Source organism: Miscanthus floridulus, chromosome 6 (genome assembly GCF_019320115.1).
Source record: "Miscanthus floridulus cultivar M001 chromosome 6, ASM1932011v1, whole genome shotgun sequence".
Classification (NCBI taxonomy): domain Eukaryota; kingdom Viridiplantae; phylum Streptophyta; class Magnoliopsida; order Poales; family Poaceae; genus Miscanthus; species Miscanthus floridulus.
Genome location: NC_089585.1, coordinates 127,014,089 through 127,085,743, shown reverse-complemented (window position 1 = coordinate 127,085,743; position 71,655 = coordinate 127,014,089). Strand labels below are relative to the sequence as shown.

The 71,655-nt window shown below is 48.0% G+C and overlaps 2 protein-coding genes, 1 long non-coding RNA gene and 2 pseudogenes across 9 annotated transcripts; 4 read left to right on the top strand and 1 right to left on the bottom strand.

The window, feature by feature from the left end:
* Positions 1–13,613: 13,613 nt before the first annotated feature.
* On the top strand, positions 13,614–15,592 carry LOC136459531 (amidophosphoribosyltransferase, chloroplastic-like). Its single transcript, XM_066459377.1, has one exon. It carries the CDS (start codon positions 13,742–13,744, stop codon positions 15,371–15,373), a length of 1,632 nt encoding a protein of 543 aa, XP_066315474.1. The 5' UTR covers positions 13,614–13,741; the 3' UTR covers positions 15,374–15,592.
* A 2,881-nt stretch (positions 15,593–18,473) lies between these two features.
* LOC136459530 (uncharacterized) lies at positions 18,474–21,861 on the top strand. 7 transcript variants are annotated; one of them, XR_010760216.1, is made up of 5 exons: positions 18,474–18,938; positions 19,044–19,264; positions 19,364–20,464; positions 20,625–20,721; positions 21,238–21,861. It is a non-coding gene; the product is annotated as an uncharacterized lncRNA (long non-coding RNA). The 7 variants fall into 7 exon arrangements; XR_010760212.1 differs by having other exon boundaries at positions 19,364–20,721; XR_010760213.1 differs by lacking the exon at positions 21,238–21,861 and having other exon boundaries at positions 18,474–18,647; positions 18,882–18,938; positions 19,364–20,750.
* Positions 21,862–25,402: 3,541 nt separating this feature from the next.
* On the top strand, positions 25,403–30,055 carry LOC136459528 (3-phosphoinositide-dependent protein kinase 2-like). The gene is made up of 11 exons (XM_066459376.1): positions 25,403–26,047; positions 26,160–26,340; positions 26,454–26,506; positions 26,582–26,683; positions 26,772–26,877; positions 26,966–27,044; positions 27,433–27,598; positions 28,476–28,610; positions 28,687–28,853; positions 28,997–29,219; positions 29,302–30,055. Exons 1-11 carry the CDS (start codon positions 25,841–25,843, stop codon positions 29,392–29,394), a joined length of 1,512 nt encoding a protein of 503 aa, XP_066315473.1. The 5' UTR covers positions 25,403–25,840; the 3' UTR covers positions 29,395–30,055.
* A 737-nt stretch (positions 30,056–30,792) lies between these two features.
* On the top strand, positions 30,793–42,459 carry LOC136456912 (nuclear intron maturase 4, mitochondrial-like; annotated as a pseudogene).
* A 2,324-nt stretch (positions 42,460–44,783) lies between these two features.
* LOC136461199 (uncharacterized) lies at positions 44,784–53,304 on the bottom strand (annotated as a pseudogene).
* Positions 53,305–71,655: the final 18,351 nt, after the last annotated feature.

Genomic DNA, 71,655 nt, shown 5'->3' with positions numbered 1-71,655 from the left:
TAATTAACTATGAATCTCCAAATACTTCAATTGCTTTAGCCTTTACTTCGTGAAGAAGTTGAAGTCTCTTAAGAACAGCTTCATACTCTGCTTGATTGTTAGTAATCATTGGTTCGGTTCGAAGAGCAAACTCAAGACTTGCCCCCCGAGGTGAAATAATAACAATACCAATGCCACCACCTTGCTTGCATGATGATCCATCAAAGAACAATGTCCAAGGCATCGGTTCTATATAACCAATGCTTGGCTTATGATGCTGGGTGACAAAATCGACCATTACTTGTCTTTTGACTGCTTTAGCCGATTCGTACTTCAAGTCAAATTCTGATAACGCAAGAATCCACTTTCCCACTCTTCCATTCAATATTGGCATTAATAACATATGCTTAACCACATCAACCTTGGAAATAACTATACACTCGACCGATAATAAGTAGTGTCGTAACTTAGTGCAAGAGAAATATAAGCAGAAGCATAACTTTTTGGTAGGAGAATATCTTGTCTCTGGATCTAGTAGTCTTGTACCCAGATAGAAAAAAAACTCTCTTTTCCTTCAAATTCTTGCATCAAGGCTGATCTAATTGTCTTGTCATCAGCTGATATGTACAACTTAAAAGGCTTACCTTGCTGAGGAGGGACCAACACAGGTGGACACTTCATGTATTCTTTTATCTCTTTAAACACCTTTTGTTGTATGTCACCCCACTTGAATTCTTGATCATTCTTCAACTTCAACAAGGGAGAAAATGGTAGGATCCTTTTCGACAAATTTGAAATGAATCTTCTGATGAAATTAATTTTACCAAGCAGAGATTGCAACTCTATTTTGGTAGTCAGGGGAACTACCTCATCAATTGCTTTTACGCTTTTTTGACCAACTTCAATTCCTCTCCCATGGACCATGAATCCCAAAAATTGTCCAGCTGATACTCCAAAAGCACATTTATTAGGATTCATCTTTAAACCATGTTTTCTTGTGTATTCTAGAGTCTCTCGCAAGTCAGCCAGGTGCTCTTTTTACCCTTTGGATTTTATCATCACATCATCGATGTAGATTTTAACAATCCTGCCGATCAACTTATGGAAAATATAATTCATCGTCCTTTGATAAGTTGCATCGGCATTCTTCAGACCAAAGGTCATCACAACCCACTCGAACAGACCGATTGCACCGGGGCACCTGAAAGCAGTGTTTGTTATATCTTCCTTAGCCATGAAAATTTGGTTGTATCCTGCATTACCGTCTATGAAGCTAATAACCTTATGCCCAGCTGCTGCATCCACTAACATATTAGCTATCGACATCGGATAACCATCTAGGTGTGTGGCTTTGTTCAAATCACTAAAATCGATGCAAACTCTCAATTTTCCATTTTTCTTATATACAGGGACAACATTCGATATCCACTTTGCATATTGGCATGGTCGAATAAATTTTGCTTCCAGTAACCTTTCAGTCTCCTTTTTGATATCATTGAGCATATTCGGATTGAATCTCCTTGGAGCTTGTTTAAACGACCGATATCTAGGTTTGATTGGCAGCGAATGTTCAACAATTGATCGGTCTAAACCAGGCATCTCATAATATTCCCAAGCAAGGCAGTCTTTAAATTCCTTTAATAAATCAATTAATTCTCGCTTATACTCTAGACCCAACTTAGCACTCACGTACGTCGGCCTAGGTCTATCTCTAGGACCAATATCTACTTCTTCCAATTCATTGGCTGACATGAAGCCATGTCCTAATTTGCCATCTGTACCATCTATTAGATTATCCATTAATACAAATTTTCAAAGCCAGTTGCTTGGATCGGCTGTTGGCTTTCACCATTGACTCTGAATTCTGATGGCAACAGAAAAGCCATTTGGATATTAGTCGATAGTTGCTTTCTATTGGCTGTTTACTTAGTACGCCATACTTGAGGTTTACCGGATGCCTGAGCCTGTTCCATCTTTTTATTCCTTAGGCGTTGCACCCCTCTCTTCTGGCTTCTTCTTAGACACCATTGGCCTTCTAACCAAACATATTTTCTTTCATTGCCTTCCTTTTCATAATCAGCCTAGTCCTAGTCAATAACTCTTTTCCCTAGCCGATTATGAACGCTTCCATTTTTTAAGCGCCGATCCATGTTGTTATGATGATATGCATCTTGAGTATGGATAGATCGACGGTTGATTTGAGATTGCCTAAACTCCCAATACTAATTGCTGCATTCTAGACAGTCATGTCTGGTAGGCAACTTTAAACCTTCATTCCAGCAATATCTGAAGAAAGGACAATTCCAATGTGATTCGACTTGTTTCCTTTCATACCTCTCTCTTTCCAGTTGACACTGGTATTCTTGATCTTTTAACCAACACTGATAATCATTTTCCTTCTGCCACTATCACTTATTCAACAGAATCTAAGATGTAACTCGTGGCTTTGTCGTCCCATCTTTTGATGTTTCTCCCTGTTCATATCGGCTCTTTTGCTCATCACAACATCTTTTAATTTCCCTGTATTCATCGGCTTATATTTGCATCTTGGGATCGACTGTTCTAGCTTCTTTTAATTTGGTTGATGTTAGGACCTTAGCCTTTCCTTTGATCAGCCTAGCATCAACCATGTTTTGATCTTCTGGGAAAGGATTATCATCAACTTTTATTTTCTGAGGCGTATCAAATTTGAGCCTCCCTTGCTGAATAGCCCTCTGTATATGCTGTCAGAAAATTATGCATTCATTAGTGGAATGAGAAGTAGCATTATGGAACTTATAGAACTTCTTATTCTTCAACTGATTAGGGGGCAACATAATATGACCATCGGACAGCTTGATTTGCTCCTTCTCAAGCAAGAAATCGAAGAGCTTGTCTGATTTGGTGACATCAAAGTCATAGCTCTCTTCGACTCCTCTTCCCCAATGATTTGGCACCATTACTGCCTTCTTGCCCCAATTCCATTTAGCCACAACAATCTCTTCTTCTTCATCTTCATAGCCATCATCGACTGAGTATTGATCATAAGCTTCAGCTACTGTGGTACTCTTTTGAAATCGGGTATCTCTGCGCATACTTTGGAATTGGCTATTGAGCGATGCCACTCATTGAGCCAATTGACCCAAGTTGTTAAATTCTTGTCCCAACAACTTTTTTTCCATATTGGTAGCATTCCTTGAACAGCTAAAGTAGCTAGTTGATCATCAGCCAAGTTTAAGGAGAAGCATAAGTTCCTAGTCTCTCAGAACCTCTAAAAAACTCAGTGTCTGATTTATTAGTCTTCTGCCTTATAGTTATCAGATCGGTAATCTTCTTTTCTCCAGTCCCAGTATAAAAATATGTATAAAACTTTTTCTCTAGGTCAGCCTAATTAGCAATGGAATTAACTGGTAGTGATGAAAACCAAGTGAAGGCTGGGCCTAATAGGGACAAGGAGAAGAAACGAACTCGATAGGCATCCTCAACTGATGCTTCTCCCAATTGTGCAAGATACCGACTGGTATATTCTATCATGCTTGTACTGTCTTGACCAGTGAACTTAGCAAACTCTAGGAGCCTATAATTTATGCGAAGAGCGACCAAATTATACCATTCTGGATATGGGTGTTTGTATGAGAAGGTCAGCCCTTTTGGCTTCAGATCGAACTGATTTTTCATCATCTCGGTCACCTTCAACAGCAACTCATCAGCATTTGAATTTGGATTTCTCTATACCTGCTGACTCATCTATGGATTAAAATCATGTGTGCCTTGATATCCTAGATTCAAAATCAAGTGAAGGGTATTATAGTCTGATCTATAGTGATATCCTTGTGGAACCTCTATTTGTTGAGTCCTTTGCTGGCTTGCTACTTGAAGTCTCTAATTATAGACATAAGGATCTATATCTCTACGAATCCTTTGCATTGATGGTGTTATTTTTTGAGCCGATGACGGTATGTGACCTGATGTGCCAAAATTGATCACCTGGTTCTGACTTTGCCCCACCGACTGTTGCACATGCTGTACTGACGATCTAGGATTATACTATATATGATTTGTAGTAGTTCCTTGAGCTTACTCAGATGACTCTGAACTACCTAGACATCACCATTACTAGCTGGTGCTGCTTCTTGATGGCTGGTACCGACTTGATTAGTCCTTTAGGTCGATGGATCTAGAATGTTGTAATAAGCCAGCCCACCTTGACCAACTGGAAACCCATGAATCACCTCTCTCATGGCGTTGTGGAATGTGTCCAAGAAAGCTTTATTTTGGCTTGATATGACATCACGAATAGATTTGTCTACCACCTCCGTAAAGAAACGCCTGTCTTCAGCTTCAGTTGTATCCGTCTACCCGTGTAATAGAACTCTTAGTAGTAGAAATTTCTAAACAATTATGTTGTCACATATTTTAGTGTAGGACAACAAGCATTTATTCTGAAACTCTTCTATAGCTTTGCTGATGATACCCTTATCCCCATCAGGTAGATCTTCATAATGCAGCATAAGGATGTCGTTGTTATTGTGAACCACCATGACGATTGTGGTGTCCCACCGGACATGCCAGAAACGTGTGTCGACATGGAATTTCATCCCGTGCCAAGGACACACATAGCAAGCCGGAAGGGTCCGCTCGATGGAGCTGGAGATTCGCCTAGCTTCAGCGTAGGGGTGGTTGATCCTGCACACTCCTCCCGAGACGTGCCAGTCAATTTGACCCTGCAATTAATAAGGAGAGAAAGCTTATCAGTAATCTTATCAGTAATTAAGGGCGGAACATGTTGGTGTTGCCAGACAATCCCGAATGTACGGCTCTGAGAGCCGATATGAAAGCAAATCGACTAAATAGCCGATTCCAGCATATTCATAAGAATAAATTGGTTAAAGTTCATAGGGTTGTGTAAGAAGAATCGGTTATCATTCAGGATAAATATAATTTTTTAAACAAATATTAGTCAATGGCAATAAGATATTAACAATAATTAGTTCATGCTGAGCCAATGACTGCAAGTAACCGAATTCCTTTATAAAAGATATAGTTCATCATCATTCAATCATTTAATAGAGATAAATCTAATGAACATATTAGATCTCATCTATCGCTATGACCAGTGGGGCATGAGGCAGAATCATGCAGGCCATAGAAACAACAATAGACTCGATGACCCCAACTTATTACTAATATCAGTGGAGCATGAGGTAGAATCATGCAGGCCATAATACAATAATTAGATCATGGGGCTAACACATCTTTCAACCTATCGCTACTTCAATGATCTCGTGATACGAACTGTTCATGAAAGCACTTGATATCGATTAAAACAACTGATTTAGGCATAACGCACAGTTAAGGTCATGCCCTCTAAGAAATAGATCTACCAAATAACGATACCCACTCCATGGTGCTAACAGTGGGGTGTGGGTAGAATCACACAGGCCATGATAATGAGTCATGGAACAGTTTTCGCTAGCCACTAGATCTACTCAAGATCAAACATGCTTTAACCGCACGTTATGTACGATCAAGATTGACATAAAACAGCCGATAAACCATAACACATCATTTAAAGTGCAGATTAGATCAGTTTAGATTAACAAACGATGGGTTAACAAAGATATAAGGCTGATATAGATCAATCCCAATCGGGCAAAGTGATATTGTTGTAATTAAATAAATAATGAAAGCAATAAGCAATATTGGTAACTTAATGAATATATCCGAAGGAACGCCACCCTTAGATAGAGCCGATAACTTAACCTTAATCTAGTTCGAGCAGTGGAGGTCGACCGGATCGATGCGGCCTTACTTGAACTAGACAAGAGTCAATGACTAACTCATACTAGAGTCGTAGTGGAGGTCGACCATATCAATGTAGCCGTACGAACAGAGGTATAACCCATGACGGTACTTACAAACAAGCAGTAGAGGTCGACCGGATCGATGCAGCCGTACTTGCTGAAGAACTCGCCGAGATCTACTCTACTCCTACTCCTAAGGGGTGGCCGGAGCCAAAAAAAGTAAATAATTGGTATTTGGTTGATTGTGTGTCTTTTACAATAGCCGGGGTTTGGTATTTATACCCGGGACCTACGCATGACTCCTATCTAAGCATGACTCATCACAATCTTTGGCCCTAAGAGAAAATATTCCTAATTTAAGATAACTTCGACTCTAATCTTTCCTCTTTTATAGAGTCCATCATGTCTCATCCTGACGCCGATCGTAGCCTTTGTCATTATCTGCCAGCGCTGCCTGAAGAAAGCCGATTCCAGTGCTGCACTCGAATCAGTTGATTTTGATCTGCACGCAATCGATTCCCTGCTGACATGATCTTGGGGGTTTCAAGTTCCTGTGACTCTTCTTCCAAATTTTGGTGTAAACACATGCCCCCCAATTTTGGGATAAAGTAATTTTATTTCAAAATTATCACGTCTGTGCCCCTGAAAGGTCCACAGTCACGGGTAAACAATCTTGATCTGGGGTCCACTATTTGTCACCGTCTATGTCAGCTCATGAGCCCACGCTTCAAAACTTTTACGAGAGCATCATTGCTTTACGGGCACTTGGATTCATCCTTCCAAGCTGGCTTATAAAACATCTATCCGACCCTGGCGAGAGCAACTCAACAATTCAGCCATGTTTCTCTTCTATCTGTTTCCTCGAGTGCTCCCGACTCCGCCGGACCCTCCATGGTCTATCTTTCTGCTATGAAGATCTCGAGCGGCTAGAAGAATTCTTGTGATATCACCTGAGTCTTCTCTCCATGCTCGCAAAGCTGTTCTAGTATTTGCGAGGGCTAAAATGTGTGGACACCTTCCTCTTGTTTGCTCCTTCAAACGCCCACCGGGAAAGCCACAAGCTTCTTTCCCATTGTTTCTCAATTTACCGAGAAATCGACTGAGCGTATGTTAGGCAGGCGACCTTTCCTCTTCCCTGGCACAATTTTATCAATGGGCCGATGCTGATTCGGTTCACGATGTCCTTCGGCCTTGTGGGGACCCAAACTCCCTACAATCCAAAGAAGCCTTAATGGGTTGATCTCTGGTCAATGTAAATTCTTCGTATCCATCCCATAATATTTCGTAATTTGGGGGAGCAATAAGTTCGAATCTGTTATCTCTTCATTATTCATCCCCTGAATTCTCAAAGTGTCGATCCGCTTCCGTTTCTGATTCTAATTTCACACCCGCGGCGAAGTCTATCTTCTCGCCTTCTGAGGTTATATATACGGGCCACGACCGTGGATCTAACAATAACCCGCTTCATCTCAAACCTTCTGCATCCTTAGTATAGTTCCTGCTTTTTCCGTAGCTTTTGAGATCATGGAGAATAGCAAGAGGTCTGCCGAGGAGGCCCTCAACAGATCTGCATCATCACACCAGCGCCGTCATCGCCAAGAGGGTGCAACCTGGGCTGCTCCCATTGTTCCGGAGCAGAGGGCCAACTCTGCCTAGCCTTCGGGGTCATCTTTGGCACCAATTCATCGCTAGCACCCTCTTTACTCGAGGAGGCAGATCGACAATGATGATCTGCTGGCCTCCATCGATTGGATTGACCAGCATCTGGCCAACTGCCTTTTCCTTATAGAATCGGCTTTGGCCATGATTGAAGGCCGATCACCCCCCGAGGTCAGCCTGGTAGGAGAAAGGTTGGCCAGGGCTGAAGCCAGAATCATAGGTGAGATGTCTGCCATAATTTCTCTGTCTTCTTAATTTTGCCTTCAAGTTTTCTGATCATCCTTTCCTTAAATCTTTTAGATCTAACTGCTCAGTTGGAGAGTCTCCGATCAGCTGCGGATCACGCGGCGGGGTTTATCAATGCCAAGGGCGCCATTCTGGTGGTTTGCTTGCATGACATCCCAAACTGTGTTAGGAAGGTCTCCCTTCATGGCGTTTGTCATGGTGCTGCCATGGCACTGGCGGCTGCTCAAGCCCATTCTAGCCATAATCTTCGGCTTCTTCCCTATGGTTTTCCAGACGCAGTGTACCCTGGGGAGCATGAGCGCTTGGTTGAGGACTTCCTTAGCGCCGCCAACTCTATAGCCTTCAATACCCTAGCCGATGACATAGTAGGTAAAGTGTTTTCTGACCCATAGCTTGTAATAGGTGACATTTAGCAAACAACTTCCTCGTCTTGAGTGATTTTCCTTTGTTTTGTACTTCATACACATCACTTCGTCCGTGTTTGCTTTGCTTCTATAGGCGATACCTTTTCTTCTCATTTCTGGGCATCTTGACATGTACTCTGTGCCTCAGACTGTATTCAGTTACAACTTTCCTTAATATTTCAACAGACTCAAACATCATACCAATTTTGAACACTAGATTCAGCATGTCTTCTTGTTTGAAAGACTTGGACATCAAACCTAGATCGGATTCACCATCTGAGTTAGGTACCTGCAGCCCATCATCATCAGTTGACTCCTCTTCTTCAGTATCAGGTTATACCAGCTGCCTTCCTGGTCCCCTTTCCTCTTTTGCTTCCTGTGTCAACACCTGCATCTCTGATATCATCATCCACATTGTCAACAAACAGGGCATCATCATCATCTATTTCATAGTCAATGTCAACAAATTCACTGACATCACTATCATCACTGTCATCACTGTGATCAATTAAGTTATCATCCACACAGGTTCCTGCATCATTGTTTCTGCCAAACTTGGAAGGGCTAATAACCTTGGGCAAGGATGCAACAGGTTAACAACCACATCATCTCAATCTATGAGTGCTGCAGTACCTTCATGATCAAAGTACAACACAAATGTCTTCACCCTGTGCACAATAGAGGCCATCACTGTTGTGTCCTTCTCTGATAAAATTAGTCTAAGTCCATCCGGCGTCTCTTTTCTAGGAAGTAGCCAATAAACATGAAGAGCAGGATTCTTGGGATAATGAAGGGCAAAATTCAACTTTTCAAACCACAATGGAGACCAAGTACGTGCTGATAGATTGTCGAAGCAAGTCACCTTTTCATCTAAATAAGCCCGATAATTACGATGACCCGTAAAAAACCCAGAATGATGTATTTCGACTGTGAAATTATCACTATCAGCACCTACATTTGAGACAACAAACCAATTTCAGAACTAATTCAACTTGGACATGGCACGCCTAGGACAAAATCAAAAACCCTAGCCTAGCCAAAACTGTAAAGATATGGCCCAATCCACACTCCCAAGACACGAACTACACTCCAAAGAACATAAAAACACCAAAGAATAGATATTGGAGGAACTTACCATAATCTGGGGACGGCTCCCCTTTCGGTCGCGGTTTGAGCACCATCGTGCTCCTTTCTCACTGACGGTGAGGCACCCTAACCTCGAAAATGGAAGGTGGATCTGACTTCACCACCTGATTCTCCAGTGTGGCCCTCAATCGCCTCCCTGGGTGACCCCTCCCGCTCAATCGCTCGCCGACCCTTTCTCTTCCGCGCGCGACCAACTTAAGGAACAAAACCCCACACCAGAAATGAGAAGGGAAACAACCAGGGGGCTAAGCTGCATAAATCTATGGGCCAACCATCCTCACGTGCCCGTCATGTGCGGCTGCGAAACAAGTTCAGTCCATGCTGGCCAGGACACGTCGACAAAAAGACGATGACGCGGCAGATTGGGCCGTCAGTGAACAGATAAACAAGTTTAAGGGTCCATAAATGGAATTTTAGAGTCCATGGACCTATTTGACACACCAAGATAAGTCCATGTATCTATGGTGCATTTAACTCTATTTAGAATTACATTTGTTGATACTTTAAATTATCAAACTTTTGACACTATTTTTGGAAGTTACCTTGAATAGTAGATTTTTTAGGACCAAGGAAGTATATACAAAGACTAGCAGACGTGAGGTGATCAAGTGTGCCGTGCGGACGAGAAGGTGGCAAGCCAATACATCCCAGCATCGCCGAACACCGGGCTCGGTTCATGGACGGGGGAGGAAGCGTTTAGAATCCAAGCATTAGCAAGCTACCCCGCCACGTTTCGTTAAGAGAAAACTGGCACGCCACGGTTTGCAGTTTGCACGGCCCGCACGCGCCTCCTTCCCTGTCCGCTCCCGTCACCTTTGCATCGTGCAACTGTGCAAAGGATGGACGATGCGATCGAGCAAAAGCTAGCCGAAAAAGTCTCGCGCCGCGCGGATGAGGCGCGGGCTGACCACCACCCGACCCGAGTGGGCGGTGAGGGGCTGAGGGCGCTCCGCGAGACGCCGCCGGGGCCCTGATTCCGCGACGGGGACTCGCCCCGTTGGACGCTAGCGGCCGGTCTGCGCCGTCTTTTCGCGAGTGGGCGTGTGGCCGCGCGGCGCCCGGTTTAACGTGCCGTTCGCGTTGCGTGTGCAGACGCGAATGGAGGTGGAGAGGAGGCGAATGCCGATAGGAATCACGCAACGCGCTGGGGATTCCAGACACGCCGACCCGCGACGGACCGACTGGCTGACATACGTGCTAGCTAGAACTCCCTGCCCGCGGTCCAGAGAAGACCAGAACACGGGTAAGATTCTGTGCTTGGGCCAGAGCTTCAGATTCGACCGTGACTGGCGTTCACAAAACTACAACACGTTGGTCCATCCACTCATCTCTAGTCTTATCCACACAGCTGCGGCTGATGCCCTTTCAGGAAGGAGCGGAGAACGATTCCTGACTTGGATGGCGAAGCTAGTTCTTCCGCCGTTACAGTTTTTTTTCTTTAGATTAGAATCCCTTCCGCCGTTACAGGTGTACGTACAGTGTAGCCCTGTACAAAGGGACTAGGGCAGTAGGCCGTAGTGAGTCGTCTAGCCATTCTACGCTTTTGTGGGCCGTACGTATGGGCCGTATCCTGCTTGACCCTATCATCATCCGCCGGAAACCGACTGGTATGATCGGCGTCGGCGGGGCCCGGCTTTATTTCTGTGATGAAAGCAGCAACATGGCCCAACACGTCCACTTGGCTGGGGACCACCTGCAGTCTGCAGACCTGCCTCCTGTAGTACGGCTCAGTGGTGGACCCAAGAGTCGGACTAGGTGGGCCTGTCGCCTCTAGCCCACCGGCCACCGTCAGCATGTTCGTTTGGCTATGGCTTGTCATAAACGATCGTAAATTTTCAGTCGGAACAGTATTTTTCTCTCACATAAACCAGCAAGCAGTACTTCTTCACGAACCAGCAACAATACGAACCAGCCAACCGAACAAGCTGCATGGGGGTAGCCATCCGGAATTGGAAAGCGTGAAGGCGGCCTCACACAAGGAAAAGAAATGCTATTCCTCCTAAGCCAGTCGTCAGCGCTCATGGAATCGCGGGGCTCAGGATCTCCAGTGGCTGCGTCCTTTGTGGCCAATATTGGCAGTACGTACGCAAGTAAAAAATTGTTTGATTTTCTTCAAGCGCGGCGTCTGCTTGGATGTTGTCACGTTGAAAGTTGAAACCTGAAGAAGCAGCCACCAAGCTAAGAGAAAAAATTAAGTCCAATTTCTCAATTTTATCCTACTGGCTCCGTACATGGCCTTTTAATACCGTGTTTTGAGTTATTCTTATTTACTTATTACATTATCAAATATATTCTGAATTAGAAAATGTGTTAATTTGAGTCTTTGATTCACATCTAGTAGCTGTACCTTGGTGAACCATGATCACTTAGTCTGAGTTGGGCAAACTAGACCATAAGGTGAGAGTGAGACGCTCACACTATTGGAGTATTGGTTTTCTGAATAATTCTTCACCTTCAACTTTAACAAATCAATGCGTTGTGAGTGTCTACGTTGTACCGTGTAATCCAAAAAAACACGAGTCATGTGGTTCTCTTGGAATCCTCATTCTGTATTTTGTGTCATATAAATGAGTTTCCATTTGTTTCAGCGAAAAGATTTTGTGTCATGTGCGCATCCATAATGTCGGTCCAAAATGCTTTCCATGTACAACATTACAACACTATGTTGCTGGCGTAAAGCCCTGTTGGATCCACTCAACTAATTATCAGATGTGTTGTGCCTTTGTCCAAGAGACGTTGAAGGGTGGCTGGGGCTTCGTGGCCAGGGACCATCATGGTGAAGCAGTCTTAGCTGGAGCAGGTCGGCTTGCGGCTGCGCCAGACGTGCTGAGTGCTGACTGCTGAAGCATCCGCTTGTGCCAAAGCTTTGCAGGCGGCTACAGAAGTTGGAATTTCTCGTATTCAAATGGAGGTGGATTCTTCGATTCTAAAGCAGGCTCTTCTCTTGCCATCATCGGATCTGGCGGCGAGCGGGATGTTGATTAGGGATACTCGGCATCTTGTACATGAACATTTTATTTGTAATGATATCTTCCTTGTTCCTAGAGCTTGTAATTCAGTAGCGCATAATCTAGCAAGCTTGGGGATGAGTTGGGACCCAGGCGAATCTTGCATTTGGACAAGCACCCTCCCAGAGTCTGTAAAGAGTTTGGTGGCTCGCGACTCTGTCGAGCCTTCCATTTCAATAACAAGGCCTAAGGGCCAGTTTAAGAGTTTTGAAAATATCTCTAAGAATTTCCAAAAACCCACTCCCAATCTAAATTCTTTTGGCAATATTGAAAAAACTGCTCTCCAACAACTCCCTATCTCAACTCTCAATCTTTTCGCACTTCGGTAAATCAATCAAATCAGCACAAAATGTACGCGTGCGTATCAATCGGTTAATCTTTTTTTTTTTGAGACAATAAGCTAATTTGGAGGTGGAAGAACATGGAAAGGATAGAGTAGGATATGGTTCCTAATGCAAATACAAGCGAGAAAGAAAGTACAAAAATAGTTGGGGTGATTTAGAAATAGTTCGAGATTCTTGATCTGAAATTTATTATATATCTTTGGAGCGGGATTTTGAAAACTGTTGGAGCAACCAAACAAATATACTCCCAACTTTTTTAGCAACTTGAAAAACTCATTGGTTTACCAAATTTTTTTAGGAACTATTGAAGATGCTCTAACTAGGAGAAACCAACTAATGGCTAATTGTTAGTTAGGTGGTAGGTATGACATTAGTTAAACTTATTAGTTGTTTCATATAATTTTTAGCAGCTACTATTAGTTGTAGGGATCCAAATAAACCCTAATAAACAAGACAAGACAGCGAGAGTGAAACCAAATCGAGTGCATGCCATACTGTTGGATATCATACTATAAACATCAGATAATCTACACAAAGTCTGCAGGTAATCAATATACACCGAATTTTACTAGTTCCATATCTTACACATATAGGCACACAATTGTATTTGGATTTCCATGAAATTCTTATTGGGTTCGGGGAATTGTCCACTACACTTTTACCCTGATAAATTAGCACAGTTTTAAAGAAGAAATAAAGAACGAAATCAACATAGCGCTGTACTAATAAATTCTTTTAAGTATGGTCTCAATTCAAACTTCAATAAAAAAAAATCTAAAAAATCAGACAATGAATAGTCACTTTTTGCCCTATGCAAAATCGAAAAAAAAAACAATAAGGCTCAGAAGACAGGTAGAAAATTCATACTCCATAGTCCCTTCGGCTAGAACAAGTGGATATGTACCGCTTAATTTAACGTTTATATTTGAATCTCTATAAAATAATATTTATATTTATATTTATAAATAAAGTTATTATAAAAACATATTTTATGATTAATAACTCTTCGCAGGAGAGATGTGTATTTTTTTTACAGCCCTGAACTGAAACTCGAAATACAGATCCCACGGTCCACACGCCCGCCCGCCTGCTTCACGTGCGTTCGGGAGGGCATCCTCGAAAGCCCTCTCCTGCCCCAAAGGCCCAAACTCCCATACAGCCACGCACCACGCATGGCCGCCACCGCCGCCGCCGCGACGACCTCCACGCCTTCCTCCCCCCTCCTCCGCCGCGCCGCTGCGGCGCCGACCACGAGCCACCACTACCAGCTCAGGTGCTCCACCAAGCCCTCGCAGTTCGAGCTGCGGCACCGCGCCGCGCGTCTCGCTCCCGCGCGAGCTCTGCTCCCTGACCGCGTCACGCCGTTTTCCTTCGACGCGGGCGGAGACGACCATCCCCGAGAGGAGTGCGGCGTGTTCGGAGTCATTGGCGACCCGGACGCGTCGTCGCTCTGCTACCTCGGCCTGCAGAAGCTGCAGCACCGCGGGGAGGAGGGCGCGGGCATCGTTGCGTCGGACGCCGACGGCAAGCTCAATTCAGTGACGGACCTGGGTCTCGTCGGGGACGTTTTCCGCGACCCAGCGCGCCTCGCCAAGCTCCCCGGAAACGCCGCCATCGGGCACGTGCGCTACTCAACGGCCGGCGCCTCTTCCAGGCGCAACGTGCAGCCGTTCCTCGCCGCGTACAGGTTCGGGCAGCTGGCTGTGGCGCACAACGGCAACCTCGTGAACTACCAGGCGCTGCGCAACAAGCTGGAGGCGCAGGGTTCCATCTTCAATACCTCGTCGGACACGGAGGTCATCCTGCACCTCATCTCAACCTCGCTCTCGCGCCCGCTGCTCTCGCGCATCTGCGACGCCTGCGAACGCCTCGCCGGCGCGTACTCGCTGCTGTTCCTGACGGCCGACAAGCTCTTTGCCGTGCGCGACCCGTTCGGCTTCCGGCCCCTGGTGATGGGCCGCCGCCCCAACGGCGCCGTGGTGTTCTCGTCGGAGACCTGCGCGCTCGACCTCATCGACGCCACCTATGAGCGCGAGGTGGAGCCCGGGGAGGTGGTGGTCGTGGACCGCCGCGACATGTCGGTGTCCTACGCCTGCCTCGTCCCGCATCGCCCGCGCAAGTCATGTGTGTTCGAGCACATCTACTTCGCCCTTCCCAACTCCGTCGTGTTTGGGCACGCCGTCCACGAACGCCGCAGCGCATACGGCCGCGCGCTCGCCGAGGAGTCCCCCGCCTCGACCGCGGACGTCGTCATCCCCGTGCCTGACTCGGGGTTCTATGCCGCGCTCGGCTTCGCGCAGGCGTCGGGGCTCGAGTTCCAGCAAGGCCTTATCCGGTGGCACTACAGCGGCCGCAGCTTCATCCAGCCATCGCAGGCAATCCGTGACCTCGCCGTCAAGCTCAAACTCGCGCCCGTACACGGCGTCATTAGCGGCAAGAGCGTGGTCGTCGTCGACGACTCGCTCGTGCGCGGCACCACCTCGAGCAAGATTGTGCGCCTGCTCCGCGATGCCGGCGCGCGTGAGGTGCACATGCGCATCTCCAGCCCCCCGGTCGTCGGGTCCTGCCTCTACGGCATCGACACGCCGAGCGAAGGCGAGCTGATATCCAACAGGATGGACCTCGAGGGTGTGAGGAGGACCATTGGCTGCGACTCCCTCGCCTTCCTCTCGCTCGACAAGCTCCACAGCATCTACGGCAATGAAGCTCATGAGTTCTGTGATGCCTGCTTCTCACGGAACTACCCGGTGCTGCCTACCGTGCCGGAGCCGGTCCCAGAGCTGGTGTCTGCCTTCCAAGACTAACGAGAAAGGGAGTGGCTCTATACTCTGCATGCTTACTATTACTATATAATCTGGACTAAATTTTGGGCATAGCATTTTTGTCTTTGCAATTGCATTCATCCATCTAAATTATGAGGTTACAAGGTTTAGACACTGATCGAACTGCTATTGTGAGTTTGATCTAATCTATTGTATTGCTATATGATGACGACGACAATGAATAACAAGAAAATTATCAAAGCGGTACAGGTTTACCTTTTCACAAATTCAGGTTTAATGTGCTACTGTTTTGAGTTTCTTCAGAGGCCGTTCTCACCTTCCTGGATCCTGCTTAGCATTCAGGTTTACCTTTTCACAAATCCAGGTTTAATGTGCTGCTGTTTTGAGTTTCTTCAGAGTCCGTTCTCACCTTCCTGGATCCTGCTTAGCATTCTTGCTTAAGTTCCGTATTTGGTTGAGTGTCTATCTCTAACAATGGACCAATTTTGGATGTGCCAATTGCGCATTCAGAGTTTAAGCTTGATCCATATTAGTGGCGTTGTGGCTGATAGTATAGTCCTAGGCTGATGTGTATAAGTGAGTCAGAGTTTAGGAATGCAATTTCCTAGCTCTTTACTTTTCATCCGGAGTTCCTTGTTCTAGACTGGGTACAGAGAAAATTTTAAAATTCTTGGTACGAATTAGTTCCAAACTTTGCATCACTTCTTTAGAATCAGGGTTTCTGAACCTTTTTCTGGAGTTGGGCTGTCCATAAATTTTTTTGACCAGGACTTCCTCTTTCATGGTAAATGGACATGCCAACCTCAATCACTAGTGAAGTGCCTTCTCCAAGGTCTTGTTGAATTGGACAGCGCCTAGTATCTGATACCAAGTCAAGCAAGAAAGTTCCTAGGACCTTACTGCATTAGCACTAGTGGTATGATACCCTACACATTGTAATCGAGCCTGTGACTACATGCTTCGTAACAATTGCCTGTCTTCCGACGACAGTACTTTTTAGATGTTGATTTGCATTCAAGAAGAAGGTAATCAATGGTAAGCAGAATGTCATGATGTTGACATGATCATTGTTTTTTATTTAATACTGGCCAAACAAAAGACGGTTTTGGCAGGGTTGTTGCTCACCTGATGTTGCTGCTTGTGGTCTTCTGTGTAGTATAATATGTTGACTCAAGCTGTGTTTTTTTGTTGTTGTTGTACATGCATTTGACATGTTCAGATTTGGTCCTTGAAATATTTGCCCCTCCTTATGGATGCTCTGATCCCATCATCTGTTTCGATCGAGACATGTACTGCTTTCTTGATAATGGTCATCTTTTTATGTTTTCTCTGAATATATGAATGTTATCCGTGTCTTCTTTGTGAAGTGTGAACGTGAGCTATCAGCTACTTATGAACTGAACTGCAGGACGCAAGTTTTGAATGGTCAGGAGAGACTCGGCAGTCCTCCAGCGGATGAAATGGATGAGTGGCATTGTGTGGACTTTGAAGTCGCCTTCTTTCGGCAGGGAATATGTGCTGTTTTTCCTAGTTCGGGTAGGCACAAAAATAAGTGCCCAACAGGATAGGTTATTCATTTGCACCGAGCATGTCTTTCAGTGATTCCGGTTATCTAAGAATTGATTCGGGTTATCTGAGATTTGGACGTTATCTAAGAATTGATTCAGGTTATCTGAGATTTGGACGTCTGTTAAGTCTTTCAGTTGTTCTTCCTGTGTTAAAAGCCGCAGAGCAACGGTTATCTGAGGATTGGATGTTTAACTCTTTCAGATGTTCTTCCTGGGTTAACAGACACAGGGCAAGAATGTATGTATATTCTGTAACTGCTGTTGTGTGTATTTCGGATCTGCTATCATGGGATAACCTTGAGATTATGTCTTATCTATCATATCGGTCTTTAGAGAATTTGATGGAACTGGTTCCCCGATCCTTGGCCAGTGGCTACCTTGAGTTCCTTGTGGCTGTGTTAGTCCTCGATCATGTAGCAGGTTCCTTCTGCAAGCAAAATTACTTGTCATTTTAATCAAACATCGTTGTTACTCCCTCAATTCCAAATTCCCAAGTCATTCTAATATTTCTTGGAGATCCAAAACATCTCAAATTAAATAAAATTATATAGAGAATTATAAAGACTTATGATATCAAATAGATATACTATAAAAATATAATTATATAATTAATAAAAGAGTGAATGAATTAAAAATTTATTGTTACCGAAAAAACTTCTTACCCACTTTTGATTGATACGGGGACCCACGAGACAAGACGACGTGGACATAAATATGCGTGTCTCTCTTCCCGCGCGTGACTTCCCTCGATTTTTTTATCACCGGATGATTCCATACCCGCCGCGCGTACCCACACCCACCCCTCTTCCCGAAGCGCCGGGACGCAGACGCCGCCTCGGCCTCCCCATCTGCGAACTCGGGCGGGCGCCCGTCCCGGAAGCGCGCTCCCTCTCCTGATCTGCGACGCCACTGCAACCGCTTCCCTCCCTCCCCCACGCGTCGGCGGCACCGTATCACGCCGCACACCGGTCACCAGTCACGGAGACGGAGACAGCGATGCGACGTGGACAGCGAATTAACCCGGTGGGGCCTGCCAGCTTCGTCCACCCGACCGGCGAGGCGACGCCGCCGCGACGGCGATCGCCCGTCCGCGGCTCTGAGGCGGCGCGGACACAGATCGAGGCATGGGCCATTGGGCCATGGCGCGGTAGCATGCTGGTCCGGAGATGCGGCCACGGAGCTGATGCTGTGCGACGGGTGCGACCGCGGGTTCCACATCTTCTGCCGCGCGTCCCCGCCGGCGACTGGTACTGCCCCCGCCGCCGCTTCCACCGTCATCAGGAAGCCTAAACGTGAGTGCTTTTTTGGAGGAGAACGTGGAGGTTCCGGAACGTCGTGTTGAGGGACAGTGCCAAGACCACGAACGCCAACTGCCGTCGCTGACCAGAGCCAGTGCGTGGTGACCACGAGAGCACGACGCGCGCCCTCGCGCCCACGTTGTACACTAGCACTCAGATGCAGTTGCCAATTGAGCAGCACATGTTGTAACTTATATAAACACATCAGAGATCAATGAAAACGTTGTTGGCTCTCATTCACTTTTCTACACGTCGGCCTGGTCGGCGAGGGCGCGACACGACGGTCATCACCGGCAGCTGCAGCGCCGCCGACGGCTAGTTCCATCCCCATCCCGTGCTAGCGTACGACTGCCGCAATCACCGAGCGTCCGACTGCCGCGAAGGCTGAGGCCGGAGGGTTGTCTCCGTGACGCCATCTTCCAGATCAAGGTCAGTTAACCTCAAGTAGGTCATGGTGCCACCGCCACTGCCCAAGTCGCCTGCCTCATGGCAGCCTGAATTTCCGTTTTGTGTTTGTGAACGGGATGCAATCATGGTTTGATCTCATCGTCTCGTGTTTGTTTATGGCTGGCTGCTAAGTTTGGACTAGAGATCGATAAATGTTTAGTGAACTGCTAGATAAATTAATCTTTGAATTGTCAGTGTACTATTCCATTGATGCAGCGGATGCATGGGATGAATTGTTCATTGTTGGGCGATCTGGTTCCCTGCCCTTTTCAGGTAAACAATGCATGGCTCTTTGTCTCCATCACTTGCCAGTGTTTTACACTACATTATCTAACAAAACATGAGTGTTAAGATGATCTTTTGAAAGTTACATCTCAGGTGGTTGCCTTGGCAAGAAGGATGCTGTGGACAAGCCTGATCGCCGGCTGCCAGCATACGTCTCACATCTGTGCAGATCGGCTTTGAAATGTGTTAAGTTTTATCGATTATAATTTATTAAATTGAATATGATCTGTAAAGTTTCCTGGGCGTTGGAGCTGAAAAGAATTATTTGCACGAAAGAAGAGGGTTTGGATGGCAAAGTTGTCGAGGATGGGGAGGTGAGTTGTCATCTATCGCATTCATTGATGGAAAGTGAGTTCTTGGATTCTTCTCTTTTCAGGTGAAATTTTACATGCAAAATCTGTTCAAATTTATAGGTTCAGGCATTGGTGCAGAAGCTTAATCAGTCCGATGAGAACTTGAGTGCAGGCAGCACACGGATATTGGATCCGGTACATTGGTTAGTGCTTCTGCTCTGTATGCATACTTATTTCATTGGGGTATTACCAGTGTGTGTTCTGTCATTGTAGTGACCTCCTTGTCTAGTCTCAACTTGTTTCAGCTTATTCTCTCTTACATAACACTATTGAATCAGCCGAAATCAGACCCAAACTGGATCAGCTGAACACTCTGAAAAACCTTCTGAATAATGGTACCAGGATGGCAACGTGTCAGAGGAATGCCATCAGATTCACAAGGATGATGAAATCACAGCAGGTCGATTGGTGTGTTCTCTGCAAATGTTTGGATTTATCTTCTGTCAAATCAATATACATCAATATTATATTTGCATGACTGCAATTATTGAAATGGCTTCATTTGGGGGGAAAATGGTTTCGGTCCACATGCACGATCTGGTTAGTGTTTGTCTGCTATGCAACATTGGGAAAACTGAAACCTTTATGCTATTTTGCATGCACTGTGATTATTTAAATGGTTCCATTTGGGAAAAAATGGGTTTTAGGAGAGCAAGCATAACAAAGAAAAAATTGATGAGATTTTCAGGTAGCAATCTGTTGAGGTTCACACGCATGATCTGGTTAGTGTTTGTTTGTTATGCAACAAAAACTGAAAGCTCTTTTGCTATTTATGCAGTGATTGTCATAGCCTCTTATGCAGTGATTGTTTAATACACTTATGGAACCTTGGGATGGAGTTGCTCTAATATCTTGTACAAAAATTATTGATGCAAGAAGCAGTAGTATTGTTGACATGGTTTACATTTGTAAACTCTTCAGGATGAGTCAACTGTTGACATTGATAGATGTTGAGCGCAAACAGATGCCAAAGCAACTATGAAAATAGTAATCAGCTAGAGAGTTCAAAATATTGAATAAATTATTATGCTCAGTATAATGATATTGTTACTGACATGTTGTCTGTATCTTGGGTATGGCCCTGTGCAATCTAGGTTCAGTCTTACATTACATATGAAGCTCAGCTCATTTTACGGGGCAAAGATAGGATGAAGATAAGCAGTTCAGTTTTTTGAGAATGTACATATGTGGTCAGATTGGTTCAGTGTGGACTAGATAAATTCCTCATGATAAAAAAATTAAATTCATTCATGAATCTTGATTTATCATGGAAGCACATATTGACATGGCATTCTTCTCATTTGACAATTGACACATGCAGAATTTACTTGAGGCTCAAAACCTAGAGAGCAGAGCAATGGACCTTGGTCCTTTTGTATGATGACCTTCTGGATATGGAGCACATCCTAACCTTGTTGGTATGATGGCTTTCATGAATTTAGATCTGATACCCTTGGAGGCTTGTTAGCATGAGATATAGTTACTGATGGATATGTTCAACTCAATAAATTAGTGTATTTAATTTGTACTGTAGAGCAACTATTTACCAATTTTATCCTTTTAGTTGATATAAAACATCTCTAACTTTTCAAAACATATAATATTTTTGCTTTATAACAAATATTTTTATAAACACGTGCCGCACGTGCATTTCCACTAGTGATACCAAATAGATATACTATGAAAATATAATTAATGAAGTATCTAATGATGTTTATCTAGTATCATAATTTTTAGTATCATAAATGTTATTATTTTTATTATATAAATTTAGTCAAACTTGAGATGCTTTTATCCTTAAAGAAAGGTAGAATGACTTATTTTGTGACGAAGTGGGTACTATACTATTGTTATTTTCATCTTCGTTTTGATAGACGGCATATCTCTTTCAACGAATAGCAGCAGTTTAATCTCTGTTCCCCTGTGGCTAGCAGGGCCCAGCCACGAAGCATGACAGGAAGTAGAGCAATACGGAGTATGAACAGAACTGTATGTGGATCTTGGGACTTAATGCCAGTTTGAGGCGATTCTGGCTCCAGCTCCACCACCAATTTCGGCATTGGAGCCGAAAGAGCCGCACCAAGCGATCGTGGACGGAGAAGTGCTACTCGTGCGAAACAGAGCAAGTAGAGCCGTTTTTGCTGTATGGAGATGGAGATTTTTTTTATAATACTTTTATTAGGACGTCCGTCCATGGCTTTGCGTCCGGACATGGCCCCACATGCAGCTTCATCTTCTAAAAAAAATCTCCATTCCTTATCCGCTCATCCCGTGACCCTGAGGCCACGACGCAAGATTCTGCCTCCGACTTCGAGCATGAGCGTTGCTCCCCCGAGCGCCAAGGCTGAGCTGCCCGAGAGGCACCCCGTCGGCCGCTGCCCCCACCTAGGCCTAGTGCTCGTCACCGAGCAGGGCTGCGCGTGGCCGCTCATCCGCCGTGTCGTGCCCTTCCCCCATTGCGCGTCCGTCTCCCGCATTGTCGTGTCGTTCCCCCCACCGCGGAGACCCGAGCTTGTTGGTTGCTGCAGTTCCCCACCAGGTAGGCCATGGCTGTCGGTTGCGCCATGTTTTGTCAGGTGTGTTTCTGAAGTTGTTTTCAAGTGTTTCATCTTTATGTTGCAATGGCTATGCCCTTCAGGCTTCAGAGAAGTTAACGTACCGTAAAGAGACGAAACAAGGGCTTTTAACTTGTGAGAAATATCGAGGCAATCGGCAAGAAGGGAACATCTGTTATTGCTCTCGTGTGGACGTGTGGTCTCGTTAGAAAAATCTCTTGCATGTTCCGTCCACCCGTCTTCTTGGCCCCGCTCGCTGGTCTGAAACTTGGTTAAAACTGGCTGAAAAACACTGTTCTGACTGAATTGTTGTGAGTGAAAACACTGTTTTGACTAAAAAAAAATAAGCCGAACAAGTCGAATATGGGGTAAGCCGAACAGGACCACTTGTGTTCTCATCTTTCAGCATTAGGAGCACGCAGGCATGATGCATCAGCGGAGGTCCGGGGAGCGTCGTGTTGTACTGTTGTTGCGTCCCGTTCGATCCATCTGAAATATCTCTCGCATCTTTCCGGTCTTGGCCCGGCTTTTCCCCAGGCGGCAGCGACTTTTTTTTGACCCGCAGGGAATTTCTCGGGCGCACAACGCAAACCAGCAGCCAAAGCCTGGCCGGGGCCATCAGTGCTGCTTTCCGCAATGTGGCGCGCGGGCCAAGGAGGTCGACACAGCCGGAAAAGAATCATGCCCTGCCGTGCCGCCGGATCATCATGCTTTCTTTCATGGCCGGGGGCCGGGGCCCTACCGGCCACAAGAGTGGAGAGTGGAGACGTCCACTGGCAACGCTGCCGTGTTGCGCCGGACCGTATCATTTCCTGCTTTCCGTTGATGCTGTAGCTGCCGGGTGGCAGAAAACTCAGCGGCAAGAGGATGCTGTACGTGACGACAACTTGGAATACGCTTGGCAGGGTTTTTAAGCTGCTTTGGTTCCGGCTCTAGCTCCGACCAGGATGGTGTGTTGTGTCTATAGCTTTAGTAATTTTAGGGTGAATAGAAAACTAAGATTCTTTAGATTAATAAACATTTTTCATTTGCAATAACTTTATAAATCATAAAGTAGTGCTAGTCAGATTTATAACTTGAAAACATCTTTTCGTTTGGAGCTTTATTAAGATAATATGTTCTATGTCACCAAGTTTTTCTGGGTCACGATGTTGGATATGCCACACAAGACATATACCAACCAAATGCAAGTGTCACGAAATCTCACCATCGCCACTCAGCTCTTCCGGTCACCTTGACACATCGTGTGCACTACAAAGCTTTTCCGCTCAAGGGATCTGGTCTCCTTGTCCCCTGCACAGCTGTGAGCTTTCGCTTCACACACTGAAAAGGAGAGTCGCCACATGAAAGGCCACAACACCTTCACTAGAAGGTCGCAAATACTTCAAGCGCTCTGAATCGTCGTGGTACAAAGGCACAACAACACATTCTCTCAAAGCTCTAAGGCCTAAACCTCACATGAATAAACTATAGCATCTATCCTAGACACGGATGAGATTGAATGTCTTGAGAGGGTGGATGGAGTGTACAAATAATTGCTCTAACTTGTCGGAAAATTATGAACACTAGACAATCCGTTACTACCAAGAGATGATTCACGGCCTTCACATTTCCAATGCCGGATCGCTCTCGTCTTCAAAATAACTTTTTTAATAACAATGTGTCCTGAAAATAAAATATAGGAGAAAATATATGAATGGCAACATAAAATAAGAAATATGGATCTCATAGTGCTGCCACCAAGAGGTCCCTTGAGATCGACATAGGGCATGCAACCTTTCTACTTTAAGATACGTATAATTTGTTTCTTAGTTATACATTACAAAATAATATGTGATTTCTATGTGATTTCTTTACTGGCCCCGTTGGATTTAGTCCCAACCTCTACACTACTTACACATGGTTAGTGTACAAGCGATTGCAACCTGTTCTAGAAACCAAGCCTTTGGTTTAACAGTCCTATAATGGTTCACGTGCCTGCTCATAATTAGGCCTCTACGTGACTTTGTTATTCTCAAGGTCTATCAATCTACTCTTATATTATATAGGTAGGCGTTACGTGTAAGTCTGTGGTTGTTTAAAATTAACCATGGTAATTTTAGTTAATTCCTTTGTCTGATAATCGGTTTATAGTTTTTTTCATAATATAACCTATTATAGTTGATACATGGAGGTCCATGCATTCAGGGCTCAAGAGTATCTCCACCAATCTTCCAATAATCTATCTTCTACAGTAATAAGTAAGTATTGTGGTAGTCCAATGCTATTTTTATTTGGAGAATTGCTATAGCGGTATACAATATATCTTTTAATATCCATATAAAAGATGGAGCTTACATGTGTACGGGAAAAAAGATGGCTGAAAGGTCGTGGTTGGGATGGGTCCATACCATTGGGGGAGATACCGTCGTCTTTATTTAAAGGAAGATGAAGAAAATATTGATGATAAAAAATGTATATTGGAAAATGTTGGAGAGAAAAAAAAAAAGCTGCTAGAGAGTGGAGGTGCTTAACTAATCTTAACGGGAGCATTAGCGCCCGGACATCCGGACGGACCCTCCGCATCCGGACGTCTGTGCCTGCTGCAACACACGTGCCAGCGCCTGCTGCACACACAGGCGAGGCCCGCCCGCGCCACTCCCCCACGCTTCCCTGCTTCTTCCCGCGCCCCTCCACGCCTGCTGCACCTCTCCCTTTCATGCACGACGCCTCAGGCAGCTGCAGCAAGTGGCTCACATTGCAACATGCACAACACCCTCGATCTCTTTTTGAAACATGAAATAATTGCAACATACGTACGAAAACCGCTGAAACATTCGAAACATGCGCCTGAAACACATGCAAAAACACATGAAAAAACACTTGAAAAACAAATGCAAACATATGAACATCCAGATAAAACAATTGCAACATATGTGTGAAACATATGCAACATTCAAATAAACACACTTGCAACATACGTCTGAAAAAAACAAAAGAAACATTGGAAACAGACATTTGCAACCTACGTGTACAATCATTGCAACATATACAACATCCTGATCTACTTTTGCAACATCTGCATGAAATACTTGAAGCATACCTACGAAACATGTAAAACACATGAAACATGCGCTTGCAACATGGGGGAGCCTCGGGGCCAGACGATTCTAGCCGTCGGGGTCGGAGCCGGCGCCGCATGAGCACCACCACCACCACCATCGCTAGCGGCACCGGTCTTGGCTCAGCCAAGCGGGCGGCGTGGGATGAACGAGCGCGACGGGTGGGAGCGAGTGGCGTGGGATGGGCGTGCGGTAGCTACGAGGTGGAGTGAGGGCGCGACGTCCAGACGACAAGGCCGCGGTTCGAGAAGGCTGTCGTGTTGGAGAAGGCCTGCAGCGGGTGGGCGACGTGGTGAATGTGCCCGCGGCGGTCCCGGTTGGCCCGATCATTGGACAGGCCTGGTAACAAGCCGTCCGGATGGATCACGCCTCGACGGACGCGTGTGGGCCAGCGTTGTCGTAAAGACGCCAATGAGCCCCATTCATCCTCTTCTTCCATCATTCGATCACACACACCCCACGAAAGGTCCAAAGCACAGGAGACAACCGCAAGGCAACAACAGCTGCAGAGGAACCTCGCCGGCCGCACCACTCCATCTCTGATCTCCCGCTCATTCTCATTCGTTCCCCTCGCGTCGCGTTGCGTGATTCGATCGATCAGATTCCGTTCCTCTGCCCCGTCCCGTTCCGTTCCGTCCGGGCCGCTGCCGCTGCGGCTGCGCCCCGGCCCCAGCGAGCCCCCGGCCCCGACCCCCAAAGGCTGCGGCCGTCGCAGTCCCATCGATTCCTCCCGCTTCGCTTTCCCACCCGTCGAAGCCGAATCCGATGGTTCCACCCGTTGACCGCCTCCGCCATCGGAGGCCGCGCCGCCTCCTCCCCGCCTTCTTCCTCGGTCCCCGCGCCCGCCTCCTCCTATAGATATACCGCCCGCGCTTCGCCTCATGGCGGTCGGCGGCGACGACGACAGCATGGAGCGGGACTTCGCCGCCAGGCTGCGCCTCGCGCATTCGCCCTCCCCGGCGACGCCTGCCGCCTCCTCCTCCTCCCCCACCGCCGCCGGGGGGATCGCCTTCCGCGCGCCGCAGGAGCAGTTCACCGCCGACGACTTCGTACTCGGCAAGATCTACGGCGTCGGCTCGTACTCCAAGGTTCTCTTACCGCTACTCGCTTACTGCATGGGCGTGCCGTGGTCTGCGCGGCCGCCTGGATCGTGGGAATTGCGGTTATTCACCGAGGTTGGGATGATAAAAATAATGACAGGTGGTGCGGGCCAAGAAGAAGGACACGGGCCGCGTCTACGCGCTCAAGATCATGGACAAGAAGTTCATCACCAAGGAGAACAAGATCTCCTACGTCAAGATGGAGCGCATCGTGCTCGACCAGCTCGACCACCCGGGCGTCATCAGGCTCTTCTTCACTTTCCAGGACACATACTCCCTCTGTTAGTGCCCCTCAACCAACCAGCAGTAGTCAGAACTAACGGTGAAGAGCTACTAATTCGATTGTAAAGTAATGCCGCCCTGGGATCAATACCATGTCTCTTTTGCCGTGTAGACATGGCGCTGGAGTCGTGCGAAGGCGGGGAGTTGTTCGACCAAATTGTCCGGGTTAGTGTCCAGCTGCTTACAATGTGGTTTATTCCTGTTCTGCCTTTGCTTCTTGTGCTCATAATTCGGTTGCAGAAAGGTCGGCTCTCTGAGGACGATGCACGGTTTTATGCTGCTGAAATCGTCGATATATTGGAGTATTTGCATGGCGTCGGCCTAATTCATCGGGATGTCAAGGTAGGTGTGAAATGAAAATCAGGATGGAGTTGCTCATGACACTTTATGTTTATGTCGTATTTGACAAAGGACTGCATTGGTCTTTCAGCCAGAAAATCTACTGCTTACTTCTGATGGTCACATCAAGATTGCTGATTTTGGTAGTGTCAAGCTTACAAGGGATACTCCAATCAAAGTTCTCCCAAATTCAACAAGTAAGACAAAACGTAAACTGCCCTGAATCATCATAGAATTCTGAATATCCTGCTTTTTAATTTTTGTTTTCCCAATGTTTGTGTACAGATGAAAGGGCCTGTACATTTGTTGGAACCGCCGCTTATGTACCACCTGAGGTCCTGAACTCTGCACCAGCAACCTTTGGGTGAGTAAACCTACATCTGATAAACCCACAACAAATCATTACTAGTAGGAAGATCTGTTTTCCTTTATTATACTCAAAGTCTTTGTTTATCATACATGTATGTTTCTATATATGTGTGAGTTGTTTACTGGATTATTAAGAATCAACATCACACTATTATTGACAACACTAGATACGTGAGATATTCAGACTGCATTGTCCTCACAGTCATCAGTAATCTAAATGCACATTCGTGCATAAGATGCTGAAGACTTAAAGGTCTGGTTGCTCACATTGCTAGCAACATTCATTGCCCAAGGGATGAATGCATGCCTGGAACCTGCACTTTGTGGTGATATGAGCAAAGAATGTAGACCGATACTTATTTGTACTATGAACTTCATTACAGAAATGATTTATGGGCATTGGGATGCACGCTGTACCAAATGCTTTCTGGCTCTTCGCCATTTAAAGATGCCAGTGAGTGGTTAATTTTCCAGAGAATCATTGCAAGGGACCTCAAATTTCCAGAGTATTTTTCAGCTGAAGCAAGAGATCTTATTGACAAATTGCTGGTATGTATACAAATACCTATTGCTTCTATGGATCATGTACACAAGTTCCTCATTTATTATTCATGCAAATGAAATGTTGTTTTGTTTTATAGAGCCTCTTTGGCAGGGCTCCTGCAGGGGCTTCAACTCCGGCTCCTGCAGGAGCTGTGCCAAACGCCTGTTTTAGAAAGGGCTCCGCATGGGGAGCCGGTCAAGAGCCGGAGCCATTTTTTGCCTGCGCAGGAGAAGCCTAAAAAACGAGCTTCGCGCGGCTCCTTGTTTTGGGTTCACGTCGTCTAGTGCGAAGGAGCCGTTTTGCCAAACGTTTTCCAGAACGGCTTCAACTCCTCCAGAGGAACTGCTCCTTCAGAGGAGGCAGAGTCGGAGCCATTTTCAGAGGAGCCAGAGCCCTGCCAAACAGGCCCATATAAATACCACAAATAAAAACTTGAAATGTGTTTCCAGTGGAAATAACAAGTCCACTATGCAAACAAAGTGTGTTCGAATTCCAACTGCCTACTTTGGGACAAATGAGTGAGTTTGTACCCTGTGGACTGTATTGAGAAACCTATAAAAAACCAGGATTAGTTTAGAAAATAACAAGGATGTTAAGAAATAAAGAAAGTAGCCTAGCCAGTCTTTGCCAGGGCTATCTCTAGTTTGGTAATAGAAACTGCAAGTGTATGTAAGTCAGATTCTGGAAAATCAGTGGATGTTCACCTGCTCAGTTATGCTTACTGTCCAAACACAAAGGTGACTGTTTTTCTTTTAAGACAGTGAATTTGCATTCGTTTCCCTAAAACAGTTTCCATGCCTTTGACCTTTGACCCCAAATTCGAAAACCGTGAATTTGATGTTTGGCTTCACTTTATCCAATATTTATCTTATGAATATGTAGGATGTTGATCCAAGCAAAAGGCCAGGTGCAGGACCTGATGGTTATTCTTCCTTGAAGGAGCATCCTTTCTTCAGAGGCATAGACTGGAAGAACCTGAGGAAGACACGACCACCTAAGCTCGCAATCGATGCAAATGTATTTTTTGTTACATATGTCAATTAAATCTTTACTTTATTCCAGCCTTCACCTTCCTAACAATATCCTCAATCAGGCAAATGAAGATGAGGATGGCCAGGATTCATATTGGTTGGCGCACATGGGAAGTGCGGCAGTCAACCAACAGTCAAATACTGCTGGTAATAATGGTGCCCCATCATCATCTGAAGCGCGCTCCCATATATCTAAATTAGCTTCCATCGACTCCTTCGACTCAAAATGGTAAATCTTGTATATCATGATATTGATTATGCTCTACAAAAGTCAAAATAAAATACAATGTGGATATGGTAGACATTATACTATTTTTTTTCCACAAGTAAGAAATCCATGTTGATGGATATATTGCTTAAACAATGTGGCAGGCAAGAATTTCTGGACCCTGGTGAGTCTGTAGTCTTGATATCAAAGCTGAAGAAGATTAATAAGCTAGCAAACAAGAAGGTCCAGTTGATCCTCACTGACAAACCTCAATTGATCTGTGTTGACCCTTCAAAAATGGTAGCCAAGGGAAACATTATTTGGTCTGATGACCCAAGTGAACTCAGTGTGCAAGTATCAGATTCTTCACATTTTCGAATATGCACGGTATTCATCTAAGCTACTGTTGCTTCTTTAGTATTGTGCTGGAATTTGCATGTTTATCACACCTAATTGAGTTCTCTTACAGCCAAAGAAGGTGTCAACATTTGAGGATGCAAAACAGCGTGCCTGGCAATGGAAGAAGGCAATTGAAGACCTCCAACGCAGCCAAAGGAATTGATTTTCAATTCAAATCAAAACCCTAAACCTCAAATTAGGCATTGTTAATACAGCACATCCTTTTTCACTTGGAGGAACATGAGGGGGTTTATTTCTCCTGCCATCCAGCCCTGTGCCTGGATCCAAGGAACTTGCTACTCGCTAATTCACACACTGAATGGTGGCCCCCAAGATTTTCCCCATTCCATCAATGTTTTCATATAGCACACAATTTTGTTTGTCACTTTTGTGAACCGTTGCAGCAGATAGCGTCAAAAACAGGCTGCAGTCTGGAAATATTGACGCGGGAAACTATTTCATCTAAACGACTTTAACAGTCTGCCATACTTCATTCTCTCTGTTGTCTTCTGTTCTAGAGCATCTATATCAAGAGTAATTCTTTGATTCCCAATATATTGAATGTTATGAAAAACAGGTCGGTTCAGCAAGAGCTTCAGAACAATACCTAGACACACACCCTGAGGAGCCGAATCACCACCACCGAGCACATAGAGGAATTTGTTTCCCTTTGGATCAGAATCCAATCCGTCCATCTGCAGCTGGGCGGGCGTGACTTCATTGTTTGGCGATGGACATCCGACGGTTCTTACTCCACTCGTTCGGCTTAAAGGATTTAATTCAAAGGCTCCTTTCCCACCTTCAAGAGCAAGCTAATCTGGAAAACTCGGGCAGAAAACAAATGCAAGGTCTTTGCTTGGATCCTTGTGCAAGAGAAGATACTTACAACGGACAACTTGCAAATAAGGGGGTGGCCTCACCAAGATTGCTGCATCCTATGTGATGGCCCGCTTGAAACATGCGTCCACCTATCGCTACTTTGCCCGTTCACAATCGCGGTATGGAGTCAAATCCTAACCTGGGAACACTTTGACAGCCAACTAATACTATCCGCCCATGACCACGTTCACTTATCAATTGGTGGGAAGAGACCGCAGCCAAAGTCGCAAAAGAAGAAAGGAGACGATTCAATGGTTTGGTGGTCTACACAAGCTGGAATCTTTGGAAGCAAAGAAACCGAAGAATATTCAATAACGCCCAAGAATCAGCACCGTAGGTCGCTGCTAGAGTTAAGGAAGACATTGAGCAGCGGCGAAGGGTTTGAGAGAGAGGAGGGGGGGGGGGGGGGGCTAGCAAGCCAGGGATTTAGCCATTGGCCGTGTGTTTGTTTGCGTGTTTTTCAGCCTATGCTTCTATTTCTATACCTGGTTCTCAGATGGTCAGATAGCACCGCAGTCTATAGAAATAGAGGTATATATGGAAGGCGCTGTATATAACCCTTTTCCAATTTCCATAGCGTTGTAATAAATACTAAAACATTGGTTGTGGTATAGGCAAATGTTGTTTTGGGTGATATCTAGACAAATTCCCGACACTTTCATAAGCATGCATCCAAAGAGATTCACGACCACCTGCGCGGACCTGCGGTGCGGAGCACAGGCAGTCAATGCCACGCGCCTCTGAATTTTTTTCCCGTTCGGGAGGCCCGCGCGGACGACTCATCCCTGCGGAGCGGGCGGAGGCAAACAATGCCAAGCGCCTCGTCTCCGCCACGGCGCCGCGCACACCTCCTGTTCGACGGAATGGCCCGCTAGACCAGAACGCCTGACGCCATGGCCTTCCTGAGGCTCCGTCGTGGCCTCCTCTTCCGGGAGATCTCCAGGCGCTGCACGCATCGGCCTCAATGGAAAGGTGCATCCATTTCTCCTCGTACCACTTCCACCCCCGGCGTAGAAACGCTGAGGAGCACTAACGCCGCTGTGTTTTCTCGTTGTTCATGGAAGCAGGAGATTATGCCTCGTGCTTCCGGCGGTACAGGTCACAACACTTCTCGCTCAATGGAGTTGAGGACGTGGCAGAGCAAGGCGTCGAACCGCCTCCGTTATTATCTCTGGCGAAGAACCTGGCTTCTGTCGCCGAGGAGTCGGCCGCGGCCGTCCAGAGGCAGAGGAAGCCACTCACGCGGATGGAGCGGAAGCGGTTGGCTGAGCTCCGCATCAAGAAGAGGGTCAAGGCGCAGCACCTCAACGGCAAGTTCTACGACCTCATGGATAAGGTGGTGGCGAATGCTGAGACGCTGGAGGATGCATACGACATTGTCCGTCTGAATTCGAACGTTGATCTAGCATCTACGAAGGATGATGTCTGCTTTGTCACGCTGGCAGAGCAGCTGAGGAGTGGGGAGTTTGATGTCCGAGGAAATGCTTTTCTCAGTGGTGGCGAAGGGAAAACGAGAAGGACACCTTGTTCTTCCTAGGCTGAACCTGAAAGTGGTTCAGGAAGCGATAATGGTGGTGCTTGAGTTTGTCTATAGGCCTCAGTTCTCAAAGATATCACATGGTTGTCGCAGTGGGTGAGGATATCACTCAGCTCTAGGTTCATATTGATAGAAATCTAGGATCGTAGTTCAGTGGGTTTTTTCTCTTCTATTCGGGATAAACAAGTAGTTCGTCCTAGAGAGAGAACTAGAGGGAGAGAGGGATGTAGAGAGGCAGACGATCGGTGGGCTTGATCGGAGGAGGAAGCCATGACATAGGTGTTGACGACGCGGGTGTTGGTGTAGGGTAGCAGCAGAGTCCGGCGGCGGTGTCGAAGGCGCAGTGGAGGCGCGGTCCAGTGGCGGCGGCGAAAGCGGTGGAGCTTCTTGTCGCTCACAACGCGCCCTCTCGATCGGACTAGGGTCAGGATGTCGGTGGGAACTGGCGGCCGCGGTGAACCTCGTGTCTCGAACCCCAGCCCCCATCTCCTATTCATGGCGCTGCACGATGGGGGCCCACTAGCTAGGAGAACAACTGGGCACCCCTGATCAGGGCACGAGTCAGGGTCCGACTCGGTCGTTGGACCGAGCCATGTGGAGATCAATCTAACATTCTCTCACTTGATCTCACCTTATGGCTTAAACTTATTTCACTTTATTTCTTTCCCATTCCATCCCATATTAGTGCATAGAGCGTGCCTCATCATAACAGTTAGTATCGTTAGATTAACAGCTACAATACATCTATCTGTTTTGAAACATATTATCAATTAGGCCCTTAGTATTCAGAAATCATAGGCTTTCCCGTAAACCTATGTCGACTGTGTGTTCTCTAAACGCACTGGGTGGTTAGCCTTTGGTAAGCGGATCCGTAAGTACTTGCTCGGTGCTTATATGCTCAATGCTTTCAAAATGATTCTGGATTTTCTCCTTTACGATATATAACTTAATGTCAATGTGTTTGGCAGCACACTTGATCTGTTATCATAGGAGTTAACTACTTTAAATGATTATTACCATTGTTAAATCCGGGTACAAATTCCCTTAACCACCTTTTGCCTGTTCCTGAAGCCTCATGGCAAGCTATACTATGGATATGCATCATTGATAATACCACAACTGTTTCTTTAGAGCTTTTTCATAATAAAACTCTAACTGCGAGTGTTAGCTACTACTGTAAATTTCACTACACAACTCGTCAAAGTTTAACATTTGTACCCACAACTATTTGAGAGTACCTGTTCTATCTTACTCAATATGAGGCCTACAATACTTCGTAAAATTGCAAGACATTCTTAACTCCATTCCAGTGATCTATATCTGGACTAGACTTCTCCTAAAACATCATGGATACGTGAGCTACGTTAGAATAAGTTCTTACTTGTACACTCATTAAGCTTCCAACAGCTGAAGCATATGAAACTATGTTCATTTGATCGATCTCATATCGGTTCTTGGAACACTAAAAGTTCCCAAATCTATTACCCTTAACTATAGGAGCAGGCGTAGGTTTACTCGCATGCATACTTTATTACTTTAGAATCTTTTTCTAGGTATGCCTATGCTATAGGCCTAATACACATTTTCTTCTATCTCGATGAATTTTAATTCCTAGAACCAATGACCCTTTACCAAGATCATTCATATTGAAACTCGAGGACAAGAACTTCTTCTTCTCCAATGGCAGATTAACATCACTACTAGTGAGTAGGATGGCATCTATACATAGGATTTGGAAAATAAATTTTTCATTCTTAAACTTTTGCATAAGCACTATTGTCCTCCTCATTCTCTTTAAACCCAAACTTTCTTATTATTTCATCAACTTCAAATACTACTGTCTAGAGACTTGTTTTAACCCATAAATGAATTTCTGTAGGCGACATCCCATACGTTCTTTTGCTTCCACGACAAAACCTTTGGGTTGTGCCATATAAACGTTTTTCATACAAATCCCTGTTGAGGAATGCCGTCTTTACATCTATCTGATGTAACTCTAAATTGTAATGTGCCACTAACGCCATTATGATTATAAAAGAATCCTTGCATGAGACTAGAGAAAAAACTCTCATTGTAATCTATTCATTCTCTTTGCGTAAAGCCTTTTGCTATAAGTCGTGCTTTATATTTTTTCCACATTCCCTTTGGAGTCACATTTTGTCTTGTAGACCCATTCACAACCTACTGTTTTGGCTCCATTATGAATTTCTTCTAAGTTCCAAACATTGTTGGTATTCATCGAATTCATTTCATCTTTCATAGCTTCTTGCCATTTAGACGAGTAAATGCTTCTCATGACTTCTTCAAATGAGGTGGGATCACCCTCCATTTGAATTTCTTCACTAACATAGGCTTCATAGTCATCAGAAAAAATTGGTTTACTAATTCTTTGAGACCTTCTAGGGCCTCAGCTACTGGCACTTTCATATGGGGCTATTGTTGCTCTTCATTGCCAAGAGACAATTGATTCTATAGGCTCCTATATCACAAGATCCTTGTTTACATTATTCATCTTTTCCGAAGAGCTAACAACATGTGTTATGTAAGTCAGACAACATCAATATGTATTGAGAAATTTGTTGCTCTTGAATCACTAGTGGACACACAGTTCCTCTTCTCTTTAAATCTTAGGTCTCTACATACCTTCACATACCATGCTCCCCCAGATTATTCCATCTTCTATAAAGATAGTGTATCTTTAAATTTCTTATTTGGATTTAATTTGTTAAAAACTTTATATGGTGCTTTAAACACCACCTTAATATCTTTTAGGCTCGTCCAGTATGAATTCTGGTTGACTACGCTATCTTCTGATCGGAACTGTAAAAAGTCCATAAATTTAGCTAATTTTCTGCTTAGGGGTATCATTGTTAGGGGTATCATTGTTGTGACCGTTGTACTCCTTCGACGGTCACATTCATCTTAATTAATCTTTATATCACTCTTAATGAAGAGTATCTTTCTTAATTGATCTTTATCTCACTCTTAATGAAGAATATCCTTCTTAATTGATCTTTATCTCACTTTTAATGAAGAATATCTTTCTTAATTGATCTTTATCTCACTCTTAATTGCTCTCACAATCCTTCCCCTCGAAATATGGTATAAACTTTACGGCCATAATTTTAAAAACTATTCGGAAAACTTATGAACGAGGATACACTTATGACTTCATTCACATGATTATGTCATGCAAACAAAGTTATTTCTTGATTCGTATAGGAGTACACTTTCCTCATTCCGCTTCAAGAACTCAACGAGGTCTTTTATTAGCAGTACTTTTGCAAGTCACGCTTGCACGTTTTTCTTATCCTTTGGTTAATATTGACCATGACAGTGCTTTTCTATTGTGCCATGGTCAATACTAGGATAGCATAAGAGCTATCCCAACTTCTCTCGCTATGCAGGATAAATCTATATACAAACACACATGCTTAATCCAACGTTGGTCAAATTAGACATGTATGTTACTTATTGCAACTCTTATCATAATGATGGAAAAAATATATACTATTTACTATAACAAAAACTTAGTCACGACGACTAAAACATTCACTTATACTTCATTTTTCAATTAAATCTTTCCATTGGTTTCAATTTAATCAGAAAATTAATAAACTAATAAAAAACAGTCCAGAACTAGCTTAACTCAAGCCTTTTCATTCACATAGCCTAGCATTGCAGCCCGTTGGCATGCAGCCGAGTGATCTCGTCGGTTAAAATTAAAACATACAAGGTGCTTCTGCATCAATTATACATTAGGCAGAAAATAGAATTAATGCATAAAACTCATAAATTAACTTGAAAGACTTATAACTACTCTTGAAAATTAAATTCTTCCGTTGGATCGAATTTAATAGAAGATAATCAACATCATTGCAGTGGTAACATGAGAATAAAATGCATTCTACTAGTTTAGTTGCATTTCTTGGTCGTTATCTACTCTCTAAAAAATTGATCACTCTGGTTGTAACACCTCGGGTGTTTAAATATTAAAATCTGACATGTCATCATATGCATTGCAAAGCATTTGGCATTTGGTGAAAACTTTGATGTGCATTTACTAAAACAAGTTTACATTTGTGTAATGAGTTTTGAATTGTATTGTTTGACTCAAGTTCAAAGTTTGTCTGGGTTTTGAATTTTTCGAGAAAACCCCGCTTTTCAGTATTTAAACTCTACCCTGAAAATCCATTTCAAAATCTAAGCATATTTTGGGGTTGGGCCCAAAAGCAAAAGTGTAGAGTTTGGCAAGTTAAGCAAAGTTTATCTTTGGAGTTTTTCAAGTTGTTTAGAAAAATTTCGAGTAATTCAAAAAGACGTAATTCGTTAAATTTCCCTATTCAAATTCAAAAGTTCATTTCAAAATCTAGACCGAATTAGGAGATGGTTATAAAAGCAAAGTTGTAGAACTTTTGATTTTGAACAACTTTTGTTTTTGGAGATTTTTGAGTTGTTATGAAAATTTGAGAGTAATTTGTTAATTTTGGCGAATGGCAAACTTGTAAATATTGTGAACAGTGTTCACCGCCGAAGCTACATGGCCGGCGACCGTCTTCGGCGTTCCAGGCGCGCGCGTGGTGGCCTTGTCTTCGCGCTGGCGCGGGAAAGGCGTCGCCGTGGCTTCTCCTTGCTTCCTTGGCCGCCCTATAAAGCTCCGACGCCGTCGTCGTTGTTCTTCCTTCGCCCTCTGTTTTTCCCGACGTTGCCGATCATCTCCGGTGAGCCCTCATCGTCGAACCAGTGCCCCTGCCATTGCAGCAAAGCATCCATTAGCTCTACCTTATCCTTACGCGCTCAGCCAACCCATCAATTCATCTTAATTTCGTTGGGAACCACCACTCGTCGTGTTTCTTCTCCACGGCCGGCAGCCCCACCGTCGAGCCCGCGTCGCCGTGGCCAGCACGCTACGGTGAGTCCTTGCCCTTGCCGAGTCTTGCTTCGGCTTCGCCGCAATGATGTAGTGCTTTGTGACCCATTGATTTCTCATTTTGACCACCACAGCTACCGGAGCATCGCCGTCGTCGAAGATCGCTCCGCCATGACCGCTGTCAACGTCGACCCGTGTCATCGTAGCTTATCCGGTCTCGTTCTTTGCTCCAACGTGTTCGTGGTGAGCTACTGGACCTTCCCATGCCCTCTGTTTCCCCGTTTTTGGCTTCGTTTCGCCGGCGTAGCACTGCCGTGCCACCGCAGCCGCCATGGCCGACGTAGTGCTCGGTCCAGACAGTAATTGGTTGCGTTTGTGCCACAAATCGGTGCGCCGTGATGTAGTGATCATGTTAGTGCATTCGTCGTCGCCATTGATCTCGCCGTCGTCGAGATATCGCCGGTCAGCGCCATCATCGCCGTAGTCAAAGCAGGAGGAAGGAGATGACAGGTGGGGTCACCATGTCAGTGACTGTGTAGTTCAAAATGGATTTTTCTATTTTCTAAAATAAATGAATAGTGTCTATTTTTGTTATTTTTGTGTAGATTTATTTAGAGCTCCAAAAATTATGAAAATTTTTGTGTGACCTCTCTATGATGTAAAGTATTTAAGAAAAATATGAAATAATGTTTTTCAGTACTTTTTGAATGTGATAAAAATTGCTCAATTTATTAATAAATGGAATTCCATGATTTTTCTAGACTTATTTACTTGTCCAAAAATTATGAAATTTGTTTTGCCACTTAGTTATCATGTAATGAACATTTACTAAAATTTTGAGCTCGATTAGAATAAGTTGATTTATTTCATAATTTTGAATTAAATAATTAATTCATAAAAGCAAATAGTAACCTTTAGTGATTTAGGTTTTGTTTGTAATTTTGGATTGAGTGATGACCTTGGGTCATTTGTTGTTAATGATCCTTGGCAGTTGATGTATGTGTTACGAAAAAGATTTAGTTTGTTTGACTTGCAACTGTACCACGAAGGAAAGTTATATTCAAATTGTTAATTTTTGTATCCATCATCGAGCATCATATTTCGTATTCCGCATCATGTTAAACATGGCATTGTTATTACGTGTAGTGGACGAAAGTGAATACGTGGTAGTTAATCAAGTTGTTGAGGAGGTTATTCCGTCTGTTGAGGTCGGATCGAATACTTGTGAAACGTTGCAGGAACCGGACTTTTCCATCAACGAAGGCAAGCCCCGATGCATACAACCCTACCTTGTGTTTTATAAATTAATTTCACTTTTGCTTTCCGTTACTGCATTAAGTGATTAGGAGTTAAGTAAGAGCCTAATTGGTGCAATACCACCCTTGTTATTCTATAATTACCATATTACCAGTTTTAAACTCGTTTATGCCTAGTTTTGCTTAGCTATGCGTAGAACGATGAAAGTCGAGTGACTACCTGCCACCTGCAAGTTTTAAATAGGACATTGGTTAATTATGTTAGCATGTGATATGGGAATGTGAAGTAATAAATCTAGACCAGGCGGACTCGGTGAGTGTGAGCCACAAGACATGTAGGTCTTGTGAGCGGTATCTTTTCGCCTGTGTCGATTAAGTCACGTCCGTTGTTGAATTGTATGAGGTGAGAATTTGTAGTACTAACCACATACTCCGGTAAGTCTGAACTTGGCAATTCTATTACGAGAAGGGCTACTCGCGCACTGGGAGTGGAGAGATGGTGGGAATAGCGTGTACCCACATGGCAATGGGCTGGATTGGTGGAGTACTGTATTCTCGGGTGGCGCGGACCCGTTCTTGTTTTAGAGGATCCGAGGGTAGGTTGGTATATGTAGGTCGGAGACCTGCATATGTAGGTCGGAGACCTGCATATGTCGTGTGGTCTAGAATTCCCAGCTGGGTTTATAATTGGTTCGAATCGTCGTTGCTCCTCGGTTATGGAGACTCAACTCACTATTCATCATCGTAGTATTAATAACCGGAACTTGAATAAGGCTTGTGAAGGTGTTGGATATGAAGTTTCATGATCTCAGTGCGGATCGTGTCAGCTTTGTATATAATTCTTGAGAAGTTTTCTATATAAAGAATGTTGTTAAAAGAGCTTTTACGCAAAAGAACTTTGATCATTGTTAAAGCTATACCTTGAATCCCTGAGCCTGCATTCCTAAGTTATCAGTTAATATTTCGGATAAGTCTTGTTGAGTACTTTTGTACTCAGGGTTCGTTGACCCTTGTTGTAGGTGAGCCTCATGAGCAGATCTGTTTTGGATCATGCTGCATGACTATCGTTCGTTCTGACGATGAGAAGTAAATGTATGATCCTTGGGCAGGATGTTTATTTTGTGTGTTATGTATATATTAATTATGCCACTCCACTACTACTATGATTTGTAATAATTATCGAACTTAGTTGTAAGGTTTGAAACAACTGGTTTGTAAACTATGTTACCGTAAGACTTCCGCTATTTTTACTCTGGTTTTGATATTTGAATAAATGTTGTAATACTGCAATGACTCTGTAACGTGATACTGCTCGGAAATTGTGGATGATTCGGAGTTCCCCGAGGACACCCGACAGACTTCTTAAGTTACCAGGAACATATGCATTATTGTCAAAGGTCGTTGGACAGTGACAAGTGCATGTGGGTCCTATAATTTAGGAGGTTCTGCCACACTGGTGTAAAATTTATCAAAGATTTAAACTTTAAACTTAAACTCATAAATAAATTATGATATTGTCATCGTCAACGTTGGTAAGAAAAATAACAATACCATAATTTAACTTAAACAAAAAATTGACTACTCCTCCAATTTAAAATTTTTCGTTGGTTCCAATTTAACTAGAGGATCAACATATTCATAGCAGCGGAAAAATAATAATTCTTGATCAAAAGCATCTCATCGTACTCATCTACTTTCTAGACAAATTTTCCCTTGGGTTCAAATTGAATAGAGATCAAAACTAGACATAAAAACATAAAAAAGAGCTTCCGAAAAAAAACTTATACAAAAATATTACTGTGCAATCCAGCCGTGCGAAAAAGGCGGCCCAAGGCCCATGCGCGCGCGGCGCTCCCCGCACCCAGGCCGCAACCTAGGCCTAGGCCGCCTGTATTGTCTTCGCCCACCTGGGCCGAAAGGCGGCCCGACCGATCATGGCCGTTCGTCTTGATCCGACGGCTCTCCGCGCAAGTCGCGTGAACAAAACCCGCCGCATCCGGCCTGCTCTCCGAACCCTAAGTCATTTGCTTCTTCCCCTTCTCTCTCCACACCGTAGCCGAGTAAGAGAGCGAACGGCGGCGGCCACCGATGGCGGCCGGAGGAAAGATGGCGTCGCCACCGCAGGCCCCCTCGCCGGCGCGCGCATTTGCCTGAGGGTGAGCGCGCCGCCGTCGAGCGGACTTGTAGTGGTGCCCTTAGCCGGAGCTCGAGCGCGCGGGGACAAGCGGCGGCCGACTTTCTTCCCGCATGTTGGCGAGGCGTCGGCGGGTGCATCTTCCCGCGCGACGGCGGTGTCGACGTTGGCGAGGAAAACCAGGTAGGTTCCTCCCCATCTCTGTCCTTTCCCCTTCTAGGGTTGGGGTTTCAACTCGATTCGACTGGATTCGTTCATCTCCTTCTAAATGCTGAAAACTGATACTAGCCCGGGCTAGATCTATAACCTAAACTGACTTTGATACCATTGATAGAAATCTAGGATCATCTAGGCGTAGATCAGTGGGGGTTTTCACTTCTATTCGGGATAAACAAGTTGTTCGTCCTAGAGAGAGAACTAGAGGGAGAGAGAGAGGGATGTAGAGAGGCAGACCATCGGGATAAACAAGTTGATGACGCGGGTGTTGGTGTAGGGTAGCAGTGGAGTCCGACGGCGGTGTCGAAGGCGCAGTGGAGGCGCGGTCTAGTGGCGGCGACGAAAGCGGTGGAGCTTCCCGTCACTCACAGCGCGCCCTCTCGACCGGACTAGGGCCAAGATGTCGGTGGGAACTGGCGGCCGCGGTGAACCTCATGTCTCGAGCCCCAGCCCCCACCTCCTATTCATAGCGCTGAGCGACGGGGCCCACCAGCCACGAGAATGGCTGGGCGCCGATCAGGGCGCGAGTCAGGATCCGACTCGGTCGTTGGATCGAGCCGTGTGGAGATCAATCTAACACATATCTGATGAAATCGGGGTTCCAGATTGGTGCTTTACTGTCCCCTTGCACAAGGAAGTTGATAGTAATGTAATCTCTAAGCTTATTTCGCTAATAAAGGAGAGGATCGAGGGCACCCAGTTAGTTGCATTCTTGCAAAATATGTTTGATGCTAAGGTGATCAATTTGGTATTTGGTGGGTACCCCAAAGGTCATGGGCTCCCCCAAGAAGGTGTACTTGCACCAATCCTGATGAACATATATCTTGACAGTTTTGACCATGAGGTATTCAGGATTTGCTTGAAACATGAAGGCCTTGGTTTAGAGGCAACAAATGTTTCAGAAGACTGTGGGTCAAATTTACAGCGCTGGTTTCGGAGTCAACTTAAGGGCAGGGATGAAAATAGTGAAGGTCAAACAGATTGTCAGACGAAGATAAAGCTATATGCTTGTAGATATATGGATGACATTTTCGTAGCAGTTTCTGGATCCAGAGATGATGCAGAAGATATGAAATCTGAAATGGTTGCTTACTTAAACAAATCACTTTATTTGGATATTGACGATAAATTTCACCTTATGCCAATGAGAAGGAACCCACAGGGCTTACAATTTGCTGGTGTTGTGGTCAGAGTAGAAACGAAGCAAAATGCTAAACTGAAAGCTGTGCATAAGCTGAAGGAGAAGATTGGTTTGTTTGCTTCTCAGAAGCAAGAGATTTGGGATGCTATGAATCTTAGAGTAGGAAAGAAGTGGTTGGCATATGGCTTGAGAAGAATAAAAGAGAGTGAGATCAAGTCGCTTGGCCTTAGCACCCCTTTGCTGGATCACATCGCACAATTTAGAAAAGAGGGAATGAAGACAGATCACTGGTTCAAAACTTTGCTAAAGGTATGGATGCAGGATGTTAATGCCAAAAATGAGCTAAGTGAGGATGTTCTCTTATAAAAAACCAGCACTTGCGCAAGACCTTAGGGATGCATTCTACAACTTCCAGAAGCAAGCTAAAGATTACATTTCATCAGAGATTGCTGAAACGGAAGCATTGTTGTCCAATTTAAAGAGTGAGGAATCAACTAGTACCTGCACTAATGGCAGTGTCATTAAAATTAATGCACCTCTTAGCTATATTCAGAAGTGCCTTCATCGCTATGGTATAATTAATCTCGAAGGTTTCCCTAGGCATGTCTCAGCCCTTGTCTTGCAAGATGATGAGTTAATAGTAAGTTGGTTTGCAGGAATAATTCATCGTTGGGTAAGATGGTTTTCTGAAGTTGATAATTTTAAAGAACTTCAGCTTATGTTTGTCGAACGTGTTAGAAAATCCTGCATCAGGACACTATCTGCGAAGTACAGGATGTATGAAAAACTGACAGAAAAGCGGTTTGAACTTGATGATCATGGCATTCCAATGGTTGAGGAATTTGAGGCAATAATTAAACCTTTAGAATCTAGTTATTCCGTGGCTTCTACTGATGACGCTTTGATGTATGGCATTTCTTGTAGCTGTTTAGTTGTGCTAACACCGTCAAGAGTTATAGTCCCTACTCGACAATTCAACTGCTTTGTCATGGGCTGCCAATCTGCATCACCAAGTATGTATGTGCTTCATGTGAAGGAGAAACAGCGTTTCCCTGGATGGAGGACAGGTTTCTCGTCATCAATCAATGGAATTTTGGATGGTAAACGAATTGGACTCTGCACCCAGCATATTAAAGATCTATATCTAGGGCACATCTCCCTTCGATCAGTTGATTTTGGTTCCCTGCTTAGATGACTCGAAGGTGGTACCTGTGATTTTCTAATAGTAGAAGGCTTTGTACTAACTCACATGATTTTTTTTTTGAAAGATCCGGTAATCCGGCTTTGATTAATAATAAGAAGGAGGAGCATAAAAACATCCGTTACATGCGCGAGCAGCGCACCCCGCCGCAGTCTAGGCTGCGTGGGGTTTTATTACTTAACTAATTACTCACTAACTATGTTAACAACCATGAGCGGCTTGAGGGCCTTACATCCCGCCATGGACCATTGATACGCCATTTCCTTTATTTCCGCTAACAACACTTGTGGCGTTTTCCGATCGTCTCTAAAAACAATTGCGTTCCGTCGGTTCCAGATATTCCATAGTGTCAGTATTGCCATAGTATGCTCCCTCTTCCCTCCTGTTGCCAAAATTTGGCCGAACCAGTCTTGAAGTTCGTTCATGTCCTCCTAGCATGCCGGCTGCAGACTGGCACAGGAGCTCCATGAAGCCACAAGCTGCCAGACCAAACGAGAGTATGGGCATTCGAAAAACAAGTGATGTGCCGTCTCCAAGTTTCTCTCGCATAATGCGCAAAAGTAGTTGTTCTTCCATTGGCGCAGTTGGAGTCTTGCCGCTGTCCACAATCTGTCCTGGAGTAGCAGCCACATGAAAAACTTACACTTCGGCGGAGCCCATGCTTTCCAGATCAAGGTTGGGTAGGCTGATTGGACTTGTCCTGCAAATTGTATTGTGTATGCTGATTTGGCTGAGTACTGGCCTGAGCTTTCTAGAGTCCATATTATGGTGTCCTCTTGTGTGTCATCAAAGTCCGGTCGAACTAACTCTATAGCTGTCCAAAGCTTGAAGTACTCGCCCAGAAGTTCGTGGTTCAGACTGTACGTAATGTCACGGATCCATCTTCCATTTAGCAATGCTTCCCTTACTGATCTGTTTTTGCGCCTGCTGTGCTTGTACAGCTGCGGGCACAGACTGGATGGTGGCCGGCCGTCAATCCAGCTGGAGTGCCAAAAGGAAGCCTTTTTTCCATTTCGGACGGTGACTTTTGTGGCCGCGCTGAATAATGCCATGTCCACGGTATCCACCGGAGGTGCAGTGCCATTCCATGGCCGCTTTGGGTTTGTCCACTGGAACCAAAGCCATCTGAGCCGCAAAGCTCTCCTAAATTTATCCAATTCAATGATGCCCAACCCACCGTACTCCACTGGTTTGGCAACGGTTGTCCATGCCACTTTGCATTTCCCACCAGTAAGCTCGCTGTCTCCCGCCCATAGGAAGCGTCGTCTCATCTTGTCAATGTCCTCAACCATTTGCTTCGGCGCCTTGATCGATGTCATCAGGTATATAGGCATGGCACTGAGCACAGAACGAACTAATTCTCTTCTTCCGGCCGGATTTAGTAGCCGTCCTTGCCAGGCAGAAGTCGAGACCTCGATTTATCAACAATGCTTTGGACATGTATTACCTTCAGCCTTCCCAAGGTCAATGGCAAGCCCAGGTATGTGATTGGGAAATTTGTCCTCTTTCCTTTGAAACTCTCTAGAATGTGGTCCAGGTTTATCTCAGCACATCTAATGGGAGCCACTGTGCATCTCTTAATATTAAGCTTTAGGCCAGTCGTTTCCCCAAATTTCTCAAGAATTCCGAATAGCGCTCTCACTTACTCACATGATAGTAGGTTCAGTACTTGTAAATGTGAACATGGTTATATTATCATACTCCTTTACAAGTAGAAATTAGCAGGGAGGTAATACAATCATGGTAGGTTCAGTAGTAGTATGATTTTGTAGAGACAACTTGAGTAGTATGCTTGTGGACTATTTCAAATAGAAATTAGCCTACAATTTGAAGTTACTCCTTTGCGGTGAGTGGTTCAGATTTTCAGAGTTCAATTTTAGTTGGCAGATCTTCAATATCCTAAAATGTGCGTGTTGTGCTTGTGTTAGGGAGTTGGTCTCTCTGCCCTCTCCCCTGCAACTTATTCTCTCTTCTTGATGAAGCGACACACTAACCATGGGTGGCGCCTAAGCAGTACCTAGGCAGACTAGATGGCCAGTAGGTATTAGGCATTGTCTGTCTAGGTAGTTGAGGTGGCTACTTTGATTTTTTTTTTCTTTTCTTGAACACGCAGGAATGTTGGAGAAATGCGTGTCATTGCATTAATTGGAAGAAAACAGTCCAATCATGGTTTTCCACTCTTATTTTATAACAATTTCAATGATCCACTTATTTATTGGATCAACAAAGCTCAAAAGTTTCTACTTTAATTATGAACCTTATCCCCCGGAGGGCCTGATCTGATGGACACAGGCAGGATCCAGATCCTGGTTATGTTTCTAGTTAATCAATACAATATACAGGCACTTGAAGCAAGACTTGGCTCTGTGCAGTCTTTGTGCTGAAATATAAGCCTTTTTCTTAAGCACATACATTTGTGCAAAGTAGATGTAAGCAGCCAGGCTAAAAGCACTGAGGGCGGCAAGAAACCAGTAGAAGTAATCCAGATGCGCTCGGTTTACGTTGTTGGAGAACCAGCTTCCTCCAGTGCTACTGGTCACCATGTCAATGGTGTACACAAAAAAGCTACTGATGAAGTTCCCTGTCCCAACTATAAAAAAGGGCAGACCCAGTGCCGGAGACTCCCACATGAGTGGGGTCTGGGAAAAGGAAAAACTGAGCCAAGCCTTCCCCTCGCAAAATCTGCGGAGAGGCTGCTTCGAACCCACGACCTGGTGACTCAGTGAGACAGCTCTCACCACTGCACCAGGCCTTCACTCAGTGAGACAGCTCCCTGTCCCAACTATGCTGAAGTATAAACCCAAGCCCAAGCTGCGTATACTATGAGGCACTTGGTCATAGAACAGTTCTTGCAATCAAACAATGGCAAAAGTATCAGAGAATCCAACCATAATGTACTGAGGGACAATCCACATGAAGCTCATAGGAATAACATCTTGAGGTTTATCCAGTAGGCCATAGTCACTAGCAACCTTGAGCCTCCTTGTCTCCACGAGTGCAGCAACGACGGCCATGGCGGTCGAAATAGCCAACCCGACGCCGATCCTTTGCAGCATTGTGATGCCTGAAGGGTTCTTGGCGCATTTTCTGGCCATGGGCAGGAGGATCCGATCATAGATTGGCAGGGAGACCATGACTGAAGCGCTGATCAAGTTTTGCAGGGAAGCAGCTGGGACTACTATGCTAGCTATCCTCCTGTCCAGTGTGCTTGCCTGCTTAGTGAAGAAAGTAATGGACTGTGCAACAACAACAGCGTAAATCAGGCATGTGGCCCAAATAGGGAACAGCTTGAGCAATGCCGTGGCTTCATCATGAGGAAAATTTGCGCTGCCGATGTTGCTAGTATCGCCATCAGATGACGACGGCAGAGAGTTGTGAGAATCATCAGGTAATCTGCAAGACGAAAAAGAGAGTGATGTTTTTTTTTTTTTTGGTTTCAGAAGAATGGTTGGCTTCAATGGAAGAAGGTCGCCATGGCGCAAGCCATGCCACAAGCGATCTGCCGACTTGTTCAAACAGGCCTCCACTACCACTACTCTTGAGAGGATAGAAGCGGTAAGTCTTGGTCCCGAAAACGAAGAGAGCAAGGCCAATTATCATGGCAAGGCATGGGATCCCAAACCCAAACTGCCAAGTTATGTTTTCTTGAACGTAGTTCAGTATCTACACGGTGACGGCGTTGCCACCATATGCAGCTAAGTACCACCAGTTGAAGAAAGAGCTCCTGGAGGCCAGTTCTCCAGGGTCATTCTCGTCGAATTGATCTGCGCCAAATGCTTGGACGCAAGGTTTATGGCCACCCTGACCAAATGCCATCACATAGAGGGACAGCTAGAAGAGAGCCACAGGAACAGAAGACGAATACTTCGACCTGCCTACAGACTCTGATGGCGGCTCTTCTGTCAGAAAAACTGATGAGATGGTGAGCATCGCTAGCCCCTGGAGACAGTTGAGCAACAGTAATTCGATCAGGTTCGTTCAAAGACACCATATACAGATTCCAGAGGCCCTGTTTGGTTCAGCTCATTCTCGCGTTCGCAACCGAGATGAGCCGAAAATCTTGCCAAAAGGGTTGCGTCGTGCTCGCGACCAGCCATCGCGCGTCCGCTTATACGCGGAAAATAGCCTACGGCTGAAACACGAGCGATTTGGAGAACACGGGTTCACGTTCGCTCACTCCCTCCATCCCTGGCGCCGCCTCCGCCCCCGGCACGGCCACCATCTCTAGCGCGGCCTCCCTCCCCGGCGCGGCCACCATCTCCGGCGCGGCTTCCCTCCCCAGCGCGGTCTCCATCCCCGGCACCGCCTCCCTCTCCGGCACCGCTCCATCCGTCAGCACCTCCCTCCGGTCTGGCTCCCGCCTCCAGGACCGTCATCGCCTCCCTCTAGCATGGCCCTGAACCAGATCCGCCGGCGGGGAGCAGGTCCTGGCAGATCTGGCCTCCGGCCGGTGGCCTCCTCGACCGGGTCACTCACTCACCGCCGTCTCTCCCCCCACCGCCAGCTCCCTCCGAGCTCGCGTCGATTGAAGAAGAAGGACCAGGATGCAAATAGAAACTCTTATTTGGGTCTAGTTACAACGTAGTTTGAGAAAAGTTTAGGGTTTCTAATGTAAAATGTTATACCAGAAATAATCAGAACAGCCAAACGCTCCGCTTATTTAGACACTAGATTTTCTACATCGTAGCTTATTATATAATTTTGCTCTAACTTATAAGCACCCATAAGCTGAACCAGGGCCAGAATCGTGCGTGGTGAATCAGTTGTTTGTGTTTCATACTATGATGTAGAGGAGGGACGCGCAGACAATGGTACGGTACCGACCGAGCCAGGAGTCAGCGACCGCAGAGCCGAGCAGCGGCAGCAGGAGCGCGGTGCCAAGCCACGCGTTGACAGCCGCGGCAGCCGACGGCGTGGGCTGCCCAAGCGGGCCGGTCAGGTAGATCATCAGGTTGCCCATGATGCCGAAGAAGGCGAACTGCTCCGCCACCTCCACTCCTGAGGTCACCACGGAGAGGACAAATCACTACAAAGTGGTGCGCAATTGCGCACACAGACACCACCGATAAAGCTAGACTCGTTCGCTTCGCTGAAAAAATAAATTAAAATACTATTTTTGTGAGAGAAAAATACTTTTTTAATAAAAAAAATACTGATTATAAGAGAAGCGAGGGCCCTAGTTTTCGAGTACCATAGAGGAAGTACCCATGATGAAGAGCGCAGCACGCCAACGGCCGGAGCCGCCGCGTGAGGCCGGGGACGGCCGAGGTGATCCACCGCGGAGAGCGGCGACTCTGGCCGCGGCAGGAGCGCCGCCTCCGCCTCCTCCTCCATCCCGCAGCCTTGCTGCTGTGCTGCCTTGTTGCACTGTTCGAACTTCGAAGTCAGCGTGCTCTGCTATCTGTGTAGCACCAAAAGGCCTTCCAGTTCAATAGCGAAGTCTTAAAAAACATTGCTCCAACCGCAGATGGTGTTCCATCCTGATAGTGATAGCCCCCTCCTACCTGCCATTGCCGTGAACAGTGAACACTAAACGATGTCCTTATGATCTCCATTCTTTTTCTTTTTCCTAAAAGTCTCGGGTTGGTGTTTTCCATTTGAACTGCAAACTCTGGTTGGTGTGGGCAGACCATTGCTCTGCACGTAAACCCGTTTTATTGTGGCTGTAGTCGCTGTAAATTATAGCACCAATAAAAAAATATAGCACGAGTCAGTACTAGTGAATTGTACTTATCGTCCCTTTGTTTATGCCATCCATCGAAAAAAATTTCCACACTTAATGGATGCATTACACCAAACACAATATGTAAAGCACGCCATCTAGTTGGGCTGAACTTTGTTTTTACTTGATTGTTTGAGTCTTATGGCTTTGGTTTGTATTCTGACAATCAGCTGTATATCATCTACGGATATTAGACGCTGAAACTTTATTCCATTATCTAAAAAAAATATAAGCACACATAGAAATCGAGCAATAACAACATATAGAAGCAACACAACTTACTACAGTTTCATTTCCTCCGTGCTAGATTATCTTTGACCTTCTTCTTCAGGAACCATAAAAAATCTAATTTTTTTTAAAAGGCAGTTTTAATTGGCAGATTTCTTGTGGGACCTTAATACCATTATTACTGACTAGAACAAGTTATAGAGACTTCACTGTGAAGGTACTATTTTCGTTCAAAGGCCAAATTATTGAATCACTATCAACTTGTAAGGTAAAATTCGCTATGCATGCAACCAGTTTTATCCATTCCAATTATTTATTTTATCAAAAAATTCGCTAAAAGAGATATTTAGTGGGCTTGTGCTAAGGTGTGCTAAGGACATCAGCAACAACAGCATGTTTCTTGTGAACAATGTTATACAGTTTGGGTATTGTGAGCACAAAAGGTATTTCTCTAACTACTCCCTCCATTCTAAAATACAATAGTATCATAGGAATTTTAGGACAGATTATGGGGTAAAATAAATAACACATGTAACCCTTCATTAACTGTAGAGAGATCATGTGCTTACCATATTTTGAACATGGTGGACCTGTGGTAGACATTAATGGTAGGTATGCATGTGGGATGCTTTCTTTAAAGAGTTAATTTACCCATAATACCTTGTAATTTCGGATAAATTTTGAATGTTTCTATACCTTATATTTCAGGACAGAGGATATAAATATCTTCCCAGAACTGATTTGAGAGCCATCTTCGAAATGAAATATTGCCAAGCTCATAACCAATGGACAAAAGAACACCTAATTAGCTATTATGTTCTTAGCAGTAAATACTACTCAGTACTCACTGTACATGAGAGTAACAATAACAAAATAAGTCTGGATCCCAAACCCAAACTAAGCAAGTAAGTCTTCACCAAACTACAGCAGTTCAAGATCCCAATCCTTGCTCCAATTTGAAGTCCCGACTCTCGAAAACCACAGAGATGGGCGAGAATCTGGAAACATTATCAAAATGAACCAAGTATTGAACATAATTAATCTCGACAAACACAAGCAAATCAGGAAAAGAAGTAATGGTTGAGTTCACTGCTCAGCCATCTGGTCCACCAGGACAGAAGCTGCTCGAGCAGTCCCGAGTGCAATGGTTGCAGAAAACGAAGTAAGATTGCACGACCATAGTATAGCTCACGGCTTGAAGCAGATATGCACAGGAAAAAGAACAAGTACAACAAGTGTGTCCACGACCGACAGTATTCTCTCCCATGATAGGTTTGTACAACAACGTAACAAGCTGCAACCCATGACCCATCTTCCAGCCTAATAGCTTTTGCTGAACTTCCACCAAAACTTGCTATGATAAAGAGAGGCATCCCCATGCATTGCTCAGGCACAATCTATCCCTGATGGGTGTTGCCAGACAATCACTGTGCTAAAACGCCCTTTCTCTTGTGAGTATACACTTGTGAAAAATACAGGTATGCAGCCAAGCCAAGAACATTGAGCACAGCTAAAAGCCAATAGAAGTAATCAAGGTGCCCTCGGTTTAGATTGTCAGAGAACCAACTGTCTCCTCCCCTACTGGTTACCTTGTCAATTGTATACACAAGGAAGCTACTAATGAAGCTCCCGAGTCCAAATATGCTCAAGTATAAAGCAAGCCCCAAGCTGCGCAAACCATCTGGTACTTGGTCATAGAAAAATTCTTGCAAGCCGACCATTGTGAACACATCTGCCAAACCAGACAGAATGAATTGAGGGACCACCCACCAGAAGCTCATAGGGATTGTGACACCAGGTTTGTCAACCAGGCCATAATCTCTTGCTACCCTGAGTCTTCTCATCTCCACAAGGGCTGCGACAACCATCAGGATCACAGATATAACCATTCCAATCCCAATTCGTTGCAATGTTGTGATACCACAAGTGTTCCTTGAGTATTTCTTGGCCAGTGGAATAAGGATGCTGTCATATATAGGAACAAATACAACAATTGACACACTGATTAAGCTTTGAAGGGTAGCAGCTGGTACCTGTAAGGTACCTATCCACCTATCTAGTGTACTTGCTTGCTTAGTGAATAATGTCATCCATTGAGCAAAGACAACTGCATAGATCAGGCAGGTTGCCCCTATTGGGAGCAATTTAAGCACTGCAACAGCAACATCAGGGAAATATTTAGTTTCTCTGTTGTACTTGTCTCCCATGGATGATGATGTAGTTGCAAAGTGACACTCGTCAGATGATCTGCATGCCCAGAAGAAGAAAAGAAGAAATAAGATCATAGTTCGAAAAGAAAGCTGAATGGTAGTTAAATTGGACTTACTTTGGATACCATGATGCACAACAGCATCGAATCCATGCAAGAAGTGATTTACCAATATTTTCAAATAGGCCTTCGCTACTCACTGGAGGATAGAAGCGGTACTTCTTCGTACCAAGCCAGAAAATTGCAAGAGAAACAGACATGGCAATGCATGGGATACCAAACCCAAACTGCCAGCTTATGTTATCTTGAATGTAATTCAAGATTGAAATTGTAATAATATTGGCTCCGTATGCCCCAAAGTACCACCAATTGAAGAAGGAGCTCCTTGAGGCACATTCTTCAGGATCATTCTCATCAAATTGGTCAGCCCCAAATGCTTGGACACATGGTTTGTGGCCCCCTTGAGCACATGCCACTATGTAAAGAGACACATAGAAGAAAGCTAAATGAACACCTATCCAGGATACTGAGGAACCCACGCTGTCTCCAAATTGTGCTGGTTGTTGTGGCACAAAAATTGACGATAGGGTGAGCATACCCAGTCCCTGTAAGGTTGATACAATTCAGCGAAATTTGCATACAATCCAGCAAACTAAATATAAATGATGCGTGTCATGTCAATTGGTAATCTTTCCTAATCCCAGGCTCTTTCAATGATTACACCAAGCACTGATTAAACAAATTATACATTTCTCTGTGCCTCTATGGTAATGTTGTACTCCCTCCGTCCCAATGCCCTGTTCGCTTGGCTGATAAGCCATGGTTGAAAGTACTGTTGGCAGATTTGTTGTGAGAGAAAAATACTGTTCGTTGGCTGAAAAAGTACGGCTTATAAGCCAAGCGGGACGCAAAATGCTAGACGTTGTAGGATTCAAAATATGTCTCAGAATAGATGACGTTATAGGCCTGCATCCACGTCTGATCCTACCCCAGCTTACCATCAACTGTCACTTCATTGTCATCCACTAGCTGAAGATGAATAAAAAAAGAAAAAGAAAATCTACCGATGGTGTCCACTACTAGTAGTCGGCATGTTCGCTGGTTGGTTTCTGGGCTGGTTTGGGCTGGCTGGTGCTGGTTTGTTGTGAGAGAAAAACACTGTTGGGTGGCTGGTTTGGGTTGGCTGAAACCAACAAGCGAACAGGGTGAGTGTGGAGAGTTGAATAAACATTTCCTGGCCGGAGCGCTGCTCCCGAGCTCCATCTGCAGACATCACAGTCAGGTGCAGTGATTCCCTTGTAGGGGTGTTTGCGTATTTTCGCTTCCACGTTGATCTTCGGGAAAAACTCTACGACGTCTTGTAATATGAGACAGAGGGAGTACACGATTTGGTTCTTCGAAACTGTAGAAAGTTTAGTAATTCGGTCCAAATGATTTAGCTTGGGGGCAAATTTGTTAGAATGAGGATTAGAGGGTTAATGGGCTGGCAACATGGGCCTAGGCGCCCGGGGGGTTTAATGGTAGATGATTGATTATTAGACAAGGATCTCCGTTGATTGGGTATCTGATTCTATAAACCCTAGGATATCCTTGCCTATATATTATACACCCTGTACCTCTCATCAATCAATCCATTCTATTCCCGAGCATATCTTCCTTCATTGTCAGTCCATTCAAGATTCAGGCAGTTGGACATAATTAACTGTTGATAGTGGTTAGCGGAGTCTTATTGTTGCTTAATGGAAACTAAAGGACTGGAAGCAACAGGTCCTCTTATCTGAATATGAAGTCAATTAAAATGGTAAAAGTTACATGGAGCAAGTCGGGAATAAACCGACAAGATCAATGGAGTTATGGAACAGCATAAACTCCATGAAGGATCGAAGGGTTAACTGCAGAGGAACCATTCTTAGCAATACTTTGGCAGAATGTGTTCTTATTCCATTAATAAGCATTCCTGAATTCTGAAACAAATTCCAGGGTACACATGGGTAATGGGTCACTCCAGTAATCAGTGCATGCTAGTACAAACGCATAGTGCCTACTGGTACAGTTGAGATATGACTACATGAGGAAACTGTCAACAGTCGGTAGCTTTGTGCTGATGTTCGTTTGGAATCGAAGAGGCCCAAGAGACGATACCGCGAGAGAGCAGTACGAGAGCATACCAGGATGTAGAGGAGGGAGGCGCTGATGATAGTACGGTAGCGGCCGAGCCATGAGTCAGCGACGGCGGCGCCGAGCAGCGGCAGCATAAGCGCGGCGCCGCTCCACGCGTTGATGGCCGCGGCGGCCGAAGCCGTGGACTGCCCGAGCGGGCCGGTGAGGTAGGTGATCAGGTTCCCCGAGATGCCCCCGAACGCGAACCGCTCCGAGATCTCCACCCCTGCGGCACACGCACACCGACGGCGGCAGGCGGGTCAGAGAGGGGGAGATGACGGCCGGCCCTGTTGACTTGCCTGCAGCCACGGGCTCCGGGGGCTTGTTTTGGGTAGTAGGGTACCGATGATGAAGACGGCTGCGGACCACCGGCCGGTGGTGTGGCGGGAGACCGGCCGGCCGAGGTGGTCCAGGGCGGTCGCCGGCTGCGGCAGTAGGGGCTCTGCCGCCGCGTCCATGGTGAGCGGACCCACGCCCTCACTTCCTGCTTCCTGGGCTCCTGGCTCCTGCTCGTGCACCGTCAGCGACTTTCCAGCAGCAAGGCCGTCCCAACTCGGCAAATACTAAGAAACGAGGCCCATGGGCCATGGTTGCTCCGTGCTCGTGTCGAAAACCCAATCCGACTAGAAATCATGCTTGGCATTGCCGCGCGGATGATCCTGTGTCGGGCCAGCACCAGCCTGCGATACTTCAGTCAGCCGCTGCAGGCGAACAGGACCGGATTCCATACACATTGTGTATAGCCTGGTTGAGGAAATCATTCTCAAGAACGGATAATGGCTATATCAACTTGAATAGAGAAAAAGAAGTTCAGAATACGTGGTAGGCCTAGATAGTATAGCGATTCAGAAGAACTCGTGATAACCAAAGAAGACATGTCAACATCTCATTGATCTGATTTTGTGTATATTACAGTATATACGCGGACACCACAGGGCCCCACATAGAGATACACAAAGGTGCTAGAACTCCTATATATAATGACTGCAGCATGCAATAGCTATATAACCCTTCTGTTCCAAGTCTATCTTCTATTTTCATGTTCCTGCTTGTTGAATAGTCGCTGCAAGTGTGTAACAGGGAAAAACAATCAGAATATGTTCTTTTTTGCTGTATACCTATACTGAGTTTCAATTATGGGCAGTATACATTAGGTTTACTCAATCAGAACTATGGAGATTGGAGAATAGGATAAGCGTGATACATTTGTCTCATGTGGAAGGGAAGTTTGCTAATATCATGTGGAACTGAAAGTGATGATGGAGCTTAAGCGGTCCAGCCATAGATGCTTTTTTATTACTTATTTACCTTTTTATTTTTCACTTGTTGGTTTAGAAAATTAGAAGGTTTCAAATAAAGATGAGTTGAGCTCCAAATGTGCCCAGTAGCAACTCCATCTATGGGATACAATTCAATATAGCAATGCATTAATAATTTTAAGTGTTGATGGTCATATAAAAGTTTTGTAAGATCATAGTTTTATAAGAGAACAATATTTTCTGAAACTAAGCATATCTCACAGATATTGTCATAAAAACTTTGGCCATGCACAAGTATGCATCACTAAGTTTCTTTCAGTGGCACATCACAAAAATGTCTTGTATAACCTTTTATGAATGATGAAGAGATAGAGTACTTGAAGGGTGATGCATTAAACTTGACTGCCTAAGAATGGGGAGATTGTCTAGGAGGTAATGAATGCTTGTGTCATGGTTGGGTCGCAGGCAACATAAGCATCCATTCCATAGAATACTGAATTACTGATATAGGTCCTTGACTGAAGCCATACAATCTACTACATGGCACTGCTAAATAGTACCACATTGTCCTCATTGACTGAAGCTATACATACATACAGTACTACAAAGACATTGGTAATGCACGATCATGATTGAAGCACCCACTGATTGAAGGCATACAAATACTGCGTGTAGTGGCTCCTACACCATACGACTATCTCCTGAACATCTGTGCTTTGTGCATCTAAAAGAACTTCACGGTAGCTGGGCCTGCAAACAAAGAATATTAAACAAATAGGAATTCCATCTTAACTTCACAAATTTTAGACAAGCAGTCATCAAGCATGTATTTTATCAGTGAAAAAAATCTATGATAGCTGAAGGAAACATGTGTTGGCATCTTGCCATATCTAATCCTATTGATTTATGTAATATTTTGGTAAGAGGCTATGTGCATGCAAAAGAATTTCACAGACAGCTAGGCTTGGTAACAAAAAAATATGAAGCAAATATGAATTTTCATCTCATTCTAATTCTAAAACAATGTCTTAGGGATGAAAAGTCAACAATAACTTAAGACTGTTGATCCTCAAAGCTTATGTTTCTGCTTTGCGAGATCAGTTTGTTTTAGACATCTTCAAATTAACAATTCATGAGACACGCACAAGCATCACAGTGAATATCAAAGAGGACCGGCTAGAAGCAGTACTGCAAAAGAAGGTCTCAAACACAGCCCGGATAAGCATCGATTCATAGCTGTTTACCTCATTACCTCATGGGCATTCCATCTGTCGGGTACCTTAGAACGGGTACCCCGAGCGAACAATCAAAAGGGTCGCTAAAGTCCCATCAAAAAATAAAGCTAGAAGGTAAGCCGTGGGCCCCTCACCCGCAACGACTGAGCCCACCAGGCCCACTGCCTCGCCTCGAGCCTCGCGCAGGAGGTCTCGGCACCCTGACGCGAATTCCGCCTCGCACGAGGCTCGCCATGGAAGGCCTCGGCAGGGGGTGCATTCTTCGTATCACACGAGGCCTCTCGCGGCATGCCTCGGCAAGGAATCCGGTCTCCGTCTCGCGCGAGGCCTCATTCTCCGTGTCGCTCGAGCCCGGCTCGTCCGCAGCCCGTCACCCCCCGCCTCGACCGACTCTCTAGACAGCACGCCATGTCTCATTAATGCTTCAACCACTCCCGCAATCTTAGCCGGACGATGGCTCAACGCCACAGAATGGCTGACGGGACCCGAGGTCGCATCAGCGCCATACCGACCGGGACAGGGCACGGCGGGGATTACCGGCCACTGTGTCCTAACGATGTGTCCACGATCAGCGCCATACCGGCTGGGACAGGGTACGGCGGGGATTACCGGCCACTGTGTCCTAACGCTGTGTCCACAATCAGCCACCCACTCGAGGCCTCGGCACTGTACACCAAGGTCTCGGCTATCTTGGGGTTCGTGCCTGCCGAGACCCCTCCACTGCGGTGCAGCCTCGGCACCAACTAAGTCTCGGCCTCGCGCATAGTCCGTCCACAGTGGCTTGCACGATCACCGCCGCACCCACTTCGAGGCAGTCCTGGGGCTCCCACGACGCACAGGATCGGATGGGACGACCACACCGCCCCAGTGCTCTAAGGACGGACCACTCCGACGACCATGCCGCCACAGAAACAGGCTACAGGGCCCGGACACGCCGCCTCTGTTCACACGACACCGTATAGTTAGCTCATGTACTGTCCTTGTCCTCCCTTCAGGCTATAAAAGGAGAGGACTTGGGCCGTTTTGGGTGAGAAAGGAGGACACCTGGTAACACACACACAGGCACACATCCCAACCGCCTGAGAGCAACGTCTCAGGTGACCCACACGACACCTTGCCAAGACCTGGGACTAGCTCCCTCTCTCCCCTAGCTTGTAACCCCCTACTACGAGCACTCCGGTGCAAGGAATACAAGACCGATCTCTCAGACTGGACGTAGGGCATCGATTGCCTAAACCAGTATAAATCTTGTGTCTCTTTGCATCACCATCTGGAATCGGGAGCACACAGTTCAAATTCACTGGTTGGTTGAGGACCCCCTGGTCCGAAACACTAACAGTTGGCGCGCCAGGTAGGGGCCTCTGCGTGTCAGTTTCATCATCCCAGCAAGTTCCGGATGGCAGACCCCGTACGACCATTGCGTCTCAGCACGGTGGTTTGGTTCGGGAGCCTAGAGTTCATGTCTCTAGGGCATGAGTACGACATGGTACTCCTCACTCCTCGAGCCCCACCAACTGATGATGAAGTCATGCACCGGCAACCCAGGCGCAGGCGGCGCCCGGGCGGCCGCTCTCGCCGCGCTCGCCAGGCACAACGTGAGCATGACCACCCCGACGCTACGTGAATCCAGGGCGGCACGCCGCTCACCGCTGACATCCTATGACCAGCTGTTGGCACAGGGTCCCTAGCTGGGGACCTATCTAGCCTGAGCTTGGACAAAGGAAAATCGCCGGTGACACACGGTGATGCCCAGTCATCAAGCTCCGCCCCACCACTCCCTGAGGAGCCGATCCCGGCGAAGCAGAGTCTGGCGACGGCACCATCCCCATACCCCTTTGGGTTGAGAAATGTCGTCGCCTCTTACGCCTACGCTTACACTACCGCTCACGAGGATCCCTTAGAGCGCCGCCAGCGCTTTGGCCTTGACCTAAGCACCCACGCTGACTCCTCGGATGAGGACAAGGCATGACCCAGAGTGGATTTCTCTGGACTCCACGACCCTGGGGCTTTGCGCCAGTTCTTGGCCGCAAGCGACTACTGCTTCGGCTACTCCGACTCCGACGATGAAGGCACTTACGACCCCAATCGCGAGTGTTTTCACGTCGGGCTCAGGATGCCGAGGGCAGGCAAAGAGGATGAGGGGGCAGGTAGCCGTTCCCCGCTTCACCCAGGTGCGGGTGCCGCCACGCCCCCACGCAATGTCCTACCGGCCGCACAAAATGAGAACGTCGCTCTTGCACGACCTCAGCGCCCAGACCTAGAACAGCTCCGTGAGCTCCAGGCCAAGGTCGAACAAGACCAACTCCTTCTGCAGCAGCTTCAAGACTCTCTCGAACAAGAACAGCGAGGTCGCGGTGAAGGCGGGGGAGCCCGACGGAGGGCCCACGATGTGCATCACCGCATCCATGACGACGAAGGGAGTGAGCAACCCCCAGTCTTCAATCATGCTAGCTAGAACATCGCGGCTACGGCAATGCTGGTCTGCGCAATGCCCGAGCCTTCTACCACGGAGGGGCACCGGGTCCGCGGCGAGCTCTAGGATCTCCTAGAGACCGCCACGGTTTAGCAGGCCGAGAGTTCCGCCTCCCGATGACACGGGGGTGCCTCGAACCTACCCACGGCACCGCCTCGACAGGACAGGGAAGCCCCGGCTCGTCCCGAGCCCGACCGAGCGCCGATAGCCCACAAGGTCCCCGTGCTTCTGGACCGCCTCGGCAATCGACGCGAGGTACAGGGAGACCATGAGGTGGTCAGCAGGCGACGACACCATGACAATGAGGGGCCCGCTCGGGGATACCACCCACATCAAGGCGATCGCTACGACAGCGGGGAGGACCGCAGTCCTTCCCCTGAACCGCCAGGCCCTCGGGTCTTCAGTAGGGCCATCCGCGCTGCACTTTTCCCAGCCCGATTTCGACAACTAGCCAATCTCGTGAAGTACAGCGGCGAGACCAACCCTGAACTCTGGCTTGCCGATTACGACCTGGCCTGCCAGCTAGGTGGTGCGGACAATGACCTGCTCATCATCCACAACCTCTCCTTGCTCTTGTCGGACTCAGCGCGAGCCTGGCTCAAGCACCTTCCTCCCTCACAAATCCACGACTGGCGTGACTTGGTTAGGATCTTCATCGGGAACTTCCAGGGCACATACGTGCGCCCTGGGAACTCCTGGGATCTTAAGAGCTGCCGCCAGAAGCCGGACGAGTCTCTCCAAGACTTCATCCGGTGCTTCTCCAAACAATGCATCGAGTTACCTAGCGTCGGCGACTCGGAGATCGTCCAGGCTTTCCTCTCCGGCACTACCTGCCGGGACCTGGTTCGAGAGTTAGGGCAGAACGTGCCACGCTCTGCTGCCGCACTCCTCGACATCGCCACCAGCTTCGCCTCAGGTTGACCAACTCAGTGGCGAGGTGCCTGACTCCAAGCATCGTACGAGGGCATTCGAGCCCACGGAAGCCATCAAACTTGTCCCGGTTGACCCCGCCTGCCCCGACGACCGGGCGCTGAGGATCAGCGCCACCCTCGATATCAAATAGGAAGCCGTGCTCGTCGACTTTCTCTGTGCAAACGCCGACATATTTGCATGGAGTCCCTCGGATATGCCGGGCATACCGAGGGAGGTCACCGAGCACGCCCTGGACATCCGGGCCGGATCTAGACCGGTGAGGCAACGCCTGCGCCGCTTCGATGAGGAAAAGCGTAGGGCCATCGGTGAGGAGATACAGAAACTCTTGGCGGCTGGGTTCATCAGGGAAGTGTCCCACCCAGAGTGGTTGGCTAACCCCGTGTTAGTCAAGAAGAAAAATGGGAAATGGAGGATGTGCGTAGACTACACTGGTTTGAACAAAGCCTGTCCAAAAGTCCCCTTTCCATTACCCCGAATCGATCAAATCATTGATTCTACTGCAGGGTGCGAGACCCTGTCTTTCCTTGATGCGTATTCTGGTTACCATCAAATTAAGATGAAAGAGTCCGACCAGCTCGCGACTTCTTTCATCACACCATTTGGCATGTACTGCTACGTGACTATGCCTTTTGGCCTCAGAAACGCAAGTGCCACATACCAGCGGTGCATGACCCAGGTCTTTGGCGACAACATCGGGTAGACCGTCGAGGCCTACGTAGATGACATCATGGTCAAAACCAAAAAGGCTGAGGATCTCGTTGATGACTTGAGGATAACCTTCAAATGCCTTAGGGAAAAGGGCATCAAACTCAATCCCGAGAAGTGTGTGTTCGGGGTCCCCTGAGGCATGCTCTTAGGATTCACAGTCTCGGAACGCGGCATTGAAGCCAACCCGGAGAAAGTCTCGGCCATAACTAGCATGGGACCAATTAGAGACCTCAAGGGAGTACAGAGAGTCATGGGATGCCTTGCGGCCCTGAGCCGCTTCATCTCACGCCTCGGCGAAAAAGGTTTGCCTCTGTACCGACTCTTGAGAAAATCCGAGCGTTTTTCGTGGACCCTCGAGGCCGAAGAAGCCATCGATAGACTCAAGATGCTGCTCACCAATCCTCCCATCCTGGTACCCCTGGCCAGGGACGAGGCCCTCTTACTCTATGTTGCCGCAACGACCCAAGTGGTTAGCGCTGCCATAGTGGTAGAGAGGTAGGAAGGGGGCATGCTCTGCCCACCCAACGTCCTGTTTACTTCATCAGCAAGGTGCTCTCCAAGACCAAAGCACGCTACCCCCACATCTAGAAGCTGGTCTACGCCATAGTCCTGACCCGGCACAAACTGCGTCACTACTTCGAGTCACACCCAGTGACTGTGGTATCATCTTTCCCCCTGGGTGAGATAGTTCATAATCGGGAGGCCTCGGGCAGGATAGCCAAGTGGGATGTCGAGCTTATGGGGGAAACCTTGACCTTTGCGCCTCGAAAAGCGATCAAGTCTTAGGTCTTGGCCGACTTCGTGGCTGAATGGACAGATACCCAACTGCCACCTGCTCAAATTCAGACGAAGTGCTGGACCATGTACTTCGACGGATCCCTAATGAAGACCGGGGCAGGCGCGGGTCTGCTCTTCATCTTGCCCCTCGGAGTACACATGCGCCACATGGTGCGACTCCACTTCGCCGCCTCCAACAACGTGGCCGAGTATGAGGCCCTCATCAATGGCTTACAAGTCGCCACTGAACTTGGGGCACGGCGCCTTGACGTCCGAGGCGACTCGCGGCTCATCATAGATCAAGTAATGAAGGAGTCAAATTGCCTCGACCCCAAAATGGAGGCTTACTGCAAGTTGGTACGATGCCTGGAAGACAAGTTCGACGGTCTCGAACTGAATCACGTCGTACGGAAGTACAACGAGGCTGCCGACGAGCTGGCAAAGATGGCCTCGGCATGGGCCCCGGTCCCCCCGAACGTTTTCGCCAGAGACCTCTACAAACCTTCCATTAGCTACACCTCGACAACAGAGGAGGGCCCACCCGCGGAACCCATGGCAAAGCTCGATGCCCCCTCTGCTGCCGAGACCCCCTCGACCGAGCCCGAGGTCATGGAAGTCAGCGCCGAGCCCCCGCAGACCGACCAGGACGCGGATTGGCGAATCTCGTTCCTTGATTGGATCGATCGGGGGGAACTTCCTAGCGACAGGACTGAAGCCCGATGGCTCACGCGCCGAGCCAAGGCTTACGTCCTCTACAATGATGAATTGTATAGGCGAAGTCCCTCAGGTGTCCTCCAATGATGTATCAGTGCCGAGGCGGGCCAAGCCCTGCTTTGGGACTTACACGCAGGCGCCTACGGGCACCATGCGACGCCTCAGACGCTCGTAGGGAATGCTTTCCGCCAAGGGTTCTACTGGCTGACGGTGGTCGCCGACGCTACCATGCTAGTACGCTCCTGCGAAGGATGCCAGTACTATGCTCGGTAGACACATCTCATGGCCCTAGCCCTACAAACCATTCCCATCACATGGCCGTTCGCCGTATGGGGGCTCGACATGGTCGGGCCTCTGCAAAAGGCCCCTGGGGGCTACACCCACCTACTGGTATCAATCGACAAGTTGTCCAAATGGATCGAGGCTCATCCGATCAATCGAATCAAATCCGAGCAGGCGGTGCTGTTCTTCACTAACATTATCCACAGGTTTGGGGTCCCCAACACCATCATCACCGACAACGGAACACAGTTCACTGGCAAAAAGTTCTTGACTTTTTGCGATGACCACCACATCTGTGTGCCCTGGTCAGCCATAGGACACCCAAGGACCAACGGCCAAGTAGAGCGTGCCAACGGCATAATCCTACAAGGCCTCAAGCCAAGGATTCACAATCGGTTGAAAAAGTTTGGCAAGAAATGGCTCGCCGAACTCCCGTCGGTCATCTGGAGCCTAAGGAACACTCCAAGCCGAGCCACGGGGTTCACGCCTTTCTTCCTGGTCTATGGGGCCGAGGCCATCCTCCCCACCGACTTGGAATATGGTTCCCCGAGGCAACAAGCCTACAACGAACAAAGTAACCGCACCACCCGAGAGGACGCCCTTGATCAACTGGAGGAAGCCCAAGATGTCACGCTACTACACTTGGCCAAATACCAGCAGAGCCTATGGCGCTATCAGGCCCGACGCATCCGAGGCCGAGACTTGAAGGTAGGTGACCTGGTGTTGAGGTTAGCACAGAGCAACAAGGGTCGCCACAAAGCTGACCCCGCCATGGGAAGGACCGTACATCATCGCCCAAGTACTAAAGCCCGGGACCTACAAGCTGGCCAACGAGAAGGGCGAAGTCTTCACCAACGCTTGGAACATAGAACAGCTACGTCGCTTTTATCCCTAAATTTCCAAGCATTGTATATATCGTTTCTCGAAATACAATTAAAAAGCGTTCTTTAGTTGGTCTAATTTTTCGAGAAACCCCCCGAGCCCATCGTAGGTCTCGGCAGTACAATAACACGACAAGGGAGACTCAGCTCTGCCTTGGCAGAACCAAGCCTCCCTCGGAGGCTAGATGGGGGACTCCCCCCTAGGTCCCACGCACCATTCTTTAGTTATTTTTTGCAAAAATTCCTACGCCAAGACTCTAGCAGGCTCTGACGAATCAGTTGTAAAAACTCCTCGAACCAAGGTCTGTTTCCTAAGCAAGAGGCCGATAGAGTCACGAGACAGCCTACACCTCCAGGCTATGGCACTCCCTCACTACCTCTCGCTCAAGGGATGGCTTAGGCCCCAACGGGGTGCTTTGCAAACGAAATCCGATCAGGGGCAACAGAGGGCAGAGGCTCAGAAACATAAGAAAAACAACTAAGAAACACAAATACTTTAGAAATAAAGGCCTCGATGGCCACAAGCGTTACGATGCAAAAAATAACCCCTACTTTACTTTTACATAGCCTTCGGGGCACATATCAAGGCTCAGGGTCTTCAGCACCAGCAGATGGTAAGGGAGGAACCACCTCCTCTTCGAAGAGCGTCGCCAGCACCGTGCTAGGGCCTTCCGCCGTCTCCATCAGCTTCATGACCACCATGTCCACCTCCTCATCATCATCAGGCAGGACATACCCATCGCTGATGGCCGGGAGGTCGACGCCGATGTAGTGAGAAGAGATGACAGTCAGCGCGCACTTGACACTAATGTGCAGCGCTCCTCGGAGCCGCTCACGCACCTGGTTGCTCAGCGCGGTCAGACGGCTCCCCAGGGAGCTGCCTGACTGAACCCCCTCGACCTCTATGGCCTCGCAGGTGGAAAGGGCAGCACGTTTCAGTGCCTTGTGATCCCCGATCTCGGCCTCGAGCACCGTCTGCACCGCACTGGAAGCCTCAGTGGCCTGAGTGATCTCCGCCTCCGACTCTGCACCGAGGAAAATGGAATAAGGCCGAGTGAGAAGAAAAAAAAACAACCTAAGTTAGGGACAGAAGCCCACAGAACTCACCCTTGGCCTTCTGCTCCCAGCGTCGGGTCTCGACCTGACAAGCCTCGGTCTTCTCCTTCTAGCGCAGGGCCTCGGCCCGGGAAGCCTCGGCCTCCTCCTTCAAGCGCTGGGCCTCGACCCAAGAAGCCTCGGCCGCCCTGGAAGCCTCACTCCCCAGCTCTACGTCATGCAAGGGAGTTAGGGAGTGAACATAAGAAAAAGAAAACAAAATGAGGGGACTAAAACTCACCCTCGACCGCCCCCTCCAAATTACAGCCTCGGTCCGTGAGGCCTTAGCTACAGCAAGGGCCTCGTCTAAGGCACCTTTCGTCAGCTGGTGCGCCCTCTGTTCCGCCCCTAGCTGCCCCGCATGAGCCGCGGCCGAGGCCGTAGCTTCAATGGCTCGGCCCCTGAAGGCATCCCAATCGCTGACCGCGCGGGTAAGCTCCTCCTCCAACTCCTTAACCCGCACCGCCAGAGGGGCGAGTTGCGTCTAGGCCGTGGCCGCCTCGACCTTCGCGTCGACACAACGAAGGTAGAGGTCCTCTACCTCCACGCTCCATGATGATAGGAGCTCGTTGGCGCTGGCAAGATGGTCCTTCTACCACTGAAGCTGGTCCCAGACGCCCCTCTCCCGCTGGAGAAAGACCGACTTCCCAAGCGACCGGGTCTCGAGCTCCTAGGGAAGCAGAACGAGGGTCATTGGTTGCAACAAAACCAGAAAAGGACAACGTCGCGCGAGAAAGGAAAACACGAACCTGGGCAACTCCGGGCAGTTCGTCGGTCACCACGAACAGGGCCGTCTGTAGCGACCGCTCTGCCAGCTGGCGGTATTGCTCAAAGGTGCCCCAGCGCCCGCCTTCGGCTGCATCCTCGAGGGTGAACAGAGGCTCCCCCTCAGGGTCATCCCAGCTCCGCCACAGTACTCGCGGGTGATCCCACCCCCGAGGCTCGGGTCGCGCCCGCACGAGGGCCGAGCTTCCCCTGTCCAAGAACGGTGCCGACTGTTCCACGGCACCGGCATCCTCGGCGTCGACCACCTCCCGCGCCCGGGAAGTATCGTCGGAGGAGATCAGATAGACCTCTGCCTCCTGGGCGCTCTCCCGCAACAACGGTGGGCCCTGAACCAAGGGCGCCACCGAGGCCTCCGCTGCCTGCATCTCCGCCTCCTGGATAGACGGCCTCACCGCCATCACGACGACCTTGGTGATCTCGGGGGCTCCAGCCTCTGCAATTATGGCCTCGATGGTCTCGGGGGCTTCGGCCTCCACCATCGTGGCCTCGGTAGATGCAGAGACACCGACCGCGGCCACTATGGTCTTGGCGGTCGTGGGCGCCATGGCCTCCGTCGCCTCAGCCTCAGAGACCCCAGCGGCCTAGGCAACCAAGGGCACGCCGGCCCCATCCGACTCGTGAGCCTCGCCCCCACGAGGCGGAAGCGCTCCCTCCCTCGACTGTGTAGGGGCCGCCTCGGCAACCCCTCCTTGGGCAGCCGGCCCCCTTGGGTTGACCCTCGTCGATGCCGCGCCGTGTTGGATAGTGGCTTGTAACTCTGCCACCCAGTGGGCAGAGGAGTCGAGGCTCGCCTTTAGCGCCTTAAGGGGCGCCAAGGGGAGCTCATCCGTAGGCCGCTTTCGACTAAGGAAAAATAACCTATAGGGTCAGCGCGAGACCAAAAGGGCGAACGGAATGCACTATGACCCCGCTAAAAATACACTAACCTTGAACGGGGCGGCAACTATTTCGCCACAGCGAACCTCGTCCGCAACAGCGGAGGTGGTGACAGAGGCGTCGCCTCCGTATCCATCGGCGCCGGTCGGTCCTCAATGGACCCCGGTGCCCCTTCAGTCCTCTGCGGGGGCGATGGCGTCGTCTCCACCGCCACTCGCTCCACCACGGCCACCGAGCCCACCGGGCTGACGGCTCGTTTGCCCAACGCCCGGGCCTCGGGCGTGTCGGCCTCGGCCCTAGAGCGGGCAACCGCCGGCCCCGGGTCCGCTTCTCCTCCTCCTCCCGGGAGTGCCGGGCTGCTGGCCAGCGCCCCGGGCACCACCTACCTCCACTATGTCAGGAAGGTGGTCTAGGGGACCTCGCCCCGCCTCGCCCCCATCATCCCTGTTCGAGGCCTCCGTCGACGGGGATTCCTCCAATGGGAGGTCATCTTTCCTTTGTTGACGGCGGCGCTGATCTAACCCTTCGCACGCGAGGATTTGCCTCGTGCGCTTTGCCGCCTTGGCGTCCTTCCGTGTCTTCTGCGCGTCGGCATGCACCCGGTTGATCGCCCGCCGCCTCGCGTCCTCAGGAACGGGCGACGGAGAGGAGCGCACATCCCTCATCCCCTAAAGGAACGACAAACGCGCATAAGGGAACAAGGGGTAAGGGGAGACTGAGGAGGTTCAGAGGCTACAGCGGCACACGACTTACCAGTGAAAGGAACCCCCGCGATGGTCGCATCGCGAAGGGGGTCAAGTTGCCTCACCTCTACCGTCTCCCCCACCCGACGAAGGATTTCCTCGTCGGAAAGGGCGGAGGAGGACATCCGGATGCCCTCCATGGGTTCACCCGGCTTCTTCTCAAATAGCCGCCGCCGCTGAGCCATCAGCGGCAGCACCCTCCGGCGGTGGAAGGCGGCCACAACCACAGCCATGGTGAGGCCATGGCCCGTAGCCTCGCCAGCCCCTCCAGGAGCGGCTCTAGCTTGGGCTGGTCATCCTTCGGGACGCCCCACTTCCATCTCTCTGGGCAGCTCCCCACAATCTGCCCAGTGTAAGGAGGAAGTCCTCCGTCATCGTTATGAAGGTAGAACCAGCTCGTGTACCACCGTCAGTTGGAGGACGCGAGCTGGGTCGGGATGTAGAGGTGCTAGCGGTCCTAGCGCACCTAGAGAGTGCAGTCGTCAGCCCTCGTCGCCTTCCTCTTACCCGACATACCCATCGGCTTGGTAGTGTGCTTCGCCCGGAATAGGTGGAGCCACAACTCCCAATGGGGAGCAATCCCCAAATACCCCTCGCAGACGGCAACAAAGATAGCCGCCTGAGCAATGGAGTTGGGATTGAAGTTGTGAAGCTCCATGCCGTAGTAGTGCGGGAGCGCCCGCATGAACTGGTCCGCCGGAACGCCGAGGCCGCGCTCGTGGAAGGAGACGAAGCTCACGATGTAGCCGTCGTGAGGCCTCAGCTCCGACTCACCTTACGAAGCAATCCACTCTGGCCTGGTGGGGTCTGTCATCGGGTGAAGGAGTCCACCATCGACAAGCGACTGAAGCATCTCCTCGGTAACGTCCGACGGGTCCCAGGGGTCCGCCTCGACAACGACGATGTCGCCGGCCATGGGTGCGATGGAGGAATCGGGTGCGGCGGTGAGTTTTCTCTCTCTCTCCCACGCTCTCGCTTTTTTCTCGCTTTCTCCCTAGGCTCGCTCTTCTCTCCTCTTCTTCCCGACACCCGCTGCTCTAGCGACGGCTCGATGGAGGCGGTGCTAATGCAGGCAAGGTAAGACGAGGAGGGGCGAGACTCTTCGGGTATTTATGTAGGGAGGAGGCAGAACAAACGGGCGACGAAATCGGGGAGGTTTTCCTCCCGATCCGGCGCGGTTAACCACGGGCCGATTTCGCCGGCCCACGCACCCACGTCTCCCGCATTGAATGCGAGGACAGTTACGTCCCATCCACCATATCACGCTCGGCCACTACGGCAGCAGGCGTTGTTTTGACTCCCCATGAAACCGCCTCAAAAGGCGCGCCGCCCGTGCCGAGCCAATAGGGAAGATATTCCCTGTGGCCTATTCCTTTCATATGAAGGAACCGGGCTCTAAACCTATTACGATCTAGGGGTTCGAAGGCTGGGCCCCAAAGGGTTTTGACAGCCACCCTAGGATAACAGAGTCAGGGATGGCCGCGGGCGAGCCTATACGGGGCTGAGGCCCAAGCAATCGAAACGCTTGGGACGCCCAAAGTCGTGTCCGAGACCAGGGGAAAGTCTCCGAATAGGATCCCACCGTAGGGAGGCACCAAGCCACCGAGGCCCAGTGAATAGCCTTGGCACAAACTAGAGAAATCCTCTGGTACTCTTGGAGTGTGTCTCTGGACCGCTAGCCATCCCCTAGCGAACGGGGTGTGGGCCTCCACTCGGACTACCCGATAACAGCTCACCAGAAGTGCCACCGCTCGTGCCCACCGAGGGTAGCGAGGCACATTCCACCCCTCCTTCCGAGCGAAAAGGAAGCGTGAGGGTTGCACAAAAAGTTAGGGGAACCCCCGACGGCCTTCTCGTTCTATGCAGAGGCTAGGGGGCTCTTCCTGCAACCTTGCCGAGACCCAGCGACCCCAGCTCGCACTCAAAGGGGCTCGGCAAAACAAACCCTCCTTCCGAGCGAATAGGAAGCGTGAGGGTCATACAAAAAGATAGGGGAGCTCCTGACGGCCCTCTCACCCTGTGCAGAGGCTAGGGGGCTCTTCCTGCAAATACGCCGAGACCCCACAACTCGGGCTCGCGCCCAATAGGGGCCTCGACAAACAAACCCTCATGCGCGAGGGGCGTATAAAAAGTCAGGGGAACTCCCGACGGCCCTCTCACTCCGTATAGAGGCTAGGGGCTCTTCCTGCAACCTTACCGAGATCAGAATGGGCTCGGCAAACAAACCCTCTGTCCGAACGAAAAGGATATGTGAGGGTCGGATGAAAAAGTCAGGGGACCCCCGACCGCCCTCTTGCTCCAGGCGGAGGCTCGGGGGCTCCTCTTGCACCTGAAGACCAAGACAAACGGTCCAAGCCCACGCTAGAGGTTTCATTACAAAACACGATAAAGGGCACCGAGCCCGTTACGGTCCAGGGGTTCGAAGGCTGAGCCTCCAAGAGGTTTCGATAGCCGCCCTAGGGCAACAGAGTCAGGGACGACTTTGGGGCGAGCCTACGAATGGCCCAGGCCTGAGCAAACAGTCGCTCGGGGCGTCCTAAGTCATGTCCGAGACCGGTAGGGAAGTATCCGAATGGGATCCCACCGTAGGGAGGCACCGAGCCACCGAGGCCTAGCGAATGGCCTCGACACCCACTAGAGAAACCCTCTGGTACTCTTGGAGTGCGTCTCTGGACCGCTAGCCATCCCCTAGCGAATGGGGCTCGGGCCTCTACTCGGACTACCCGATAACAGCTCACCGGAAGTGTCCACGCTCGTGCCCATCGAGGGTAGCCTAGCACATTCCACTCCTCCTTCCGAGCGAAAGGAAGCGTGAGGGTCATACCCAAAGTTAGGGGGGCCCCTGACGAACCTCTCGCTCCGTGCGGAGGCTAGAGGGTTTTTTTCCTACAGCCTCGCCGAGACCCCCGCAACCCGAACTTGCGCTTAGGGGCTCGGCAAATGCAATAAGAACTACTCGTTCAAATATGAAAATAAAAAAGCCCCTGGAGGAGTAACTCCACTCCTCTAGGGCCTCAGGGGCTACACCCGGCGGGTGCGCTCGTGCGCACCCACCAGAACCTCAAGATACAAAACCCAATTCCTACGGGAGCGGGTACGAACCAAGCCTAGGCAAACCCTCAGGGAGAGTGCACACACTCCCCCGAAGGCTTGGGGGCTACTGTCGGGTACCTTAGAACGGGGTACCCCAAGCGAACAATCAAAAGGGTCGCTAAAGTCCCATAAAAAATAAAGCTAGAAGGTAAGCCGTGGGCCCCTCACCCGCAACGACCAAGCCCACCAGGCCCCCCGCCTTGCCTCGAGCCTCGTGCAGGAGGTCTCAGCACCCTGACATGAATTCCGCCTCGCGCGAGGCTCGCCATGGAAGGCCTCGGCAGGGGGTGCATTCTCCGTATCGCGCGAGGCCTCTCGCGGCATGCCTCGGCAAGGAATCCGGTCTCTGTCTTGTGTGAGGCCTCATTCTCCATGTCGCTCGAGCCCGGCTCGTTCGCAGCCCATCGCCCCCCACCTCGACCGACCCTCCAGACAGCACGTCATGTCTCATTAATGCTTCAACCACTCCCGCAATCTCAGCCAGACGATGGCTCAATGCCACATAATGGCCGACGGGACCCGAGGTCGCATCAGCGCCATACTGGCCGGGACAGGGTACGGCGAGGATTACCGGCCACTGTGTCCTAACGCTGTGTCCACGATCAGCGCCATACCGGCTGGGACAGGGTACGACGGGGATTACCGACCACTGTGTCCTAACACTGTATCCATGATCAGCCGCCCACTCGAGGCCTCGGCACTGTACACCAAGGTCTCGGCTATCTTGGGGTTCATGCCTACCAAGACCCCTCCACTGCGGTGCAGCCTCGGCACCAACCAAGTCTCGGCCTCGCGCACAGTCCGTCCATAGTGGCTTGCACGATCACCGCCGCACCCACTCCGAGGCAGTCCTGGGGCTCCCACGACGCACAGGATCGGATGGGATGACCACGCTGCCCCAGTGCTCCAAGGATGGACCACTCCGATGACCACGCTGCCACAGGAACAGGCTACAGGGCCCGAACACGCCGTCTCTGTTCACACGACACCATATAGTTAGCTCATGTACCGTCCTTGTCCTCCCTTCAGGCTATAAAAGGAGAGGACTTGGACCGTTTTGGATGAGAAAGGAGGACACCTGGTAACACACACACAGGCACACATCCTAGCCGCCTGAGAGCAACGTCTCAGGCGACCCACACGACACCTTACCGAGACCTAGGACTAGCTCCCTCTCTCCCCTAGCTTATAACCCCCTACTACGAGCACTCCGGTGCAAGGAATACAAGACTGATCTCTCAGACTGGACGTAGGGCATCGATTGCCTGAACCAGTATAAACCTTGTGTCTCTTTGCATCACCATCCGAAATTGGGAGCACGCAGTTTAAATTCACTGGTTGGTTGAGGACCCCCCGGTCCGAAACACTGACACCATCGAACACCACCTGTGCGCTATTGATGTCACATCCGGTCCAGCATTGGTGAGTGCTGCCGAGGCAATGAACGCCAATTTAGGTGGACGGGATGCTGTTGCTACCGTCCCCTTTGGCTTGGGGGTCACCGGGCATGGCCAGCCGCCCAGCCTGCACACCCCTTTGCGTGGCTTCACCTGGACTACTGTTATCTGCAGCTCACGGCGCGTGGTGGTGTTGCCAAGCGGGCGCTAAGGAGGAGCGGGGGCGCTTGATCCCCGCAGCAGCGTCACGTGCTGTGAAGAAAAGCTCGGCTCGCCCCGCACCGCTCCAACGGTGGACCGCGCTCACATCGTCGAGGGCACACCCGTGATGCGGTGCCCATGCTGGTAGTCCACGGCCACAGTTGCGCGCCTCGCCAGTGCGGAGGCAGTGGCTTCCACCGGCGCGGAGGACAGAACATACGCCAGCACCGTTGCGGGTGCGTCGGCAGCCGGAGCGACGTGCGCGGGGGTTGCCAGGGCCGCTGGGGCCCCCACCTGCGCCAGGAACGCCGCGCCCCCGCTCGCGCGAGAGTTTTTTTCCTCCTTTTAATATTATAACCGAGAAAACAGATTTTTGCTTGTATTGTTCATTTTTCTAGTAAAATTCACGGACACTTCCTAGACTTGTATGGCGGTATCCTCTGATCTCCAACTCTCAAACTTTGATATTTAAACTTGTATGGCGGTGTCACTCGGCCCCAGCTATCGAATTTTAGTATTTGGGTCCCCAAACTTATATTGTAGTGCTATCCAGGTCCTTGAACTTGTTCAACAACACACAGATGGCGCTAACATGGCATGATAATTTTGTGTTATTGTGCAAGTTCAGAAGGGGAGGGGGGTTTCTAAATGACACCATTGTATAAGTTTGGAGATCTAATAAATATCAAAGTTCGAGAGTTGAGGACAAGAGTGACGCCGTGGTACGGGTTTATATGGACTGAAATATCAAAATTGAAGAGTCGGGAATCCAGACGACACTACCATGGGTCGCTTGTGAATTTTACTGTTTTTTTGTCTTCAACACCCGATTTTTCTAGCAAATTGGATGCATTCATAGGTTGGGCTAACTCGAAAGGAGGATGGGAGAATCTAGCGAGGACCAGTGCAGTTGATGGTAGCAGCCAACAAGCCGAATAGCCAATAGATTAGATTCCCACGGATGGAGGGTGCCTTGGCCCTGTAAAGTTGACTCTTAAGAAACCTTAATAAAGTTGCCTCTTTATGCTTGGAAGAGCAGAGACAGATACCCAGAAGGGAGTGTAATTTACTCGAATTTAAAGTTTTTTTCCTCGTCCTAATCTTATTATATGTAGGTATATAGATAATAAGCTTGGCCGCAGCTCATACGCTACACTTTTACCGACTGGATGAGTTTATGAGAAACCGAGCAAACAGAATTTTGCATGTGTTGTTCCTTTTTCAGTAAAATTCAAGGACAGTTCGTAAACTTGTACGATGGTATCATCTGAGCTCAAACTCTCAAACTTCGATATTTGAGTCTCTGAACTTGTACAGCGGTGTCACTCAGGTCCTCAACTATTGAATTTTGGTGTCTAGGTCCTACTGTGCATGTTCGGAGGGGGGATCTAAATAACACCATTGCATAACTTTGGAGA

What these genes read in the sequence shown, in the direction of transcription:
- LOC136459528 (XM_066459376.1), top strand. Translation starts at nt 25,841, where the DNA reads ATGGCGGTCGGCGGCGACGACGACAGCATGGAGCGGGACTTCGCCGCC. An exon ending in GCGTCGGCTCGTACTCCAAG is followed by an intron (nt 26,048 to 26,159) that starts GTTCTCTTACCG and finishes AAATAATGACAG; the next exon opens with GTGGTGCGGGCCAAGAAGAA. An exon ending in TAATTCATCGGGATGTCAAG is followed by an intron (nt 26,684 to 26,771) that starts GTAGGTGTGAAA and finishes TTGGTCTTTCAG; the next exon opens with CCAGAAAATCTACTGCTTAC.
- LOC136459531 (XM_066459377.1), top strand. Translation starts at nt 13,742, where the DNA reads ATGGCCGCCACCGCCGCCGCCGCGACGACCTCCACGCCTTCCTCCCCC.